General features: G+C 28.9%; 4 protein-coding genes across 4 annotated transcripts; 1 reads left to right on the top strand and 3 right to left on the bottom strand.

The window, feature by feature from the left end:
* Nucleotides 1-3,085: 3,085 nt before the first annotated feature.
* On the bottom strand, nucleotides 3,086-5,818 carry LOC112769975 (uncharacterized). Its single transcript, XM_025814439.1, has one exon. The coding sequence runs from the start codon at nucleotides 5,816-5,818 to the stop codon at nucleotides 3,086-3,088; it is 2,733 nt and encodes a 910-aa protein (XP_025670224.1).
* A 10,039-nt stretch (nucleotides 5,819-15,857) lies between these two features.
* Nucleotides 15,858-18,677, bottom strand: LOC112769884 (uncharacterized). The gene has a single exon (XM_025814364.1). The coding sequence runs from the start codon at nucleotides 18,675-18,677 to the stop codon at nucleotides 15,858-15,860; it is 2,820 nt and encodes a 939-aa protein (XP_025670149.1).
* A 13,150-nt stretch (nucleotides 18,678-31,827) lies between these two features.
* On the top strand, nucleotides 31,828-34,029 carry LOC112708237 (myb family transcription factor EFM). Its single transcript, XM_025760415.3, has 4 exons — nucleotides 31,828-32,249; nucleotides 32,329-32,940; nucleotides 33,037-33,113; nucleotides 33,239-34,029. Exons 1-4 carry the CDS (start codon nucleotides 32,033-32,035, stop codon nucleotides 33,683-33,685), a joined length of 1,353 nt encoding a protein of 450 aa, XP_025616200.1. The 5' UTR covers nucleotides 31,828-32,032; the 3' UTR covers nucleotides 33,686-34,029.
* A 6,699-nt stretch (nucleotides 34,030-40,728) lies between these two features.
* Nucleotides 40,729-43,283, bottom strand: LOC112708229 (uncharacterized). Its single transcript, XM_025760411.3, has 9 exons — nucleotides 43,017-43,283; nucleotides 42,799-42,891; nucleotides 42,186-42,649; nucleotides 41,975-42,041; nucleotides 41,827-41,880; nucleotides 41,480-41,548; nucleotides 41,342-41,407; nucleotides 41,177-41,245; nucleotides 40,729-40,997 (listed from the first exon to the last, which is right to left on the bottom strand). The coding sequence occupies exons 1-9, from the start codon at nucleotides 43,125-43,127 to the stop codon at nucleotides 40,911-40,913; spliced, it is 1,080 nt and encodes a 359-aa protein (XP_025616196.1). The 5' UTR covers nucleotides 43,128-43,283; the 3' UTR covers nucleotides 40,729-40,910.
* Between the last annotated feature and the right edge of the window lie 12,799 nt (nucleotides 43,284-56,082).

Raw genomic sequence — 56,082 nt, 5'->3', positions numbered from 1 at the left:
CCGACGGGGACTCGCATCTGCAGCTCCCTCTCTCTCGCTCAAGCTTGCTGTGGAGGTGCTTTGCTTCCGGTGATGAACGGTGGTGATATCAATTGCTGTGCTACTCTTCCCTTCCATGGTTTTGTGCCGCCGGGTAAGGAAATGGATATCACTTGCCTCCTGTTTTGGACTCTTTTCTTTGGGCCAACAAAAGTAGGAGTTTAACACTCACACATATAACATATTACATGGGTACATACTATTAGCACGGTTCTATATTCTTCCAAGAGAATTTGAATCCGGTGCAGTTCTATGTGAGGCAAACAACCATCTGATCCAAATTTTGGCTGCACATTTACCCAATTCAATTAATACATTTACTTCAGCTTAATAGGGTCATAAATAAATGTCCAAAAAAAAATAGAGTCACGGTCAATAAAACAACACTCTTTCAGATATCAAATTCTCATAAAAGTCACGCCACTAACCATCGTAGCCACCATACTGGACTCGCTACCGAAATTTTTTTTTTATAGAATTTGAAATTTGTTTTTTTTATTATGCCTTCTCATCAGTGGCCAAATCAAAAATTTTATATGAAGCGGCCAAAATTAAATATAAAAAAACTAAAATTTAATATAATAAAATGTTAATCAATTATAATTTATAATATATATGTCAAATCAATAATTATATATTATATAAAAGTTACATTTAATAACATATTTTAAAATTTTAGTATTTATAGATTTTTTTGGTAATACTTTATACAATTAAAATAATTATTTATTATATCAAAAGTGAATTTTAAATTTTTTTAATATATACAATGATATAATTTGATTTGTATTTCATGTTTGTTTAGAATATCTTATTTTAGTAATTTTCATATCTACAAAAGTACATTTAATAGTTGTTGTGATATGAAGAAAAAAATTTTAAATTTTTTTATGAAGAATGCATAAAAAAAACATGAAAGCACAAACTTTTATTAACAATAAATAATACTTTTAATTTATTTGGGTCATCTTAATTTTTAAATAGACTAATTTATTATTTTTATTTAGTCTATATTTATTATAAACTTATTATATATTCATACATAATACAATTATTCTATATATTATAATTATTATTTATTATTGTTATTTTAAACACTACTTATTATTAATATATTGTAATACACATGATACATAATGAATTATTTAAACATAAATTTTTATGTATAATATACTAATATATACTAATTAACTAGCAATATATATAATTTCATTTTAAAAAAATTAGGGAGACTATGGCCACTGTAGACCCCCCATAAATCCCTATTGCTCCTCATCTAATGACTTTTATTAATATTATCTCTTAACTAATAATAAATTTAATATCATTAGTAGATTATTTTTCAAGAAAAAATTATCATATTATTTATTTGTCATTAATTCTATCTATTAAAATATTACTTTATTCTTATATATTTTACATTATAGGTCAAATAATTTATATATTATATTTTTTTAATAGATTTTTGAATTTTTAAGATTAAATTATAAGTTACAAAGCCAATAATATTCAACGATATTAAAAAGAATTGTTACAAAAATACTTGGATTTATCAAAACTAAATAAAAAAAAGATTGATCTTTTTATACTTTATCAAAAAATTCTACTTAAACAAATACTTTTAATATATATTCACTATAGATTGACGTAATTATATTTTATTATACTGTAGAATTTATTATGATATAATTTTTTGTTTTAAGACTAAAAAAGTATTACTTAAGTAAATACTTCAATGTATATAAGGTATAGATCGATCGAATTAGTTTTTACTATATTATTATTATTATATTATACTATAAAATTTATTATATTTGTTTTAAGATCTATATAGATTATTTTATAATTAACTATAAAAATTTTTCTATTATCATTTTATTTATCTAAAAAATTTGCACAACGAATTTTATAGCATTAATGTATTGCATATTGTGCAGGTCTCAGGTTCAGTTTGGATAAACAGTTTAATTAAACTTCTTTTAAAAATTAGTTTAAACAATAAATATTTATATTAAAAGTAACTTATAAATAAATTATTTTGTATTTATTTTTTTAGTTCTAAAAATGTGTATTTTAAAAGAAATGTTATAAAAAAAATTTTATTATAAAAAAAGTCATTTTTTTTAATTTTTTTATAAATATTTAAATAATTTTTTAAAAAAGTACAATTTGATTTTAAAAACTCAAAAATTCAAAAGATTAACTTTTAAAGTTTTTCAAACGGGTCTAAATCTAGTTAGATTGAAAGTGAATTACAAATAAGTCTCTCTAATACACTAACACATATTATATATACAAAGCAATACTACAGTACAAATACAACAAGCTAAGCTACCTACACTAATTAACAAAACAGCTCGTAACAGAATTCTAACTACCCTGAATTCATTTCTGTTTCCCTAATTACATCCATATCCTTTCTTCTTTATTATTATACTTCCCATGACTAACATTGTTTGTTTTAGAAAAAGTTTAGAGCGATGTCTGTTATTATGTATATATTTATTTGAGTGAATATCCAATCCGGCTCTGACAATTATCTGAAAAGAACTACGAGGTTCTTGATAAAAAAAATATTCAAATTCGGCCTCTAATTTTTTTTTGGGATTGGTTAGCTCCGGTGCCAAAAAAATAACATTGACTTTTTTTTGTATAAGGACTAATCAGTTCCATAAAAGTAAAGTTTAAAGGCCGAGTTGGGTATTTTTTTTTTGTCAATAACCTCGTTGTCTTTCGAGGTAATTGTTAGGAGCCATTTAGGATTTTTGTCTATTTAATTTTGTTATGCTTCGATTTTAGCGTGTCTATTTTTAATAATTTTCAGTTTTTTTTTTCATTTTAATTTTTAAGCATTCAATTGATACTCACTTTTCAGAAAGATATATGTATAGATCTTAAAACTTAAGGAGGCACAGCATAGAACTTACAAGCATGTCAGTGTTTATATTCATAGCTCACTTATTGATACAATGCAACTCAAGAAAACAAGGAAATTGCACATTGTGATTGATGAATGCAAATGAAACAAGGTAGAGGAAAAAAAAATTTAAGGATGTCTTGGTTTTAGATAGTTCCAGCTTTGTTGAATGTAGACCACAGAAGCAAGTAAGATCATAATGATGGGAATCATGATATCATAAATGTAAAACAAAACTGATCCCACTTGGTTGTAGATTAATGCATCACCACCATCATAATTGAATGGACATGGATCTCTGATGTAGTAATAGAAATGTATAACCAACCTTAGCAATGTGAGTCCAAAATAGTATGTTTTCCTCAAAGGCCTCACTTGACTACTACACGCCATGTTCTCAATGACTTGAGGCATCAAAAATAAATCTTGCATCTTCAGGGCCAGAGTCTTCATGATCACTGACATTGCAGGTACAAAGTAATACCCATTTGGCATGTGCTTAGCTTCAGACACCTTTTGATACTGTTTTATAGTAAGAAGCAAAGAAACCAACAGTAGAAGAATTCTTGGGGTTTGCAATTCATAAGGCAAATTTCTAATAGAATCTTGGTTTGATTCAAAGAGGATCTCAGTGGCCATTATCAACTCTGCACCATAACCAAACATCAATAGAGCAAGCGTTCCATGAGAGATGTAAGCAATGCAGCTATCATTTGAATTCATGTAACGAAGTTGGCTCCGAATTATGGCTACTGCTGCTAGGGAAATCAGAAGCCTTAGAACACCTTCAAAGGTTTTCATCAAGGCATAGTCCTGTTCATGCTCATTGTATGAAATCCTTACAGTTTTGAGAGTGATAGTCCTGAAATGCAGCGCATCTTCTTCGCTCCTTTGGCTAGTAATGGTCATTTCAACTGAGGGATACATCAGCCATCTTGTTGATTCAGATGGATACTGAACCTTAACTTCTACCATACAATCTAGCCCAGGCTCAAAACTGCTCTTATCATTTGGTGAAACCTTTCTGCAACCACTTAGATGCATATCACCCGCTAAGGGATCATAAACACCTTCCAAGAAGTAAGGGTAAAGAACTTCACTTTCAACCAAATATCCTTCAGAGAACGCCAGATGTAGTGATATGTTAATGAGGTTCTTCTCTTCTGGTTCTGTTGTTTCATGTTGATATGAAGTATCAAGTGAAAGTACTTCCATCTGAATATCGACCCTTGACTTCTGATTCCTCATGGATTGATGATGAACTGCACACCCATGGAAATTGAGTTTATTGGAGAGGAAATTTAGCTGAGCATGCAAATCTAGTCCATCCACCAGAGTTGGATACTTCAAGAACTTCTTGATAAAGGTGAACAATTTGGAGGGTGGACTCTTCTTTTTGTTTGCTGCAGCTAGCTCAACCTTTGAGTAATTATAATATGGATTGTTATACAAACCAAGGCTCTTGAGATCTGAAGGGCCCCTTAGTGAATCAAACAACAAAGGCAAGAAGGATGTATTTGTTTCATTTTTGATGCTATATATGCTACCTAGCAATACACTCCTCTGCTTGATGGAGAACACATTTGGAAAGTGTAAAGATACCTGGTAATTGCATTCCTCTGAGTCTAACACTGAATTAACACACCCAGTCATGCAAAGTTTTCTTGTTAAGGAATCCCATGTTCCTTCTGCAGATAGAGTCAGGCCTGAGAGACCTGTTCTACCTTGCCATGCAAATATAGGAAATGATGCAGGAAATGCTCTTAGAACTGCAGAAACTCTTGTAGTTTGGACAATATTGTTAGATGTTTCCTCCTCACAGATAAGATTCTGAAAGAGCAGCCTAAAGTTTTGGTGAGTCCAATTAGAACTAAATTCTTTTCCGAGTTGAAAAGGGCCTAGTTTGCCAGCAACATGTCTATCATTATAGTTTTGGAGAATATCAAAAGGTCGTTCTATAACTTGCCTGAGAAACCTGCAGAAACTGAAGCCGCTATCGAACGATTTTGCTCCATATGTTGTCAGCTCCTGTTGATATGGATAAAGATCACAAGATCTGGACTTCAATTCAGAGCTGAATTGATAGGTGAAGTGGTGATTCAGCTGGGAAGAAATATGAACATTATCAAAGTATGCCAAGCTTCCTTCTTGGTTCAAGCTCCGCATTTCGCCTCTCATAACTCTACTTGTCAAATTGAACGTTGGAGGGTATCGAAGAACAAGTAAAATCTGATCATCTTGTAAAAGGGTGTAATCTAGAAGATGACCATTATAGTCATAGTTGAATGGTTCTGGTATTGGTACTGGTAAAGTTGTGTTTCCCAAGAGACACATCAAATGCTCATTCCCATTCTCATTGCTTTGTAAGTATACACCTTCAAATGCAATTTTGAGAACAGATAAGCCAGGCCTCTTTGTGAAAGAAAAATATTTGTGACTTGGGAAATATGAACCTTCATCAGATATGCCTATGGACATTATGCCTCCAAGACTAACTGTATTTTCAAAGTGAGGGACTGAACTAACATCCACCACTTTGAAAGAGACTAGTTTTAAGGTTAAACTGTCCTCAAAACTCTTGCTTTGGCTGAATGGCATCAAGGTTGCATTTCCATCCTCCTGCTCCCAATCTCCATTGGTGAAAGAAAGTTCTCTCTTGATTCTGCTACCTCTATTGGCATCAGCGCTTAACTTAGAAGCCAATGATAAGTATGAACTGCAATGTTTTTCTATTTCAGCAATGCGGCCATAGTAGGTGAAGATTTCTGAAGAATCATCCAAGTTGTCGTCGCAAGAAGCAGATAAACTTAGGATCACGAAGAGGTTTGCAACGGCAAGAAGATTTCTAACAGAAATTTCCATGTGCATTTCTTGAGAATGCAAGATTCCAAGACTATGCTCACCAAATTGGAGAACTAAGTGAAGAGTTTTCCTTCAAATTGAAAGGTTCGTGAACTTTGAAATTGAAAGTCAACGGTTCTCTTATGGTTTGGCTGTCATATGTGTGTTGTGTGTCGATGATTGATTTAGTTAGCTTTGACTTTGACATTTGTATTTTATTTTCTACTCTATTAAGAATGAGATTTTGAGAACACCAAACAAAGATTCTTCGTCCTTATCATGCATTATTGTGACAAAAAAAATTGAATCCGAAAAATAATAATTACGGATGTTGGCGTCGGATCTTTGCATTGAAGGCATTGACGTGGGAAGATGATTGGGCAAAGCTTTCTTTGACGAACTTCACTGCAAACCACCAGCCCATGGCAATTGCGCCGCGTATTTAAGCCGTGAAATTAAGGGTAATTACAAAAACAGTCCCCTGATTTTTAATATATGACACTTATACTCCTTCGAATTTTAAAATATACAAAATAACTTATAATTGTTGTTATAAAAACAAAAGTAGATGTCTATTGAACAGTTCAATTTTTCCATGATAAAATATCATATTATCAAAAAAATCTCATTAAACGAAGGTTGAAAAATAAGCACTTCGTACGTGTATAAATAGGGCATGATCTGAAACCGTATACACACGAACAATTAATAAAATTTCTCTTTCTCTCTCTTATACTCGCACACTCTTCTCTCTTTTTATATTTTTTTATTTTATATTTATTACCTTCTCCTTACTTATTTATTTAATTATTTCATAACATATTATCAGCACGAGAGTCTAACTAAATTTTAGAAGACTTCAGGTAACAAATTTTTATTATGTCGAAACTCTCTCATCTTGAATTTAATGCTCTTAATATATCTGGAAACAATTATTATCATGCATACTTGATGCTAAAATCCATCTTTATTCAATGGATCTTGGAGATACCATTAAAATTGAAAATAATGTATCCCAAAAGGATAAAGCCAAAGCCATGATTTTTCTTCGGTGTCATCTTGACGTAGGATTGAAAAATGAATATCTCACATTAAAAGATCCTGCAGATCTTTGGAAAAACCTTGAAGAAAGGTATAATCATAAAAAAAGGTGATACTTCCTCAAGCCTGATATGAATGGACGCACTTGCGTCTACATGATTTTAAATTCATAAATGAATATAATTCAGCAATGTTTCGAATCACTTCACGAATGAAATTATGTGGGAAAAAGATAACTAATAATGATATGTTAGAGAAAACTTTCTCGACCTTCCATGCCTCGAATGTGCTCCTGCAGTAGCAATATCGAGAAAAAGGATTTAAAAAATATTTTGAGTTAATTTCTTGTCTTCTTGTTGCTGAACGCAACAATGAATTACTTCTAAGGAATCATGAAGCGCGCCCAGCTGACGCCGCCCCATTTCCTGAAGTAAATGCGACAAATCATTACCTCAAAAGAGGTAAATGACAAGATTTTGGTAATAAGAAAAATTATGGAAGGAAGAAGAATTATATTCATAAGAAAAGATCTCACCAGAAATGGGATAAAGAAAGAAACAATGGGTAAAGTAAATCAATTGAGGATAAATGCTTCCGTTGTGGTGGAAAGAGTCATTGGTTACGTACCTGTCGTACCCCAAAGCACTTAGTTGATCTTTATCAAGCATCCTTGAAAAATGATAACAAAGGAAAAGAAACAAATTTTGTTTCAAATGATGAAAATCCCACCACTCATTATGATGTATCTGATTTCTTTGAGGATCCTGAAAGAAATATTGGTAATTTGATCAATGATGGAATAGTTTAATATGTGGGATTGTTAAGTATCCATGTAAATAAATAATATAAAGAACTTATTGTTTAAGTTTTATTTTCTATGTATTTAAGTTTCAAATATGATGTATATAAATAATGAAATATTAATGTTTATGAATTTTGAAATCATTAAATATGTCAAGTTTTAAAATAAAATTTTAGTATATGACATTATGTTCAGTGTTTTTTAGAAAAATAATTCCAATCAAGAATTCAATTTGATTGTACATGTATTGCTACTTATTTTATTATTATTTATCTTTGAAGAAAATGACAAGGATATATAATGAAGATGTATGCTTTGCGAATAGTGCAAGTTCGCACACCATTCTCAAAAGTGATATATATTTTACTCATCTTGTGCTAAAAGAAGAATATGTTAATACTATTATTGGCTCGGACAATGTGATAGAAGGCTCCGGAAGAGTTATAATTTTGTTTTCTGGAGGAACAAAATTCATAATAAATAGTACACTATTATCTACCAAGTCTTTGAGAAACTTGTTGAGTTTCAAAGATATTCGTCAAAATGGATATCATATTGAAATAATGAATGAGGGAAATCATGAGTACTTGTATATCACAACTCATGATTCAAATAAAAAGATTATATTGGAAAAGTTACCCTCACTTTCATCTGGGTTGTATTATACTAGTGGTGGTTCTTATTGAACTTGGGAAGGGGGGTTGAATCAAGTATGCTTAAAATTAATTTTTCAAGCTCTGTTTTCGCGGAAATAGAAATTGCAGGAGAATTTTTCGTTTTGTCTCATACTTAGAAATAAAACAGAGAAGGAAAGAAGAGATAGAGACCAGCATGTATCCTAGTTCGATTTCTAAGTGCCATAAAATCTACATTCAGTCTCTATCACAACCATGGTAGAATTTTTACTATAATCAAACAAATTACAAACACCAATAATAATGAATTACAACCCAATTCATCTAGTATCTTTAACTAAGCTTTTTACCCCAAAGCCTAGCAACCCAAATGTTGTCCCAACTTGGAAAGGGAGCCTATCCAGATTCAGAAACACCAAGTGCTATCCCAACTTGGCAAGGGAAACCCGCAGATTTAATCTACCACCAAGTGCTATCCCAATTTGGTAAGGGGAACTAAACTTTAGTTCAACAAAACCATATTACACAGAAACATTTCTTGGCTTTTTCATGCATCTCTCTTGCCTCTTCTCTCATGACTTTTTCCAACTCACATTCATAAGCCTTTTTCTCCAATACAGAAAGATGACATTAGATAGCCATAGCAAAGAAATTCTAAAATGAAGCACAAATTAAAGGAAAAGAATTCATCTCAAGTATGTTGAGATGATGCTCTTGTATCACTCTCTTTTCCTTGCTTTCAAATGTTGGAGTGAGGCTTCTTATATATCTTTAGCTTGCTTTCCAATTAGCCTCTTCTATTTTCTTGTCCCAACTACTCGTTGGAACTGTCTCAGCTGGCATGCAGTCCTTGCTCCATTTTGCTCCACTATCACTGCTTGTCGAGGAACCACTCCACCTTCTCTGTTGTCCTTTGATTTGCTTTCATCCTTGGCATGCATTACTTTTTCCTTCTACTCTGTTATCTTTGCTGTCCGAGGAGCTACACCACTACTTTTGCTCTTCTTGCAAGTTTATGTTTTGCTCTCCCATATTCAGCATTGTGTTTTACTGATGTCCTTGTATGAGAGTGACTCCAGCTGTCTTTATTTTTATCTTGGTGTTACAGCTGTCCCATATTATTGACAGATGTCCTTCCTTTTTCACTAGCATTCGGTGCTCTCTCTCTCTCTTGTCTCATGTCCTGACTTGTTGCTCAATTAGCAAGTATTGGACTTAAATATTGGAGTTGTAATTCATTAAGTTGCTAAAGCAACACTAGTTTGGGCTGAAGTAATCATACAAGTAGGCATCTAACACTTAGCACACATATTACACCAACTTGGGCTTTCACCCTAAATTATGTTTGTCATCTTATATATAAAACCCAAAATCAAACTAAACTCAACAATTTCCCTCTTGATGACAAATATGATAAAAGAGAATAATTGAATTTAAAATGTTAATTTAAATGAGTTATGAGCACTTCCCTTTGATGACAATCTGAAATGTGTAATGCTTTCCCTTAATGTTAGCATTTTCTCACCTTTAATCATGGCTTACATCTTCAAGTGGATAAAGTTTAAAACAGCCAAGAACAATTACCAAAGCAATATATTACAGCAAATAATGACACAGAGCACAGAGCAATTAAAGTTAAGCAAAGTAACACAACAACACATATCATTAAGCATTATCATCCATAAACTAAGCCAAATCTAACTTTTCTTTTATTTTCTCCCCCTTTTGTCATCAAGGAGGAAAATGAAAGACCCTGCATAAAATTTGTTAGTGGCTAAACACATGCAGTCTGAAGTAGTAGCAAAGCAAAGTGTTAGATTAGAGATGAGAGTAGCTAGGCATCAAAGTTAGAGTCATTGGAGCCCTTCATCCTCATCGTAATTGTTAGTGGTGGTACACTCAACTTCAATTTTCTCCACATAATTTCTGAAAATGTGAATGCAGCTCTTTATCTTCTTGAGCGTAGTTTCATCCATTCCTTCTTGGCTTCAAAGAAGATCAGACAATATCACAAACTCTTGAAACACATCTTTCACAATTTCAGTTGAAATTCTAATCTTTCACAAACTCTTGAAACATTGTTCCTCATTAATTAGACTTTTTGCACAAAATTTATTTAGCGACGAACTAGTGTATGAATTGTTTCTCGCTAATTGTATATCAAACAATTGCGACGGAATAGTGACAATAATATCCCTCACTACTTTACTTTTATTCGATTGAATCCATAAGTGACTGATTTGCTAGAACATTGTCACTCGCTAATTAATTTGTGATAAATTAGCGAGAAAATTTTCCTCGCTCTTTTTTTAGCTACAAAAGTCAATTTGTGAGAAACAAACTTACTCATGAATCTCTCGCTAATCATTCGCTTTTCTCAAGTTCGGATATTTTGTGACTGCTCATTAATTTTATCGTTAATACCTCACTAATTTCTCGCAAGTTAGTGGCGGATTAGTGACAAAAAATATTTCTCACAAAAATCCGTCGCTAATTTGTCAAATTCTTATAATGTAACTCTGATGGGATTAGTTAAAACCCTAGGTTTGAACTTCTATAAAATTGGAGTTTAGGATTGTCTAGTGGATTCATATTTCTTTATGTAGTCTTTATTTGCAACTATTACCCTACTGGAACCTTCGAGTTCTCACTCGTTGTGGATTTTCTATTTTTCAAATGTAGGGTGTGACGCATCAAGTTGAGAGTATGTGATTTCTTATGAAGAAGGAAAGAAGACCTTTTGAGATTTATTTTGGTTTTAGAATTCTCTCCGCTTTGGATACTTATTGTATATTATGTATATTCCTTTTAGAAGTTTTTTTATTTGGAGAGACGGGATGTTTACTGTGTATACCTTCTGGTGTTGTAATATTCTAGCTGGCTTTTTTTTCGCGGGTTAATACTAGCAACTATTATGTATCCTATTCCGGAACTTGTGTATATAAGTACATATATCTATTTCGCTCCAGTATACGACGCTTCTTGTGTTAATGTCTCATGTGTGAATAACGGCTGTCGGTTTTGTTTACTTTCCTTCACAGGCTCCTATTTATATTATCAATCTTCAATTATTATGTATGTATTTCTCTTTTAAGTGTCGTAGTGCCTCACCACCATTGATTTACGACTTAAGCGTAAAGTTCTATGTGGTAGGGTGTTGCAATAATCATAAGAAAGAGTGAGTATAAAAGAGGATGAATTATATTTATACCTAATAAAGATAAATAATATTAATATTGAAGGTATATAATATCCTTTATAAAAGTAAAGAGTAAGAGAATATGAAAATTATAAAGTAACCTAAAAAAAATAAATGAGATAAGAGTGAGAAAGAAAAATAAAGAAGAATCCTAAGTTGTAATTCTAGATAATAATCATAAGAAAGAACGAGTATAAAAGAAAATGAATTATGTTATACCTAATAAAGAGAAATAATATTAATATTGAAGACATATAGTATCTTATATACAAGTCTTAAGAGAATATGAAAAATTATAGAAAAAGTAAAAAAAATGTTATAAAAGTGAGAAAAAAATAAAAAAGAATCCTAATAAGTTATAATAACGAAGTATATGAGAAAAAGATTTTAAAACAATTCAATTAGAAATAAAAAGATTAAAAAATAATTCAATTAGATAAGTCGTATGCAAATTGTGCTAATTAGCTATTTATTCTTATGTAGCATAATATTAGAAAATTAGAAGACTAATAATGCATTCGAATATTACCTTTAGCTTTGTTTTAATATATTGATAGAATAAGACCTGCGCAATGCATGAGATGATAAACTAATGATAGTATATAGTATATTTTAATAAGTATTATATTATTTAAAAATTAATTAAAATAGATGTAAATTAATGTTAAATTTGATTGTGTTTTTTATTTAAAATATTTTTTAATATAAAAATTTTTTATATTAAAGTTGTACATAGTTACATTTTTATTTGTTTTTGTTTTTTCATTTATTTTAGTTGACGGATTTACTCTTTCTATGTAGTATTTGTCTTTTTTTTTGTTGCTATTGAGTTATTTTTTCTTCTTCTTATCATATATTCTTGTGATGACATATTTTTTTAAAATTGTTGATTTGTATGTATTTTTGTTGTCTTTTTTGTTTCATCTTTATATGTATAAATGAGTAATATAAATAAGTGTTTTAAATAATTAAATTTTTTATAATATTACCTATTTTATTTATTGCAAACTTGTAATAGGGGCTGAGCTTTATTATTTTTTGTTGGGACAAATGTCTTGGTATAAATTTTTTTCTCACAATTACATGAAAAGGTATTTCCTGCAACTTTAGTAAATCGTAGTTAAAAATTGATAAACAAAAAGCATAATTATAAGGATCTTAAAATATAATTTTATGTGAAGTATTATAAAATAATAAAAAATTATAAATAGTAAAAATAATAAGAATATTTTTTGTTTTATAAATACAATAAGTATTTTTTTTCTTTTGTATTTTATCATCTAATATAGGCTTATCTTCATTTGTTGGTGAAAATATTTTTTATAGACGAATTACACAAATTTTGATAAACCAATTATTTGTTTGTTTAATTTGATGATATTGTCTAAAGGATGGTGCTCCATTGTGTAATTTTGAGATGTTCTATAGTTTAAAAATAATTAAAAAATAGAGAATTAGAGAAAATTGATTAAGAATGAGAACACGAATAATATAATATAAAATTAGAAATCAACTATATAATTATAATATATGATATTTTGTTGTGCCAAATTTGAGATTGCTTGTAGAAATCTTCAACTCTTGGTATAAGAGTTTGTGAAATGAAGTAAAACTAGAATGAGACTCGCGCGATTTGCGGGACGATAAATTAATATGTATAAGTTGTATGTATAAGTTATAGAATTTGAATATTTGTAATTAAAATTTTTTATAATAATTATTATTATGATACTTTTAATGTATATTTATTGTATTTAATTAGTACTTGATGATTCAATTGAATAATAATAGATAAGAATTTTTTGTTTTAATTTTTCTAAAATATTTTACTAAATAGTGATTGGTTGATTTTTATCTTTTGCCAAGTCATTAGAATTGCTGACGCGGCATCATTAGCAAAGAAAAGATGGCTTAAACTCATTGTGGAGAAACTTAGTATCAACTTTTATATATTATAAAAATGTTAAAGTAAATTTAAGAAATTTTTGACAATTAGTATGAGAGATTAAGAAATGAAGAGTAGTAAGAGTCTTAATATATATAAATTGTAGAATTTGAATATTTGTAGCTGAAATTTTTTATAATAATTATTATTATGACACTTTTAATGTATGTTTATTGTATTTAATTAGTACTTGAATAATAATAGATAAGAGTTTTTTGTTTTAATTTTATTAAAACATTTTACTAAATAGTGATTGGTTGATTTTTATCCTTTGCCAAGTCATTAGAATTGTTGATGTGACATCATTAGCAAAGAAAAGATGGCTTAAACTCATTGTGGAGAAAGTTAGTATCAGTTTTTATATATTATAAATAAATAAATAGATTTGGCAAGATTTGAGTGGTGGATTCTAAAATTTTGCCAAGTAAGGATGGTGCTGACATGGCTTTAGTAAAAGAAGAGAAATAACTTAGAAGTAATGTGGGTAAACCTAATTTTGGTTGTGACTGTTGGACAGAACCGTTTAAAAAAGAGGAATACATAAACCGGTGCTACTTGCAATGAGTTCACATTTAAAATGTTATTATTTATAACAAATAAATAAGGCTATTGAAAATGATATTGAACAACAGAATGAACAGAGTAAACGAAAAGTTGAAAATCTTTAGGAAGATACTTGGAACGCATTTTCTACGTTAGCGGCGCCGAATGGTGACGTTGGTCTGAGACCCAGAATCGAGCTCCGACAGGAAAATCGCAACAAGAGGAATGGAGTTTGCCCTGGTTTCTGCCGTTTATGCAATGCGGCTTCGTCGGAGATGAAAATCGTGATGGACAATTTGTTTTGAGGAAACGACAATGGCTCGTGGAACTAGAAGAGGATGGAGGAAATAGAATCTTGGTACGGAGAGATGCCAAGAAGAAGAGGGTTTCGAGAAGTATGAGAAAGATAATAAGTTCTTTGGTTTTCAGAGGTTTTTTTTTTTGTAAATGTTAATTTGTGTTTTTGTTGTTTTAGAAATAAGGATTGATTTGAAAAAAGTTAAGTTGTTGATTTTTATTCTGTATTTTAGTTGTTTTTTATGTTTTTTTTTATTTGAAAATAAAAGTTAATTTGGCAAGATTTGAGTGGTGGATTCTAAAATTTTGTCAAGTAAACGATGGTGCTGACATGACGTTAGTAGAAGAAGAGAAATAACTTAGAAGTAATGTGGATAAATATATGTACTTACTTTTATATATTAAGAATAGATAGTAATAAAAATCTTATTTATGAGATATAAATAGGTCAAATAATATAAAATTTGAGTATTTTTAACTTAAAATTTGCTATGATTAATATTATTATTGTAACACTTTATAGATGTTTATTGCATTTAGTTAATGTTTTATATTTTCATTAAATAATAATATGTAATAAATTTATTAATTAATTGAGTTATAATTTTAATTGTTTTGTACATCATTTTTTAGATAACTAAAATGATAATAAATAAGTTTTTTATTTTATAATTAGTTCTAAGATAATCTATATAATTCTTAAAATAAAAAATTATATAATAAAAAAATTTATAGTATAATATAATGATATAATATAGTATAATGAAAACTAATTCTAACAAAATACATATATATATATATATATTAAATTATTTATTTAAGTAGATTTTTTTTATAAAGTATAGAAAAGAGAATCAATTTTTTGTCTATCTAATTTTGATAAATTAGATTTAAACAAAAAAATAACATATAAATATAAAGTAATATATTGGTACTCAAACAAAGTTTAATTCATATAAATTTTATTTTGAAAAAAAAAAATTTCGTCAAATAGAATTTTACAATTATTTATATAAATTAAATAAAATAAAATTATAAAAAATTATAATAAATTCAAATCTTTGTAATAATTCTTCTTAGTATCATTGAATATCAATTAACTTTACAACTTGTAATTTAATTTCTAAATTTAAAGAATCTAGAGAAAGATATAATATATAGGTTATTTGATTTATAACTCAAAATATATTAAAATAGAATAATATTTTAATAATAAACATAGTTAATGACAAAGAAATAATAAGATAGTTTTTCTTATAAAATATTTTAATAGTTATATTAAATATATTAATTAAAAGATAATGCTAATGGAAGTTATTGATTAAATTTATTATTAATATTAATTAGAAGCTAATATTAGTGGAGATTTTTGAATGAAAAGAGACATTAAAAAATTTAGAAAAATTATAACATAGAGTAATAGATGAGACGTTAATTTTTAGTTATAGTAAAACTTATGTATTAACTTTAAAATTGATAATCCTTTATTTTTGTTTCATGCGAAATTAAAATGCACACATGCTCCAGAGCAAGTAAAGAAACAAAGAAGCTGGCACAAAATGTGAATTAAAGGACACATACAAACACAAGGAAAGAATTCAAGCATTTCTTGGCTTGAGATAGTTCCAGCTCTGTTGAATGTAGACCACAAAAGCTAATCCAATCATAACAAGTGGACTACTTAACATGATCAAACAAAAGGAAAGCAAATCTGAACCCACTTGGTTGTTGATTCCACCCCCACCATCATTATAATTGTTGAATGGATCCAAAATAGGATCTCTGATGTAATCATAGAAGAATATAACCAGCCTCAGAAATGTGAGTCCAAAATAATATGTTTTCCTCAATGGCTTCACTTGATTACTCCACAGTTTGTTCTCAAATATTTGAGGCAACAAAAACAAATCTTGCATCTTCAGAGTCAACCGTATATATTCTCTCACTATGGTTGCAGGTAGAATCACAAAAGCATACCTCAAGTTTAAGTCCCCTCCAAGACACGAAAGAATCAAACAGATACAAATGAAAATCCTCAAATACCTTCGAGTGGCATCACTAATTCGTCGGAGGGGTTTTGGCTTGATAGTCCCATAAGCATTTGGCTTGTTCTTAGCATCTGACACCTTTCTGTATTGATTTATTGTAAGCAGCAAAGAAGCCAACACTAGAAGTTTTGTTAAGGTCTCCATTGATTCCATCAAGACTCTTTGATAGTTTTGAAGTTGATAAGGCCAAGTTCTAATGGAAGCAGATTCTTTTGATTCAAAGAAAATTTCACTGGCCCTTATCAACTCTGCACCATAACCAAATATCAATATATAGAGTGTGCCAAGAGACATATAAGGAGTCTTGTCTTCATTTGCATTCATGTAGATTAGTTGGCTCCAAATTATGCCTGCTCCTGCAAGGGAAATCAGAAGCCTTAGAACACCTTCAAGGATTTTCCTAAATTCATAGTCTTGTTGATGCTCATTGTATTGAATCATTTGAGTTCTGAGAGTGATAGGCTTGAAATGTCGCGGGTCTTCTTCGCTCCTTTGGCTAGTGATGATCATTTCAACTGAAGGATTCTTAAGCCATCGTATCGATTCAGATGGATACTGAACCTTAACTTCCATCAAACAATCTATGCCCTGTGAAAACATTCTGCAACCAATTAGATGCATATCACCTTCTAAGGGATCATATACACCTTCCAAGAAAAAGGGGTAGCTATCTGCATTTTCATCCCAATACCCTTCAGATAAAGTGAGATGCAATGAAATGTTAAGAAGAGGATTGCCAAAGAGGTTCTTTCTTTCATGTTGATGCGAAGTACCAAGTGAAAGAACTTCCATCTGCATATAGACCCTATCATGCTTGTTTGAGGATTGATGACGAATCGCAATCACATAGACATTGAGCTTATTGGAGAGGCGATTTATATCATCTCCATCTACAAGAGTTGGATACTTGAAGAACAATTTCTTGAAAAGGGTGAACAACTTTGAGTGTTGATTCTTGCTTTTGATTGCAGCAGCAAGCTCAACCTTTGAGTAATTATAGTATGGAGTGTTATGCAAGCCAAGGCCCTTGAGATCGGTGGGACGCCTTAGCGAATGCAAGAAAGGAAAGAAGAAGATGTTTGATTCATCATTGTTGCTATTACTATGTATAGTACCAAGCATGAGACTCCTCTGCTTGATAGAGAGCATACTTGGGAAGTGAAAAGATATCTGATAGTTGCATTCCTTTGAGTTTAACCCTGGATCAACCACTCCATGACATCCAATCATGCAGAGTTTTCCTGTTAAGGAATTCCATGATCCTTCTGCAGATAGAGTTTGGTTTGAGAGGCCTGTTCTTGATTGCACTGTATCTAAAGACATGGATGCTGGAAATGCTCTTAGAACTGCAGAAACTCTTGCACTTTGGACATTGTTGCTATCTGTTTCTTCCTCACAGATAAGGTACTGAAAAAGTAGCCTAAAGTTTTCAACTCCAAAAAGGTAAAAAGGTCGTTGTGCAACTTTCTGAAGAAAACTGCAAAAATCAGAACCATTATTGAATGAATTAGCCCCATATGCTGCAAAGTCTAGTTCGTATGGATACGGATCACAAGATCTAGACTTTGATTCAGAGCTGAATTGATAGACAGCATGGCGATTCAATTGAGAAGAAATATGAACATTATCAAAGTATGCCAAGCTTCCTTCCTGGTGTAAACTTCGCATTTCGCCTCTTATGGACCTTCTTGTCAAGTTGAAGGTTTGAGGGTAGCGAAGAACAAGTAGAATCTGCTCATCTTGTAAGAGACTATAATCAAGAAACATGTCATTCCAATCATAATTGAATGGTTCTGGTATAGGTAAAGTTGTGTTTCCCAAGAGACACATCAAATGCTCTTTCCCATTCTCATGATCATTGCTTTGTAAGTATACACCTTCAAAAGCAATTCTGAGAAGAGATAAGCCAGGCCTCATTGTGAAAGAAGAAGAAGATTTAGTTGGAAAATATGAACCTTGACCAGATATTCCTATGGACATGATCCCTCCAAGACTAACTGTATTTTCAAAGTGCTGAATTGAACTTATGTCCATCACTTTGAAAGAGACTAGTTTTAAGGCTAAACTGTGCTCGAAACCATTGCTTCGGTCGAATGGCATCAAGGTTGTATGTCCATTCTCCTGCTCCCAATCTCCATAGGTGAATGAGAGTTCTCTCTTGATTCTGTTACCTCTATTGGCATCAGGGCTTAACTTAGATGCCAAAGATAGATATGAACTGCAATGTTTTTCTATTTCAGCAGCACGGTTATAGTTGGTGAAAAATTTTGAAGAGTCGTCAAAGTTTTCTTTGTAGGAGGCACATAGAGTTAGGATCACAAAGAGGTGTGTGAGGGAAAGAAGATTTGGAACTGAAATTTGGATATGCATTTCTTGAAAATCTTGTAGAGCTAAACCATATGAAACAAGCCAAGAATGCAAAATGGGAAACAAATTGAATGAGGCTGAAAGAGGAGGTTGTTTGTTATGAATCACTCTCACTTTTTATTTGTCCTATGAAGTGGAGAATTTAAATGAGGAGTATTCCTTTCAGGTTCAAGGTTAGTTGACTTTTTTTATCTCTCAGAAAACTAATTAAGAAGTTCATGGTTTTGCTGTCATATGTCAGTTTAATGTTTAAAAAAATTAGTGAGTAGCTTTGACTTTGACATTTGCATTTTGGATACTTGAAATGCAATTAGAGCTGGAAGTGAGTCAAGCCAGCTCATGAGCTAGCTCGAGGACGACTCGTTAATAGCTCGATAAGCTAAGCTCGTGAGTTAGTGAGCCAAGCTTGAGCTTGGAATTGAGCTTATAAACTAAATGAGCCGAGCTTGAGCTTGGATAAGCTCGGCTCATTAGCTCGTGAGCTGACTCGAGTATATATATATATATAATTATTAATACACATATCCTATATGCATTTAATCTATACTTTTAATATTATATATTTATATTTATATATATATATATATATATATATATATATTAATGATCTTATTTATTTAAAATTTTATATTTATTTTTTACATATAATTTTGATGTAGGACATAAATAAAAAATTTATAATTTATTGATAAATAACAATATATAAAATTGATCTTTTTAAAATATTTTTAAAAATATATAAATTATAATTTATTGATATAGAATTATAGATTATGTATTTATGTTTCTATTATTTGAGCCAACTCGTGAGCTCGAGCTAGCTCGTGAACTTTCGGTGAGTCGAGCTTGAACTTAAGAAATAAGCTCGATTGTTAATGAGGCGAGCCGTGAGCCAAACTCAATTTTTGTGAGTTGAACTTGAGCTTGGTCTAGTTCGGCTCAACTTGGCTCACTTCCAGCCTACATGCAATAAACATTAAATATTATATTATTGATACAAGCCTGGCAGGTACAAGGTAACCATTGAATATTATATTATCGTCCTTATTACACACTCTGATTTGTTTTATTGTATCTAGTTTGACTTTATAGCCATGTACTAAAAAATTAAGGGAAGTTCTATGGTGTGGATGGTATTAAATATCCACACCTGTGGATATTATGTGGAGACCTTTTTCATTGAACACGTTTCTGTTGTCCATGTTCACAAGAGAAGCTGATGGGACATCATGTTAGGGAGCAGCAGATATTTGCAGATGTACTGCACGGTCTAGGAAAATTAATAAGTATTATTAGGTGCTAATTATTTTTGGGAAGTTGGGGCTATTGGGCAGGTTCTATTTTTTTTGTGTGTGTGACCATGATTGGATTTTGAACTTGGGTCACCATTTTTTGTGCTACTGTGCAGAAAGAAATTTTATTGTGGATAAAAAAAGTAAAATGTAGCATTAAAAAGAAATTGAAACCCATTTAAGAACATTTTACTTCTTAATGTGATACAACAAAGTCGGAATTTATTTCAGCCTCCAATGTCCCAATTTTATCCTCTAAGATTATATATATATACTAGACCTACCTAGGGGAAAAAAAATCTTCGCAGAAACAAGATTTTCTCTATATATAATCATCAATAACTTTCTTTTCAATTTTGAATAAATAATAAGTATACTTTTTTTAGAGTGAACGTATATAATTATTTTTGTGTAAAGTTGATATTTATATAGTATTAAATAATTTAACAAATTTAACTAAATTATTATATAATAATTTTTAATTATCAATTTTACTTAAAAATAATTGTATGCGAGCCATCAACTTCTTTTGACTATGATCATCGCTTCGTTATTATTATAAAATGAAATGAGAATCACAGTGTATATTATGATACTATTATACTATGATCATCGCTTCGTTAAAATATATTATTCTATAATTCTTTGTATATAACACTTATGTAAACTTTCTTTTTCGTTCTTTATATTATGAAAATGAATTATATATAATGAAGACTCTCTTTAATACTTAGTTTCCTAAACTTCCCTTAAAACACAAATCAACTGGAGGATTGTTTTAACTTTAACTTGTAGTGTATAATTTATAACTTCTGGAAGACGATTAATTAATATATAAAAGAGCTTAAGATACATAATAAATGATAATGTACATGGTACTTATATTTCCAACTTATACAATTTATTAATTTTCTAACTTATCATGAATGTGAATGATATAGGCATGAACATTTTACTTCTTAACTAGTGTATGTTCCTGTACCTTGTACGAGATAATACATAAAATTATATTAAAAATTTTATTAAAAAATTAAATAATATATATAGTAATTATTATTATAAATATTTTATAAAGTTATAATTAAAATCAAACTTTTAAAATTTTAATATTAAAATATTAAAAATAATTAGTATTTGTCTTAATCAATTTGAGTTTGTTAAGTGATCATCTCACTCGTCCGCTTAAACAACTATTGGGAGTTAGAATCTCGCCTTGTGTATATAGCAATCCATTGGCTAGTGATAAACCCTTAATAAATAGAATATCAATACGTGGTTAAACTTGGCTGGAGTTTTCGAATATGCAGGTACCCGACCCGTCCATACCTGGATGAAAAGGGTAATAACTTGACCCGAGTCGGGACAGATTTTGCTCAAGACAGGGTATGGTCGGGTTTAGAGTGTACCCACCCCGAATATATACATATAAACACTTTTTAGGAATTAAGATTTGCCTCACATCACACATGATTCATAACTTCAGTCTATACTCTATAGCCATGCAAGATAAACTCAATCATCGTCACCTAAAATCTTCTTCTTCTCGACTTCTTCACAAAAAAACCATATAACTCCTGTCATGTTGTTGCTGAGTCCATCGCCGCTTACCTATTCACAACTCTCATCTTCCTTCACAGTCAGAGACGGACCCACGTTTAATATAGAAGGGGCATTTGTCCTCACAAATTTTTTTTAAAAAAAGTAATACTTATATACATATATACCACTTATTATATTATATTTGTCTCAAAATAAAATATAAATAGTTTTTTTGTATTTTATGTTAAAAAATATTTTGTTAAACTTAACACATAATAATAATTATATTGTTAAATTTGATTTAGTATGAAAAATAAATAAATACACTAAAAAATTAGTGATAATTAATTATGTTATATTAGTTAATTAATTAATAATTAAATTAAAACTTAGTTTTCTAATTAAATACAATTTAAATTATTAGTGATTTTTTAAAAATTGTTTAAGATAAAAAATATATTATTTATGTATTAATATAATGTAATTATTTTGGTTAAAAAATTTATTTATACTATAAAAATTATAATAAGTAGATTTGATAACTAAGTAAAATAATTATTTAAAAATATATATAAAAAAATAATATTTAATCATGTTAAAAATAAAAAAATCTTTATAAATATTTTTTTATTATTTTAAATATTATATACTATGTGTATGAAATTATATTTTATTATTTTAAATATTATAATACCGATTGTGTGTATATTTCTAGCTTGTATATAAAGAAAATAGACTAGGCATAAACATTTTACTTCTTAATGGGTTTCAATTCCTTTTTAATGTTACATTTTACTTCTTTTTATCCACAACAAAATTTCTTTTTGCACAGTACAAAAAATGTGACCCAAGCCCAAAATCCAGTCATGATCACATACACAAAAAAATAGAACCTGTCCAATAGTCTCAACTTTTTAAAAATAATTAGCACCTAATCATACTTATTAATTTTCAGAGGCAGTACATCTGCAAAATATCTGCTGCTCCCTGACATGATGTCCCATCAGCTTCTCTTGTAAACATGGGCAATAGAAACGTGTTTAATCAAGAAGGTTTCCACATAAAATCCACAGGTGTGGATATTTAATACCATCCACACCATAGAACTCCCCAAAAATTAAAAGGAAGAAAGAGGAGGTGCAAGTGTTTTCGAAAAATGTTAAGTAATATATTTTTTCATATACTTGCTTTATATTTGAGTTCATTTTTTTTTTTAATCACACAATACTCACACACATTATTAATGGTTTATTCACTGTCTCTGGTGAGACTTGAACCAAGGGACAGCATTTTAATTTTTAAGAAGCATGATGATGGACTACTAAGCTAAAGTCTCAGCTGTATATTTGGGTTGAATTTTTTTTTTTTTTTTGTAGTTTGTATATTTGAGTTCATGTTAACAAACACTTGTTATCCAAAACGCCAAAAAAAGGAAAGGAACACGGTCCAGAAGAATGTAGTATAATTAGAGCCGTAGACAAAGGCCGAACCTAGTGAGTGAACCAAAATAAGCCACGATTAGCTAGTTTCGCCCAATTAGGTTCGACCAAAAGCTGCCCAACCCAACTACGTTGGGCTAGATTGGTCCAATGGGCCCAATTACATTTTTATATTTAAATTTGGGATTGACTTTGATTGAGTGGCTAAATATATTATCTCTTAATATATTGTATTGATGATTGAATTTTGACCGTGACCAGTAATAAATAAAACCCTTAAATATGTGTATGAGTGTGTGTTGTCTAAGATTGGATCTGTTCAATCCGTCCGACAAAAAAAAATTTTTGAATTGATCTAATGATTAACTCATTAGTTTGTTTATGCAAATATTGAAAATTTGAATTTGTCTTGCTCATGCAACAACTAAAATTTAAAATTAATTTAAAATTATTAGCCCCAATAATAACTTTAAAAAATATTAAAAATATAAGCCTAAAAATTCTTATGCTAGGGTTGATATAGCTCCCTCCCCTATTATTTAATTTAGAGAGCATCAAATTCAATTTCATTGTCATTCATACTTTCCCATCATACTTATAAATAATAGAAATACGTTCCTATTTGGTTTTCTTAATATAATTCATCTTGCTATAGAAGTAAAAACTTTCACTAACCATGCATACTGATTTGCCGGCATAAAATGGTATATAAAAACTGATCTTATCTTATCATAATCTATCTTATTCATATTATTATTAGGGTAGGTAGAGTTTCACTCTAAAACATTATATATATAGAAAGATAATACGTCGATATCGTTATATGCAGAAAAACGCAGAGATATAATCCGAAATAATTAAGATAGTTACATGCATGCATGAAACTTCCCCCACAAAACTCAGATGAATTGAATATTACTAACAATATTTTTAAGTGCAGAATTTTTGTTTTGACAACGATATTTGGTATGTAGAGCTATTAAGTCTCGCTTACTTTACATGTTGACACAAACAATAATTAATATTGGCGAGTCAACAATTTGTTTAACAAATTAAAACAATGTTCAAAATTCCATCAGTCTTCGCCACCAAGACTCTGAATAATAATAATAATAATAATAATAATAATAATAATAATAATAATAATAATAATAATAATAATAATAATAATAATAATAATAATAATAATAAGTGTTTGTTTTTTCTCTATCTTTCTTTGCCCTTTTCAACAAGTTCATTATACTTTTCAATAGAGGCCGACCAAAGTGATTCTATTCCATCCTCCACTCTCTCATCACTTATTATATATTCTTTCAGATGCTATATACACATTCATATGCACGTATATGTAATATTATTATTATATTCGTGTAATATATATCTATCTATATGGTCAAACTTAAGTATAGTAGTGCTTATCCTGTGTGGTACTATATAAATGATACCCTGCTACTCTTGTGTCGCCATATTTGCCGTGTGATTGATCGGATATATAATATAATATAATATAAGATATGATATGCAATATTCATAACCTAAGTTTTGTTTTGTGTATCTACCTTAATGTGTAAGTCACTTTTGCTACCACTTGATAAGCGTGAAATGTTCTCTTTGGATATCCTTATAGAAATTTTCATATATATAAACCTCTAGTTAGTTTTGTAATTTGTAATTGTTATACTAATTAATTAGTTGAAAACGATCTGAGAGTAGTGCTTCAACATACAGTAACGAACCAATTATTTGAAACAAATGCGACAATATAATTCATTCCTACAATAATATTATTTTGTGCTTAAACTAAAGCAATATAATGCTTTTATTTTATTTTTCTTTTAACATAAAAAAGAAGGAATAATATAATAAAAGAGCATTGAGGAGCAACCATGGAGAAAGTTATTAAACGTTAACATGGAAGTATAAAATGAAATATGATGCGGACAGCTAGCAATGATGATTATAAAATTAAAACAGTGAATAATAATGGAGTTTCGTTTGGTGTTTTATTTGGATGCCTAAAACTAAAAGTGATGAAGGAGAATATATACTCAATAAAAGAGAATGGAATTTATTAGGACAATTCTGTTTATAATTTTTTTAAAAAAATAAACATATCATAATATAATGTAATGTAATGTCCAGTACTTATAGATTCTTATGCAAAATACTTGGACCCGTAGATGTACCTTTCATTGGCTTTCCGCAAAGCCCTATATATGAATGAATGAGAGAAAGAGAATATCTTTCTTTATATAATGCAACTTCAAAAGTCCATTCATATTCCTTATCTCTTTTCTACCTCTTACATAATACCATTCTATATCTCTTTTTATCCAAGTTGAATAGAATTTTGAATTTGAATTTGCATTTGTGATAATAATGTAAGTTCTTGATGCTCATCGATGACTAATTCATATTGCATGAACTAGCTGGCTAGAGAGAGAAGAACTTTTAATTAGTTTTTATCATATAATTGGATTCATCAAAAGAATAGAATCTCTAATTTCTCATATTCAAGCTTCTTGATTGATTAATCAAGCTCTACATATTGTTTCCTAATCTAATAAGTATCCTAGATTGCACTATACATATATATATTTTTTAATTACAATATCCATCTTTTAACTTAAAATTTTAAGTACTAATTCGTCACAAATAATTTTTTTTTAAATTTACTATTAATTAATAAATTACTGCGACTTCATTTGAACTATAATTCATTGGCTATTAGATCCAATTAATTAATTATTTGCTCTTACTGTGTTATATTTTATGGTCGCATACTCTATCATTATGGCATTTTCTTTGGGACCGGATATGCTCATTTTTATTATTATTTTACAGTAGTGTATATGAATGATTAATGGTTAAGAATCCTGAAATCATCATCTTTTAGGAGGTGTTAATTAATTACTACGTATATACACACATATATAATTAAACACTCAATTAGAAAACCAATAAAATAGCAATAGAATATTGGAAAGTGATTATTTAACATATATATGGTCTTGTATATAAATATTTTCACCATCTGAACCATAAACGAAAAGTAAAATTCACACCTCAAAAGTAATGTGCAGAGATAGATCTAGATTCCAAAGTAATTTATTAGGTAGGGGGGTATCTCGACAACTATATATACACTATGGTGACCAACTTATAATAATGTGGTGTTTAATTTATATAAACCAAGTTACACTTTGTAGTTTGTACCCTTGCCTTCATAGTGGGTGTAGAAAGGAAAAAACATTTTTATATTCGGTAATGCAATGCAACTTCGTCCATTATATATGCTTACTACTTTCAGTTATCTTTTTGGTTAGCAAATATTCTTATTAGAACGTTAATTAAGGAAACAAAATGGGCGTTTTAATTTTTTGTTCCTCCTAAAACATTTAATTTATTGCACTAAAAATTAAAAAAAGATTAATTTTTTTTAAATATTATGTATACAAATATTGAAATTTGTGGTATAAATCAAAACCCTCATTTAAAATTGAGATACTCCAAATCAGTTTTAAGGAATTTTTAGCTAGAAATTTTAATTTCCAATAAAATTTAATCACTAAATTTTTCATATCAAATTTTAATAAAAAAAATTAATTTCTGTCATTAAGTATACAAATATATATATAACAAATTTTAAAATCTTTTAAAATTTTTATATCAATTCTTTTTTTATATATATAAACAAATACTCTATCGATGTATTATTCTTTCAGAACTTTAGAGAATAGAGATGCAATAATGTTGGTTAAAAAGTTAGCATCCCTTCCTTCAGTAGTAATGAAGAACCTCCATAATTCCATTGGTTAGTTATGGCTTTTGCTTTTGTTTTGTGAAAGATATAAAAAATCGTATCTGATAGTCAGGGGCGGAGCTAGATAAAATATTGGAGGGGGCAAAAAATATTTACACAATAAAATAAGACTAAAATAAAATTTTAAGGGGGACTAAACTGAAATTTATATATAATTTACATGTAAAAAATTAAAATTAGGGGGGGCCATTCCCCCCTTTGCTTGTACCTAGCTCCGCCCCTGCTGATAGTATTAGTAGCTGCATACTGCGAACTGCAAATACCGTTAGAGAAGGACAATATATGGGACCATTTCGGCCTTCCACTAGCCCATTATCAACCTGGCTAATGCCTGAGAACAGATGAATTATTTTTTATATTGAATTGAAAATAGTGTTTTTTAGAATTATAAATGGTTCAAATTCTACACTCTTCACTTTTTTGGAGTGTATTAGGAGATAATACTCAATTTGGTCCCTAAATTTACAAACGAATATCAATTTAGTCCTGAAATTTCAATTGCCTCTATTTCGTCCCAAATTTTGTGAACATAACTCATGTTAGTCCTTGAAACAATTTTCAACGTACAAACGTTAACGGAATACTGTCGTGACAGCCAGATGCCACACTAAATTTTGTAAAACGATGTCATTTTGGTTTTGGTACTCAAATAACCCAAAAACAACATCCTAAATGGTGTTTATTAAAATTTTACCTAACAAAATAAGTAATATGATGCCGTTTTTTAGCTATTTAAATATCAAAACCAAAATTGCATCATTTTATAAGTTTTAACGTGACATGTGATAGTCTATAACAGCACTCTATTAACGTTTTTATACTAAAAATGGTCTCAAGAACTAATATGAGGCACATTTATAAATTTCGGGGACTAAATAGAGGCAATTGAAACATTAGGGACTAAATTGAGACTCGCGTATAAGTTCAGGGACCAAATTGAATATTATCTCAGTGTATTAGCATCCCATATATATATATATATATATATATATATATATATATGAGATTATTGTAAAATAAATTTGTATATGTATTTATAATTAATAAAAAAATTGATATAAATAAGGTTATATTGTTTTATCTAGGATTCTAAGTTGTTGTAGTTCAAACTTTACTTGTTGATACAGATAAAATTCTTTTGAAAAAACGGGTCTAATTTAGACAGTTTAGATGCTTTTAACATTTTTCTGTGTATTTTTGAGATAATAATTAAAAATACCTACAAAGAATTCTGATAACAAAATTAACATATATTTAAATAGAATTTAAGTAAAAATTAGATTAAAATAACTTGAAGTAGGGGAATTCATAGAATGGAGCAATTAACTTGACTTATAAGTCACAAAAAATTTCACTCATTCCTTCAATTAAATATTATTATATCAAAGAAAAAATTATTTTTCTTATTAAATAGGTGAATAATTATACAAACAAATATAGTTAATTGAATATGTCAAATAATCCATATATCTAGTATGAAAAATAAATCTAAACTTAAAACCTTAAAAGTATACATCTTAGGTGAAAATGTGAAATTTACATCTTCCTATTGTGATTAAAGAATAAATGTATTACTATTATGGAATAAAAGATATAAAAAAAAAGAAAAGAAAAAAGTATGCAGGAAGAGGAGAAAGGGAAGAAGGGAAGAATATTCGAAATGGCACTGTAAAATGGGCCACACAAAAGGGATATTCAGAAGAAGGACGATAGTGAGGAATATTACAGACACGCGTCTCGAGGATAATCTCTTCTACTATCTTTTTTTTTTAGGGGTTATTATTACTTTATTTTATTTTTAACTCTTTTGTTTTGTTTTTTTCTTTTCCTTTTCAAGAGGAGGAAAAAGATAAAAAAGAAATAAAACTGGGAAACAGAATCCGAAGAAAAGGTGTGTGTTGGAGTATAGCTTGTACGAGAAGACTGAAGTTGGAAAGCAACCAACCATTTTTATTGCATGCTCAGGGAATTCGATGCACTCTCCCTTTCTCTTTCTCTTTCACGCACTACTCGCAACCTTTTCCTTTTTCATTTTAAATTGAAAATCACACTCTCTTTTTTTTTTTTCATTTCTCCTTAGAATTATTGGAGGCCGTGGTGGTAACCGGTAACTGTGTCATTTAAACTTCAAATTAATTAATTGAAGAAGAAAATACTATTTAAGTAAACAAACACATGATTATGTATACATCTAATAATACTTAATAATTATAACATCTCTGTATATATATTGTAAGACACCAAAACATCACATAAAGAACAAACATTAAGATAAAGTTTACACAACATTTGCAATGGTACTAAATTATTGGTTGGGACAATTTAATTTAATTTATTCATATAATAAGCTTAGTCTTATTTATTGACCGGGACCTAATTAAAAAATGATGTTACAGAAGGTACCGATGACAGAAGGACTACGATAATTCAATTAAGTTCAATCAAGATTCATTATATTTTCGATATGCTTGTAACTTGTAAGTTGTATTCATAGATGAGAGTAGCTTATAGATGTGTTATTTATTTCATTTTCATTATAACAGTTTGATTTAATTCTAACACACGAGTACCTGACTAATATATATCGCAACTATAAGATATTTTATAACCATAAGCCGAAGAAAAAATACATCTTATTTGAAGTAGTAACTTGCTGTGCATAATATGAGAATCTGGTTGATTTAACTTATGTAGCTCCTATCAGCTCATTTTATGATCATTAAAATATACAGAAAAATAATTTACAAACAATAATTTAAAGAACATTTTATTCTTCCTTAATTTATTTTACAAAAAAGATGGTTAACCTTGCTTGTGTGAAACCCGAAAGGAATCAAGTAAACCAGACGTGATTGAATCAGTAAACTTGATGGATGGAGATAAAAAATTTGCAAAGACTATTATTGGACCCTACATTGGTACAGTAATAGAGGTTCTGTACCTTGATTATTCCTAACCAAAATTACAAAAAAGAGAATCTTCTTAGCTTCCTACCCACTTCACTAAAGATAGTAGCAGATGAAGATTCTCCTCTTTTTCACTCTTTTGAGAGGGTGTAATTTTAATTTTTTTTTTTTTGGCGCCTTTAAGCTTCATGGATTAATGTTCCCTTAATTTAGAGTCCGCAGAATTGAAACTAAGATATTCCTTCCTTGGAGGCAAATATTTTATTCTCTACATGGTGAATGTCTCGTTTCTCACATTAGATATTCCCTTAGCTCCCCTTCTCTTATTAGTGCACTCAAATTCATGCCAATTATGCATACTTTTAGACTTAAAAGACAAAGTTGCATTGCAAGGTGGATTGATACTATAACCTATTTGAATATGTGCTTTTTCCTTCTCTCCCCTCTCTTTATTCACTATGGTCCTAACAATTAATTAGTATAGTATATGTTTATTTATATGCTATATAGATTAATCATGACAGAATCATTAATCCCCTTCATTCTCAAACTCCAATTGAAGCAATACTACTTATTAACATATATAATCGTGTAACTAAATTTTTTAAGAATTGATTTATTATTAATTTAATTTTTTTTTATCGATTTTGAGTACGATACAATATCCCTATTTAAAATTTGGTAATGCAAAGGAGACAATAGAATAACTCAGTATACAAACACAAACAGTATAGTTTTCATTAACGTAAAAGCTAAGAGATAATAATTTAAAATTATTTTATTTAACTTAATATTTATACTTATATATATATTTATTACCTCTAATATTACTTAATTATTTTAATAATAATTAATAAATATAAAATAAATAATAATTAAAATTTTAAAAGAAAATAATTTTAAACTGTTTTGAACAGATTTTTTATTAGGAAATTAACTACTAATTAAATATTTTGGTTTAGAATTTGTTGTGCAAGTACATTCACCCTTAGCATGATAAGATGATTCTTCTGGTCACTCCTTAAGCATGAGCTATATCATGCATGTGCTAGCATATAGAAACCACAGCTATACAATAGTACTTAGCTTATGTGTATATTAAGAACGTAACCAACATTATTGTTACCCTATGCGTATATCCATTTTCGTCTAACTAACTAGCTAGCTAATTGTCCAAAACCGTAAATTAACGTGACTGAAAGACATTCACATGTATGTATATTATAAGATGCGGTAAGAGCATTATTGGGCATGCACATGACACCTATATAGTTATGCATTCTTATCCTCGTGCTTAATCCCTGAAAGACAACTTTGAAAAAGCAGATTGAATAAATATGAAAAGAAAAAGGATATGAAATTAATGATATATATTGTGGGTTTGTTTTGAAATTGTAATAGGGAGAGAGAATCTGAGTGTGATTTGGAAAGGAAGGCAAACAATAAAAAGAGGGGAGGTTTATAGATACACAAGGGGGTGAGGGATAATCAAAAGAGAGAAAGGAGTAAAGTTGGAAAAAGGTTAGGGGTGTATGTATGTTGTTGGCTAACACATTCGCTTTTTATATTTTTTGAGATCAGTTTGGTGTTTTCTAATAATGTGAATTTTTTTTTTTTTTTGTATAAATACTATAAATTTAAGGGTCAGAGATTAATGTTTTATATTTTTTGTGTTGGAGTTTAACTGATGTTTTCTGGTGAATACTTAGTTTTTTTTTTTTTTATTTATAAATCTGAAAGTCAGATTTAGTTTTTTTATTTTAAAATATTTCAAATATGCAAATTTAAAGGTCAAATTTAAATTTTAACATTAAAAAATTTTTAAAACATAAGAATTTGGACCCTCCGAATTACATTATATTAAAAAAAATTATTTCATCACAAATTAAATCTTTTAATTTGTATACTATAAAAATCTGACTCTCAATTTTAAAGAATCTACAAGATCAATTTATTTTTTTTAATAAATAAATAAAATTCATATAAAAAAATATAACAATTAACCATAATATCATATTAGACACATTTTTTTCTATTACTAAAAAAAATTAGCCTAACAAAGTAAGAGAAGAAGAATCGTCTCTCTAATCTAATGTCAGAATCTTTCTGTCTTTAATTGTAGGAAGTTACTTGTTGGTCCTCCTAGTTATACTTTATTTTTCTATCTCTGTCTGCTTTATTCCATTGTGTTAAGTTGAAGCCCTCAGCCCTAAAAGGAAGACCATCCTCCCCTCCCTCCCTCTCTCTCTCTCTCTCTCTTGTGTGTGACAAGACGCCAAACACCCTCTTTTATTTCCTCTTGTTTCTTTCTTCTCTTCAACTAACTGACACTAGTATTAGCAGTGTTTTGGTTATATATATGGCATCACCATCGGAACTAAGCCTTGATTGCAAGCCACACAGCTACTCCATGTTGCTCAAATCCTTTGGAGATCATAATAATAGTAACAGTAATGATCAAGAGCAGAATCAGAGCTACAAGATTGAGGAGTTCCTCTCCCGTCTTGAGGAAGAACGTCTCAAGATCGATGCCTTCAAGCGCGAGCTTCCTCTCTGCATGCAGCTACTCACCAACGGTATGTAATTAATAATGCATTCATTCATTCATTGCGTTCTTGAATTGTTCAATTATTGATTACTGGAACATACATACAGCTATGGAGGCGTCAAGGCAGCAACTGCAGGCCTTCAACCAAGGAACAACAAGGCCGGTGCTGGAAGAATTCATTCCCATAAAGCACTCGGAAATCTCAGAGAAGGAGGCGCCGTCTTCCATGAACATGATGATGAGTGATAACAAGGCTAATTGGATGACATCTGCTCAACTATGGAGCCAATCAAGCCAAGAAGTAACGACAAGGGCCGCCACTACTCCTCCTTCAAAAGATGCTGATAATAACAATAATATTGGATTCATGAGCATGAGCCCCAACAAGCACAGGAACGGGGGCAGTGGAGGAGCCTTCCTGCCGTTCTCCAAGGAACGGAGGAACAACAACAACAACTCTTGTGCATTGGGAGGTGAGCTGGCACTTGCTTCCCCTGACAAGGAAATGCTCATCATGGATGATGATAATAATAATAATAATAATAAGAGAGACCATTCCTCATCAAATGATCAGGGAAAAGGAACTACTACTAGTAGTGCTACTCCACCTCCATCTAACACCACCACCTCTCAAACACACAGGAAAGCAAGAAGGTGCTGGTCACCCGACCTGCACCGTAGATTTGTTAATGCTCTTCAAATGCTAGGCGGATCTCAAGGTATGTATATGTATGTATGTATAACTCTGTATAACAATATTAATTCATTAATTAATTAAGTATTATTCAATAATTATGATTTATTATGAATGATAGTGGCGACACCAAAACAGATAAGGGAGTTGATGAAGGTTGACGGTTTGACCAATGATGAAGTGAAAAGCCATCTCCAGGTACACACCAACACCACTCTGCAGTCTGCACAATGCATATTCTACTCTTGTATCTTGTTTCTTCTTTTCTCGTTTTTCGATAAAGATTTTAAAAAGAACAAATTTCGTTTCTTTTTGCTACACAGAAATATAGGCTCCACACGAGAAGACCAAGCCCAAGCCCACAACCAGGTGCACCAGCACCACAGCTTGTGGTCCTAGGAGGAATCTGGGTCCCACCAGAGTACGCCACAGCTGCCGGAGCCCCTGCCGCCATCTACGGTACTCACCACCCCGCCTCCCACGCCCCGCCACCGCACTACTGCGCGGCCACCCCAATGCCTCAGGAGTTCTACACGGCGGCTCCACCTCAGCCGCTGCTTCCGCCTCCGCCTCCTCCGCACCACCTGCACATGTACAAGGCGGCTGGACAGAATAGCTCCCCGGAGTCGGAGGTAGGAGGATGCGGAGAGCGGTCGGAGAGCATCGAGGATGGGAAATCGGAGAGTAGTAGCTGGAAGGGTGAGAGTGAAGGAGAGAGGAAAGGGTTGAATGAGGAGAGTAATTGCAGTGACATCACTCTCAAATTCTAACTTCATTAAATTAATTAGGGGTTATGCACAAATTAGGGTTATGTTTTTGCATGCTCCTATCCCATTCCCATCCCATGCATAATCTTGCTCTCGCTTCATCATATCATTCATCATCATCATTATTATTATTATTATTATTATTATTATTATTATTATTATTATTATTATTATTATTATTATTATTATTAGTACTGAGTAGGTATACGTTTTGTGTAGTAGCTAGATAGTAGAGAGGGGAGGAAAGGGCATAAAAGTGAGCATTTGTTTTGTTTCGGTATGTATAATTTGAATGCAATGCATTTCATGCTGTTATTGGCATAGAGAATGAAGAATTGGATTCTGAATTCTGATCTTACCCTTGTCGTTTTGTTCTTTTTCCCAAATTACATATATGCCCTCATGCTTTCAACATAATCAATAACAATGTTCGTACAAATACTCTATAAAATATTTTTTTTTTCAACTTCAAGCTGTTAGAAGTTAGAACTTACAAGTCCCACTTGCTTTCGGGGTTTTAAAATACTAGTTTAACGTTTTTATCACAATTAAATAACTTTATGTTAGCATAATAAACTTATTTGAATTAATTAAGGTACTTTTTTTAACTTTTTCCTTTTCTTTTTGAATCCCATGAATTCATCATTGCTTAATGAGGATCATAGTAAGATTGGAGAAACAAACTTCGAACATTATATTCTCATACATTAACGGATAACTTGAATCAATTTTATAATTTTATTTGTTATACACGGTTAACAGTGGAAGGAGTGGTTGATACTTTGAGATACCTGCATCTACATGTTTGTCTCAGCAAACAACCAAACTCACTGTACCATGGCGAAAGTATAAATAAATAAATAATAATAATAATAATAATAATAATAATAATAATAATAATAATAATAATAATAATAATAATCTGCAAGAGTGAAATACTAAGATAGCTTCAAAAAATTAGTTTCTTCACAAATTTACATATTCTTTGCATGTAAAAGTTTAAAACATAAAAAATAAAAAATTATGAAGCATATGAATATATTTTGAATGCATTTTAATAAAATATAAAAAATATCTTTTTACACACGTATTTGGATAAACCTAATTACTTGATGTGTATATGTTCAACCTTATGTTTCACTTATATTTTTAACATAAATTTAAAAATTGTATATTTATTAAAATAAAAAATATTTTAAATATTTTATATAATTAAAAAATATTAAAAAAATTAAAAAAAATTAGTTTTACTTGAACTAAAATATTAAAATATTATTATAATTATCTAAAAAATATTTTATGTTATACGTATATACGATATGATATCGCGTGTGTATCCATGCTTTATAGAAGGGGAAAAAAAAGAAAAGAAAAGTACTTATTGTTACAGCTCAATAACCCATTAAAAGTACTTTTATATTAACTACAAAAATTGAGGCTAATTTTTTTTTATATTGGAAGGGTGTGTGAGTTGTGCTTGATTATGGTGTATACAGGTGTTAGACACAAGTGTGGGACAGGGAGAAATCGGACCGTCCGAGTTCTTTGTTAAAAAATTCGTTAATCACAAATCGGACGGTCCGATTAGTTTTTGTTTTTTTTTTATTTATTTAACATGAAATCGGACCCTCCGTGTACAGGTTTTTTTTTTGTTTTTTTTAAAAACCGAAAACGGACCCTCCGTTTTCTATTTTTTTTTTTAATTTTTTCTTTAAAACAAAACGGACCCTCCGTTTTTAGGTTTTTTTTTTTTTTTTAAAAATCAAAACGGACCGTCCGAGTTGTGATTGTTTGTTTGAAAAAAAAAATAAAACAAAGAAATCGGTGCATCCGATTTGTACATCCCATATTAATGTAAAACACATTTCTGTTCACAGCTTCTTGTTATACACTTCTCTCTCTCCCACATAAAAAATAACAAGCGCAAAAATTGAAGCCATATATTCTTATAGAAATTAAAATAAGATTGTTGCATACTAATTGTGTTTAGCCATCTTGCAACCACATTTGCCAGAAATTAAAACGTTTAAAATTGAGTAAATTATTATCTGGTGGTCGGTATATGGAAGCATGTGCTAAATTTACATATAGGAATGGAGACAATAACGAGTCATGGAAAGTGTTATGTAAAATGCAATTACAGTAAAACGAGGATGAATAAATCTCTCTCTACTTGGCACTTGCACATGAATCTGAAAAAATAAAAACGAAGGAAAATGTATAGCTTAGCTTGTTCATGAAGACACATATACTAGTGCTTGAATAATTTTGGGACTTTATGGAGTCTAAAAATATATACTTTGGAGAGCTACTTAATTTTACTTTATTCTGTTTCTTTTGTGTTGGCCAACATGATGCTCATTAACATGAACCAGTCTCGGATTCCAATCTTATAAGTCACACAGATCTATTTACTTCAAGCCGTTTACATGAACACTACCTACATCTCCTACCTAGCGACCTTTTAGTTTTGGGTTGTTCTACTATGAAGTTTGTTATGAGAATTTGATTCATTGAGATGCATATTTTCTTGTACATACTTACACTTTTTTCGTATGTAGTTTCATAACTAGAAAAATAAGATGGGATTATTTACTTTTTACAAAAAGGAAAAAAAGATATTAGTTGACACCATTGATAAACATAAATTTACAAAACTCCTAGTGTTTCTTTGGAGTAGTCACGAAAACAGGGTTAATAGTCAAATAAAATTGTTTATGAAACATCATTCATTTTTTAAATTAGTTCTTAAATGATTTTTTAGTCATATTAGTTCTCAAAAGATAAAATAAGTTAAATTAGTCCTTTCGTTAGATGATGACGTGTCATGTTAAGTGCCGCATAACATAATGATGTGATAGGTTAATACCACGTATTACAAGATAATTAATTGGTTGACATGTCAGGTAAGTGACATTATGGTATATCACGTATCATTTGACAGGTCATAAATTTATTTATAATCAAATTAGTTTTTAAAAGTACACATATAAATTATTTTCATCCCTAAAATTTTAAAAATTGATCAAATTAATCCTTATATAAATTTTTCTTATTTTTTTATAATATTAAATTTTTAATATTTTTTAATCCTATCCACACTACAATAATATAGATTATTTTTAATGATTATATGTGTAAAAAAAGAATTAAAATTTTTCAAAAAAAAAAAACAAATTTTGACATTATTTTAACTATGAAAATATGTTAATAAAAGTTGTCAAAAATAGTATTTTTAACATATAAGTAATTGTGAAAAAATTTTAAATCTTATTTTGATAAATATTGGCTGGCAAAAATAATTTATTAGAAAAATTTGAGAATATATTTTCTATGATACTTATTAACCATAAAAAATATTATTTATTTTGACACTTATTGACTATAAAATATTCTCAACAAATTTTTTTAACAAAGAATGAGATGAGATCTTAAAACTGAAGAATAAATTGAGATTTTGAAGATAAAGAATGAGTAGTATGATCGCAAACTGAAACTAGTGTGATGTCAAAATTGACAGAGCCCAAAGAAAAAGAGAAATAGTGAAGTAAATTTAAAACAAATAAGTGTCAAAATTGAGAAGTAATTTTCTACGATCAAATTATTTATCAAACAAAAATAAAAAATTTGACATTTGTGATATTTGTCAAAAATATATATTAATTTTGGTGTTAAAAAATAAAGTATTAAAATAGCTCTCTTTTCTTGTAAGCTTAATTATTTTACACTTTAATAAACAAAATTTTTTTCAAATAAAATAATAAAAATAATTAAATTGTTACATAGTTATTTTCTCATATGTATTTTTATTTTCAAGTTCTAATTTTTTTGTAGTAAGTTTTTTTTATATAAATAATTTTATCAAATTATTATTAATTATATACTAAAAATTTTAATTTTTTGGATCTCATTAAATAAATATGGTAGTTGTTCCGGGGCTTTTCTAAAACCAGATGGTTGGGCTTGAATGAGAAATCCAAACGCTGGGGGAGGGTGGTCTCCGACTTGCTTTACGTCTAGGCGTCACCATCTAAGTTTTGCATGTGAGAAAATGAGAGGGTAGTACCTGCAAAGACACCCCGATACCTAAGTTAACAAGGGGATAAGCAGGTTTAGAGTGTATTGGAACTTATCTTTACCTGAGTGTGTCAGTGTATTTATAGGTGATAATCCAATAACCACCGTTGGAGTAGTTCCAATTCTGAAGGTGGATAACCGCCCTTTTATCTTAGGATTGTTGAGATATATCTTTTATAAAAGTAGATGAGAGATTTTAGGAGCAGTTACTTATTTGAATAAGTATCATTTGCCAGCTTTCGTTAAACCCGACCTCTTTGAGGAGGTTGGGTAAGCGGTAATGACCAACCTTTGGATTGGGCCTTTTTCGGCTTACTTGGATATGGACCATAGTATTGGATCATGGTATAAACGGTAGTTATTTTAAATATTTTAATATTTTAGATCTCACTAAATAAATATAATAATTATTTTAAAAAATATATATTAAAATATTAAAATTCAATAAGTAATTCCACAAATAAAATTTTCAATTATTGAATTCTACGATATAAATTAAATAATAATAAAAATTATAATTTTAAAAGATCTAAAATTTTAAATTTTAAAATCACTACTATATTATTTAGTGAAATTTAAAATATTAAATTTTTAAATATATAATTAATAATAATTTGATAAACTCATTTAAATAAAAAAATTCATTATAAAAAAATTACAATTTAAAAATATAAAATTTTAAAATATAAATGACACAATAAATTTTCAATAATTTAATTATTTTTATTATTTTGTATAAAGAGAATTTTATTTATTAAGGTCTAAAAAATAATATTACAATTAGTAATATAAAAAATATTTTAAATTTAATATTATGAAAAAGATAAAAGAAATTCATATAAAACTAATTTGATTAATTTTTAAAATTTTAAAAATAAAAATGACTTATTTATGTATTTTTAGAGATTATTTCAAGTATAAATATTTTTTTTACATGTTAAATGATACGTAGCATGCTAAGTATCACTAACTTAATACGTCAATCAATGATCTTGTGACACGTGATATTAACATACTATAATATTATGCCATAATCCATATGGCACTAAACTAATATGTCATCATCTAATTGATAGAATGACGGAATTAACTTACGTTTTAATCTTTTAAAGATTAATATAAATAAAAAATTATTTAAAAATCAATTTAAAAAATAAATAATCATTCAGGAGCAAATTTGACTACTGACCTATGAAAACAATTGATAAAACACCAGAGCATGTTAACATGCATATCTTTTGAAATTTTCAACTTAATAAAAATAATTAACATGATGCATTAATAGTTGAATTGAAATTTTATCAAGTACTACCATCACCAACACCGTAAAAGAGTTATCTACTTTATACTTTTATTGGATTTTCCTTTTTCTGTTTTTGCTTTAATAGTTGTCCATTACTTAAGCAGGTTTTATACGAATTATTTTTTTTTATTTGGTCAATGAATTAGATAACTCCCAAATTTAGATTATACACTCACATATACCACACTCACACACACGTAATATTTCCTTTTTTGTTAAGATTATATTAGATGAAATTCGAACTTGAGACCTCTTAATAAAAAAGAGAAACTTATACCACATTTATGTTTAAACCATCTAATTATAAATAATATAGTTATGTTAAATGCAACAAATTAAAATATATAGATGACAAGAAGCAATATATCAGTATTTGACCTATTTTATGAGCACTAAAGAAAATAAATTAACAGAAACGAAATAGACTATTCACAAATTTGTTTAGAAGAAAATCAAAAAAAAATTTACAAGTAATAAGATATCTTATAAGAAACAAAAATTTATTTAAACCAAAATAGTAAAGAGGCTTTCCAAACTTCATATTAACAAGGTTTAATTGTAAGCAATGAATGAATGAATTTGTTTTTTTCGATTTTTCACAATATTTCTTAATTTAATAGGACTAATTTGTCGTAAATTAGAGTTTTATTTAAAAATTTGTTGTTGGCAAATAAATTGCTGTATATACAAAATAAGTTTCAAATCATTAACATTTGTTTAAACGGATTAGTAAACTAACCCTTAAACCAATTCAAGTATGGACAAAATATAGAATAAAGATACAGCAGAAAAAGTTAAAATAGCGCCAATTGTAGAAAAAATAGTAGAATCCCGTCATTGATATTTTGAATATGTATAAAAAAAGGGTAGATGAGATAGAAAGTGCATAGTTAACATATAATAGAAGACCTAAAAAGATCATAATAGCGTCAAAGAATATCTATGTATCAACAATTTTCCTGTAAAATACATGATAGAACGCAATGATGTAGATTTTTTTTTTTTTTGTCAAGGACCAGGTTGGACACTGGGAACAAACCCAGAAGAAAGCAAACTGAAAACCACAACAACCACCATCTCCCTTTTAATTTGACCTTCCCCCCCTAATCCTAATACATGTGACACGCAAGAGAAGACCCTCTGCGGCGCGACGCTTGCTTCTGCCAACTTGGGAAGAGATGACACCGCTAGAGGATGCCAGAGAGAAGATGTTGGACCGTTCTCACATGAGCTCTGATTCTGAGCTAATCAAAGAACGCTGAAACACGAGGATAACTTCCTGAAACAGAGGTGCCGCCTAACTCTAACGCCGCTTCATGGCACACGGACTTTGAGGGATCCATTTCCGATAATCAAATTGAGCTTTTTCACCTTGGAATCACCTACAGCCTCTGTTCATTGCGGTATATCTTTTGATTCATGTAACCGACTTCACTTAAATAGATAAGGCGTTTTTGTTGTTGTTGATATTTTTCTTCAGTCTTTTTAGTTGTTTTTGGATCAATCCAATCCAGTAGAGCAGACATGCCCAGTCCAATAACAGCTCACATTGCATCCGACCCATTTAACAATACCATGCGACCAAGAAATGAAAAACACCAAGCCCAAAAAAAATGAAAAATACACAAAAAAAAAGAAGTATACTATTTGGTAAAGACAGTAGAGCTACAAATGAAAACTGCTCCATTTTTTCAATTAAATAAGAGAAAACTGTAATCTATCTCGAGTCCTGATGACCCCCAATTTTTTTTCCCTCTCTATATCCACTATAAATAAATTCATAATAAAGGGATGCATTGTTATGAGCTATATCGATCCCAAACTGAACCTCAAATGATAAATTACAATTTAGTATCTGCCATTTGCGAGTTGTCCATCCTGAAAGCCAACACCGTCACCATCATTCTCTAACATTGATGATGCATCCACTATAGCCTGAAAAACAAAAGAATTTACTCAACATTATATTGTTGTAAACGTGAGATAGTGTGTGCTAGGCTTATTCTCTAACATTAACCAGAAAATGTCAAATTTCATTAAATCACATGCAGAAAACACAGGATATAATTTGCAGTTCATATATAGTTCGGAATCTATGGTGCTACAACACAAACCTGAAGTTCTTTTTCGCTGGTTTTAAGCCTCTCGGTGCACTCTTTTACTTGTACAAAACATTTATGCAGCTGAAGATCATTTGCCCAAACCCAACATTAGAGACAGTATTCATAGATTTTGTTAGAAATGAGATTCTAAGTATTCTAAGATAAACTAGTTATTACATTGGTCAACTGCTTTTGACGATATGAAGTGTGTTTCTTTGCGTTAGTCAGTGCCTCCTCCAATTTCTGTAGGAAAATATCGTGTCAAAACATACAACAGATTTTATGATCAAAGACAGACAATTAGAAGAGCCGTACCCTAGACTTCTTCTGTAAGTCCATGACAAGAAGTCTTTTCTCTTCCAATCTCTCTCCCATTTGCGACACCTGAAAACCAAGCAATTCCATTTTCCAGCATCATCAATCAATGGCATGTAAAACGGAAAAAGGCTTTGTTGGAAGACTTTTAAAGTATATGATATCCTAACTCAGCATATAGTGATCTATGGAGTGCCCTTGTATGCATAAGCATGCACCTCCAGAAATGCAATAGTTCACAAAACAAGATTTGACTTTATCATTAGGCAAATTTCAATGATCCCCTCCCCCCCCCCCTTTCTCTCTCTCTCTCTCTCTCTAGTTTTTGTTCTAACAAGATTACAAACCTCCTTTTTCAGTTGATCGAGTTGTTCAGTTGATTGCTTTAATTCATCTTCTACCTGAAGTCCACATAAACAAGAAAAAGTTGGATAAAAACACGCATCGCAACAGGGCATCAGTCTATCTAAACAATTCATAGAATGCTCACTTTACCTGATCACTATGATTGCCATTTGAATCTGATGAAAGATGCATGTGATGATGGTTATTAACATTCAAACTGCAGGAAAACCATCAATAAGTCAGGAGACAGGAAGGTGCATACAACATAAATAAATTAAGGCTATCTCTCATCAATCTGTCGACCACTAGATTAGTAAAAAAATCAAATGATGTCACTGGAAAAGGATGGAGAACATCATACTCGTTGTTTCTCCTTGACTGTTCATTTTTATCTTCGTCAAAAATCTTATCACGATCACTGGTATCCATCCTCCTGTCTGTATTCAAATCAAAGCTGTGGTCTCCATCCATATCTTCACTATATGCCCTGCCATTATCTTGTCCGTTTCCTGCACGGTCATCCCCTCGACTCCAACCTTTATCTAGGGAAGCTTCTCCGGCATGATCATCATGATGACGATCATGCATATGCTCAACTCTTCTATCCCTATCCTGGTCAGGGTCTCGAGACCTATCGCGTTCTCGAGGCCAATGGCCGTTCCTATTCCTGTATCCATCCCTATCATGATCATAGCCTCGGTCTCTATCTCTATCCCAGTCGACATCCCTCTCACCAGCATGATGATATCGCTCTCTACTACCGAAATTTGATCTCCCACCACGAGTCCTCACCCCATTCACTTTAATGACACGCCCATCAATGGTCTGATACAGAGCATCACAGTATCAAAGGTCTACAACTCTAGAACACAACAATATAACCAGTACTGCTACAGTTTCCTTTCACATTGGTACACTAGAAAACACTGAGAACGAAACATAGAAGGTGCATTTATTTAAGAGAAAGTGCATACCCTGCCATTCATGTCGTTGATGGCATTAACTGCTGACCTAGTATTCGTGAAAGTAACAAAGCAATAGCACTTGCCCCTGTGCTCGTTGATAATCTGGTAAAAGAAAAAAAAAAACTTGAGCGTGAAAACGGGAACCGAATTGGCGCAATTTGCTACTGGTGAATGGAATCAGAAAAATATGAAGGTGAAAGAAACCCTAAAAATTGAGGGAGAAAGACCTTAACATCAAGGATGGCGCCATATAAATGAAAGACAGAGCGGATAGTTTGTTCGGAAGCGTCGTAGGGAAGACCCCCAACGTAGATGGAACTATCATCGTCCAGCGTCATCTTCCTCTTCCCCTTTCTCTTTCTCTTTCTCTTTCTCTTTCTCTTAATGAGTTCGCCTTTTCTGGAAGCGGCTCTTAGCTGGGAAAAGATTGGGAGAAAGAATTAAGAATCAAGACTTGAGAGTAATCCTGGAAATTCACCTTTTTAAAGTTGGACACTTTATTGTTTTAAATTTTAAAATTTAACAAATAATTCTTAATACAATTTGAATAAATTAATCCCTAAAATAAATATATTTTTTTTAAATATTACAATAATTCTTAAAAATTTTAAAATAATTCTTTTAAATAATTTATATATCATTTTTTTAAATTAATAAATTTTAATTTCTAAAATTTTTAGTCTATTTATTTTAAATTTAACTATTTATATACAAAAATTTTTGAAAAAATTAATGTAAAAGATCGGGGAGATTTTATTATTAAAAAATCGTTAATACAAAAAATAATTTTTATAATATTTAAAAAAATCTAATTTTTTAAAAAGAAAAATATATTTTTTGGTATTTTTTTCTTTATTTCTTTTCTATAAACATATTTTCTTTGATTATTTATTATTTTCTTATTACAATAATTTGTTATTAGTGAATTTCATAATTTCCAATTCACCCGTGAATTCCCTAATCTCCAATTTGTCATTAGTGAATCTTTTTACCCGTAATTTTTCTTACTTGCATTATTTATCTGTTACAAAAAAATTGCTTCTCTTAATTGTTATATGTAATAATAATTATTAATTTATCATAAATGCTTGTTCAATATATTTTCAATTTTGAACTGAATTGTGTATTTTAGAACTAAAATTAATAAAACAAAACAAAAGAGTCTTAAAAAAAACACCTTCTATAAAATTTTCAATTAATATAATTTTATTACGAGTCAAAGAACCAGTAAATAATTGTATATTAGATAAAGATAGACAACTCTAATACTTTTATATTATTATTTTTTACGCTTTCATACAAATAAATTCTATGCTACTATTTTTTATATTTTTATACAAATAGATGATATTAGTGTACCAGATCCATTCAAGTGAAGTTGATATTAAAGTTGAGTAAGTCTTAGTTCAGACTTTTCATATTCAATATCATCCATTTTTGGCTTGACATCACCTTGCTCAGACTCTATCTGAAAAGTTTCGAGTTCACTACAAAAATTATGATATTGGTATATTTTGACAATGCATACAAATCACATAATTTGAAAAGAAAATTAAACATAACATTATTAATGAAATATCTACAACAATTAAAGTTTAGAGTTTCACTAAAATTAAAAAAAATATTATCTACTCTAAAATTTATTAGGAAAAGTATAAGAAGCGAATGAAATACTTGTACAATGTGTACAATAGAAGTTTATGAAATATTAGAAATATAATCATTAATGTTATCTTTTCTCATCAGTTAAAATTTTTGGGATGAGTGGTATCCGAAAGGTTAATTTCAAATCATGGCCACTAACTCATTTATATTTAAGACCAAAAGTTTTGTTTTAAATTTTTGAGCTAGTTGTGTAATTAGCCTGTTTTGCTCATAATTAGTATGTTTTACAAATGACTGAACTTAAATTTTGATTTAAAATATTATCCAAAAATTGTCTAACTTATTAGCATAACAACTAAGTCCTAAAGATAAAGATAAGAGAAAATAAAATAATCAATAAATCAGAGTGAAGAGTCGTTTGATAATAAGCATAATAGAATTCTATTGAATTCAAAATAAAACAATTAAGCTAATAATAGAAGTATATATTATCGTTGATCATTCAATAGTATACAAATAAAAATGATCTATCTAATATAAAATAAACCTGAATCGCAATTGAGCAATCATGATTATCTAGTGCATGGAAATATTCATTAAATTGCATAAATAATTTGGGAATTTTCTTATGGTTAAGTTTTTCATTTCCTGAATTTAAAAAAAAAATATGAAGTTATAATCCACTATACTTATTAGACAAAGTATAGAATTATGTAAATTTTATGAGTAAAACACTTTTTCTCAATTCAGGTAAGAGATTCTCGATACAAAAAAAAGAAGCAAAATATAAAACATGATTCAAAATTTTAAATTTTTCTAACATAACACAGGACATAAGGGACCTTTCGGAATACTAACTAAATTCTACTTTGACTTCGAGTCAAGTGCTTGTTTCAATTTGTAACCAAAACGAATGAATAATGTACTCAACAAAACAAATTACTTATTTTTTACCATAACAAAATAAAATTAAAATGGAACATGATATGGTCACTTTAACTTGTAGTTATAAGCTATAATTCGGATATTAAGTCAAAAGAACGTTAGAATTTTCATGGCTCATCAAAAACCAACAGATAACTCGATCGTTATACTTATAATTCGAAATTACAATTTGATCCATTTCGCATTACTCGATAACTACAACCTATTACTCGGAAAATAATTCTTGATCCATTACCTATGACTCGGCCAATAAAACTTATATCTTGGTCCAAAAAAATTATAACTCGGTCCATAATTCAAAAAATGATAACACTCAGTACAATGGCATAATGACTTCATCATACATCATCACCACAATTCTCACTACAACCGATGCTTTTGATTCGTTGTCAAAGTATATTCAAAATGTTTAGTCTCTATTCAATCTATATAAAGGCATCTGTGCACAAGAAGATGAAATCGATAAAAATGAAGAAAATATGCTAAGAAAAGAGGAAAAGGAAGTACAACACCGACGGAGATGATAGATGTAGGAGGAAAAAACACGGAACAAGGTGTTTTGTTCATGTTTCTTAGAAAAATTTGAGATTCACTAGTTATAATATTGCACAAAATATACTTGCTGTTAAAATTATATGTGCTACTACAATTAACAATTATGTCAAAAAAATAGGTTTTTTTTTTTTTTTTCACTTAGAAGTATTTTTCTAAGTTTATTCGATCTCAATATCTTAAGATTTTAGGTATATAAATAATTATTTTCGTAATGCAATGACTTTTTAAATTTAGTTGTTATTATATATTATGGTTTCTACGTCACCTCAATATAGGTATTATAGATTAATGATTAAATAATATTATTTTTTGTGATATTTTAGTGTTAACTAATAAAATTATCTTTTAGTATATATTTTGTTATTTTGTATTTCATTTATTATATATTTTTTAATATTATTTTATTATTCTGATAAACAAAAATATTATAAAATGATGATTTTTGAAAAAATAAAAAATATTCGAAAGGAATGTTTTAAAATTTTTAAAATTTTTAAAACTCTTCAAAGATTGTTTTGTACTTCACCTTAGAAATCGATTATTTGTTCGTATCGCACACGTGGATATTTAGTATTATCTAACGGAAGTAAATATTAGAGACTATTTTGTGTATTTTAAAATCTTAGAAATTAAAGTGTATTATTTTAAAAACTTCAGGGACTAACTTAAGTAATTACTTAAAATTCAATTTTACTTATTGACAATGCTACATGGTTAGCAAATATTATTATTTTTTATCAACACTTGACCAGCAATAATTTGTACTCATATTTACAGATATTTTGCACATAAGAAATATATAGATTGCACCTATATTTATTAAAATTTTACAACATGAATTAATACAGTTTGTATCCATATTTTTCAAAATTTTCACACATGAATTAATAAAATTTATTTAGTAAAAATAATTTAGTATTTATTAGTCAAATAATGACAAAAAATATTAAAAATTACTAAATCCCAAGAATTTTTCTTTACTTATTCCAAAATAATAAAATTTATACTGCTTTAAAAAAATACTTTAATAATAATAATAATTAGAAGCAATTTTTTTAATTTTCTTAATAAGAATTACTTGAGCATATTTTATTTTGAGTTTCTTTAAAGTTTATTATGGTACTCAATATTTATGTGTTTTCCAGGGCTATCTCATTAGTGATTATGTCACCAAACAGAATTTTAAAGTAAATCTAATTTTGTTTAAAAATTTAAAGGATCTACTTTATCATTCTAAATTCTCAGATTTTATAGGTTAAAGATTGAAAGTTATAAATTTTTTAAAGTCATTAGTTGAATCTGAAAAGACCAGTTTCCAGCACTTTTACAACAACTTCCGATCGATAAACACAACTCCTAAAAATGAAGAGCTTTTGGAATGCAACCAAAGCACACTTTTTACCAGGTGACTATAGAATTTCTAATCCAAAATTTAGATTGGTTTAAGTTGTGTGGACAACAACAAAAAATAAAAAGTATTATTTTTTATGACAAAATTTTATCCACATATAGATTATTATCTATTCAAATTTACATGTATAATAGTATATGAAACCGAATTGTTTAGCTTATAAATCACTAGCTTTTTATAAAAAAATCAAACATATAAACATCCAATTTTAAGAAATTAAACATTCACACATGAAGAACACAATTAACCAATTTTAATTCAACCAAACTTTATTTTTTGTTACAGCTCTTAAAATCGGTTACACTTAGGAGATTTTTAGCTCACTTTTTCATCTAGTTTTCAATCAAAACTAACTTTACAATAAAGATAAATGTGTTATTCTTTTAAGACGAATTTAATTTTTAGATTAATTCGTTCTTTTTAGTGGACTAAATGAGTCGGCTCTATAAAATTTGACCTGTTTACTAGCCCTAATTACATGAGTATTTGGTCACTTTTCCTAAGCATAGCTTATCTCGTAGTATCTCAACATAAAAAAAAAAAAAAAAAAAACTGTTAGTACACATGCAGTTTTGTTGCCGATACCTTACTCTTGAAACAATGCAACAGCAGCATACTCCTCCAACAAGTCCACGTCCAAATGAAAGAGTTTGTTTGAAAGCGTCCTAGGGAAGCGTCCAAACGTAGATGGAACTATCATCATCTAGAGTCATCTTTCTCTTCTTTCTCCTTCTTTTAATGGGTTCACCTTTTTTGGAACCGACTCTTAATTAAAAAAGATTGGGAGAAAGAATTCAAGAATCAAGAATAATTATGGAAATTCACTTTTGACATTTTATTGTTTTAAATTTCAAAATATATAAAATAATTTTTAATATTTATTTTATTAGATAATACAATTTTTTATTATTAATGATAATTGCTAATGTAAAATATTACGGTACAATTTGAACAAATTAATCTCTAAAATAAATATAAAACAGTTTTTAAAAATTTAAAAATATTACAACAGTTTTTGAAAAATTTTAAAAAATTTAAAATGGTTCTTTTGAATAATTTATATATAATTATTTTTTAATTAATAAATTTTAATTTCTAAAATTTTTAGTCTATTTATCTTAAATTTGATTGTTTATATACAAAAAATTTTAGAAAAATTATTATAAAAATTGTTAGAAAGATTTATTTATTGAAAGGAACGATTAATACAAAATTATTAAAAAAATAATTTTTATAATATTTAAAGAAAAAGTTCAATTTTTTTAGAGAGATAAATATATCTTTAAATAATTTTTTTATTTATTTTTTTTATAAATATATTTTCTTTGATTCTCTATTATATTTAAATCTTATTTACACATCTTCATCTATCAAAATATTTATTGTTAGTGAATCCTCTAATTTCCAATTCACCATTGGTGAATCTTCTTATTCGTGTTTTTTCTTATTTGTTTATCTATCGCAAAAAATTGCTTCTCTTGATCCTTGTATGTAATAATAATTATTGGTTTATCATAAACCTTGTTCAATATATTTCTAATTTTAAATTAAAATTGTGTAATTTAAAACTAAAATAAAAAAATTAAAACAAAAGAATTCCAGAAAAGAAACACCTTTTATAAAATTTTCAATTAATATAATTTCATTACGAGTCAAAGATCTAATGAATAATTATACATTAGCTAAAAGTAGATAACTCTAATGCTTTTATATTACTATTTTTTATGTTTTTATACAAGTAGATTCTATGCTATTATTCCTTATGTTTTTATATATGTAGATAATATTAATGCACCAGGTTCTTCATTCGAATGAAGTTGATGTTGAAGTTGAGTAAGTCTTAGTTTAGATTTTTTATGTTCAACATTATTTTGGCTTAGCATCACCTTGTTCAAACTCAGCTACCTGAAAAGTTTTAGAATTTACTACAGAAGGTATGGCATTAGTATATCTTGATAATGCATACTGACTTGCATAATTTAAAAAGAAAATTAAACATAACATTATTAATAAAATATATGCAGTAATTAAAGTTTAGAGTTTTACTAAAATTAAAGTAAACACTACTTATTCCAAAGTTTACTAGCATTTATCACTAAGCAATTAACTTCAAATCATAGCCACCAACTCATCCACATTTAAGACTAAGAACTTTGTTTTAAATTTGAGTTAGTTGTGTAGTTAACATGTTTTGCTCATCAAAGTTAGTATGTTTTACAAATGGCTGAGCTTAAATTTTGGTTTAAAATATTATCCAAAAGTTACCTAACTTATTAGGATAATAACTAGGTCCCAAAGACAAAGATAAGATGAAAAAAAATTCAATACATAAGAGTGAAGAGTCGTTTGTTGATGAACATAATAGGATTTTATTAAACTCAAAATAAAACAACTAGACTTATAATAGAAGCATATATTATAATTGATCATTCAATAGTATGCAAATAAAAATGATCTTTCAAACATAAAATAAATCTGAATTGCAATTGAAGCAACTATGCTTATCTACTGCATCGAAATATTTATTAGACTGCATAAAGTAATTTGAAAATTTTTTTATGTTAAAAAAATTTTTATTTTATGAATTTTGAAAACAAAATTATGAAATTATAATCCAATATACATATTAAACAAAGTATAAAAATATGCAAACTTTATAAGTAAGACACTATTTCTCAATTTAGATAAGAGATTATCGATACAAAAATATACATATATATAAAACATGATTGCAAATTTTATATTCTCCTAACATAACACAGGATATAAGAGACCTTTCAGAATACTAGTTAAATTCTACTTTGACTTCAAGTCAAGTGTCTGTTTCAATTTGTAACCAAGGTGAACAGATAATGTACTCAACAAAGCAAATTACTTTTCTTTTGTATAGCAAAATAAAATTAAAATGGAACATGATATGGTCATTATAATTTAGCAGTTACAAACTATAATTCGGAGATTAGGTCAAAAGAATGTTAGGATTTTCATGGCTCATAGATAACCAACACATCACTCGATCGTTATACCTATAATTTGACCGTTACAATCTAGTCCATTTCGTATTACTCGGTAACTACCACCTATTGCTCGGAGAACAAATCTTGATTCATTGCCTATGACTCGACCAATGGAACCTATACCTCGGCCCAAAGAAATTATAACTTGACCCATAACTCAAAAATATGATAACGCTAAGCACAACAACATGATGACTTCATCACACATTATTACCATGATAATGAGAATATCACGGTAATCACAGTTCTCACCACAACTGTAGCTTATGATTCGCTAAAAGAGCATATTCAAAATGTTTAATCTATATAAGGTAACATTAGGTGAAGATAAAAGATATATAAAAACCTAATACCATAATTATCAGAACCGAATCGGTAATCGAACCGGTCAGGTTACTGGGTCACTGGGTTATTGGTTCAACTAGTGGGTCACTGGTCGAACCAGTTAATCCGGTATAATTAAATAATTATATAAAATTTAATTATTTTTTATTATAAATATTTTATTTTGTTTTTATAAAAATAATTATTATTTTCAAATTTTAATATTTTATTAATTAGTTTATATTTATTTTATTATTATATTATTATAAGTGAAAACTCACATACAGTTGTTTTCATGTGAAGTTGATATTTAAGAACCGTTAGATGATTTGACAAATTTGACTAAATATCATCTAAGAATTTTCAACTATCAACTTTATATGAAGACAAACTGCATGTGAATCTTTACCTATTATTATATACTATAAGTATTTATTGAAAAAATAATATTAATAGATATCATATAATCATGAAAAGAAAAAATAAATTGTGATTAATAAAATTTATAATTTAATAAAATATAATTGATTTAAAGATGAGTGACTTTAAAATTAAAATAAATTGAATATAAATAAAATAAAAAATTAGTATATGTATTATAATTTGTATATATATTATAGTAAGAAGTATGCTAGCTTGGTGGTACAACCATCCTTCTTGCATCTTTGAATGAAGGAGTTCGAACCCTGCGTCGTAGACTCTCCTTCAACTGCGACCCGAGCAGTTCGGTTTGGTCCGGTTCACATCGTGTTTGATCGGTTCTGTACCTTAAGCGGTTCGAAATTTGGACCGGACTAATTTATCGATTTTTTGGTCGAACCGGTTGGTCCGGTTCGATTTTAATAACTATGCTTAATACTTATTTAAGTCACTCTCGCTATTTTCTTTGAATTATTACTTATTTGAGTCTCGAAATTTCTTTTGTAGGTACCTACCCCGTATGGTGTTCTTTGGAGTCCAGCATATAACTCATCTATGGAGAAGAGAGGGCGACATCTCCCCTTCTGCGATGAGCTATATCTCGGATATATCTCTTAATAGAAATAACAGAACATATATAGGTCTTTGGTGATATCTTTCTCTGTTCATCATAGACAAACAAATAAACTTAGGTACCTCCATTCAATTCAAATAAATGATAAAGCACATAATCCATCAAATCTCATAACATAAAAACAGTTATTAATTTTTCAAAAGTTGCATGGTGTACCTGAGAAAGTGTGATACATGGGAAACTCAGGGACAGAGAAGAACTCATAAAAAAATTCCAGCAATAGCAAAGGCAAAACATAGCCACCTAAGCGTGGCAAAAACATTTGTGCATAAGAAGATGATGAAACCGATAGACATGAAAAAGATATGCCGAAAAAGAGGAAGATGAAGCACAGCAGCGATGGGATGATGGAGGAGAAGAAAATACGGAGTAAAGTGTTTTGTTCATGTTTCTTAAAAAGTTTTGAGATTCACTAGTTATAATGTTGCACAAAAATACTTGTTGTTAAAACTATTTGTGCTACTACAATTAGTAATTATGCCTAGAAAAAATAAATTTTTTTCACTTAAGAATATTTTTCTAAATTTATTTGATGTCAATATCTTAGAATTTTAGGTATATAAATAATTACTTTTATAATGCAATGACTTCTTAGATTTAGTTGTTATTATAGGTCACCTTATTAATGTAGGTATTATATATTAATGATTAAATAATATTATTTTTAATGATTATTTAGTGTTAATTAATAAAATTATTTTTTAGTATATATTTTGTTATTTTTATAATTTTTTATTTATTATATATTTTTCAATAATATTTTATTATTATGATAAACAAAAATTTTATAAAATATTAGCTTTTGAAAAAAATTAAAAATATTAGAAGGACTATTTTAAAATTTTTAAAATTTTTTAGAAACTACTTAAAAAAATTTTAAACTCTTCGGAGATTGTTTTGTACTTCATCTTAGGAATTGATTTGTCAATGTTGCACACGTGTACACTTAACAGTCACATGTACAAATTAATATTCTATGTTAGTGACTAAAGTAAACGTTAGAAACTGTTTTGTGTATTTTAAAATCTTAGGAGTTAAAGTGTATTATTTTTAAAACTTCAAGAACTTATTTAGGTAATTACTTAAAATTCAATTTTACTTATGAACATGTTATATAGTCAGCAAATATTATTATTTTTTGTCAGTACTTGATTAGCAATAATTTGCACTCATATTTACAGATATTTTGTTCATAAGAAGTATATAATTTACACCTATATTTACTAAAATTTTGCACATATCAATTAATATAGATTACATCCATTTTTTTCAAAATTTGCACATATAAATTAATAAAATTTATTTGACAAAGATAATTTAATATTCATATTAGTCAAATGATGACAAAAAATACTAAAAATTATTGGCTCCAAATTTTTTTTACTTATTTTAAAATAATCAAATTTATAGTGCTTTAATAATAATAATAATAATAATAATAATAATAATAATAATAATAATAATAATAATAATAATAATAATAATAATAATAATTGGAAGCAATTTTTTTTAGTTTTCTTAATAAAAATTACTTAAGCATATTTTATTTTTATCTTCTTTAAAGCTTATTATGGTACTCAATATTTATGTGTTTTCTAGGTCTACCTTATTAGTGATTATGTCACCAAACAGAATAAATAGACTTAGTTTAATAAATTTTCTTTAAAAATATAAATATTTTGTATTTGATATATTAGAAAGATTATATTTTTTGTATTTTTAAAAGTTAAAAATATTTTTAAAAGCATCTGAAGACATATTTTTCAAAACTAGCTTGTATTTACTGAAAATGAAAATTATAATATCATTTAATATATTAATAAATATCTAAATTTATTCTTAATTAATTTATTGATACTAAATTTCAATTCAAAATAATTTTTTTTCTCTATTTATATCTATTATAATTTTTTTTATTTCAAAATCTATTTTATCAAATACAGTTATTTTTATTTATATTTATTAAAAATTATTTTTAATTTGATTTATAGATATTTTAACTTTTTTAAAAAAATCAAACTAAGTCTTCAGCCCAACGTAGTTTTTTAACTCTCTCTTGGATAAATAGTTTCATACTCTAGAACAATGAATTGAATAATTAGTATCCCTTTGGTAATTAATTTTGGTCAACTCTTTTTTTGGTCTAGGGTCAACCCCATATTCAGTGGTCAGAGTCAACTCCTTCGGTCTGGCTAAGTGGCTAAGTGGCTATCATTTCGAATTTCCGATGATTCTTCTCCAATCTGGGTTATTAAAAATGTATAAAATTAAAGGGGAATCGGAGCCGGAGCTGGATTCCCTTTTTTATTATTTTGGTATTGGTTCACTTTTTTTTTTGGTGTACATATTAGTTCACCTTTTATCATTGTAACCAACTAACATCCAATAATAACTTTGAGATGGAACCCAGTAATACATGGTCCAGTATAAGCCGATTGAAAATTGTAGCCCAATAAGAGCATGATTGGTAAACCGTTGGTTTTATGCTTGTTACGAGATCAACAAAAATTCATCTAATAATTCGGTATAAAAAGATTTGTATTCTAAACAACCACACATTCACTTTATTTATCTTAGATTTCTTATGGTATATAATGCCAGAGGAATCATTACCGCAGGGCATAGAGGGGGAGGTCATAAGCGTCTATACCGTAAAATCGATTTTCGCCGGAATGAAAAAGACATATATGGTAGAATCGTAACCATAGAATACGACCCTCAAATAAGTCTATCGGATTTTTGTTCAATTACCAACTTGACCCTTAATCCAAGTATTATATCTGGTTATTTACTAAAATCACCTTTTGGAGGAGAGGGATGAATTGTTAGTGTGGACGATTTGGAACACCTGGACAATTAGACATCCAACCCGTAATCGCAACGACCCAATTGATTATTCATCAAGTTGCTCCCTGATCTAAAAAAATATACTTGATTTGTGCCTATTGTCCGTATCTAAAAGGGAGAACTATACAAGCGTCGTGCTACTAGGCGAAGCGGTGGAGTGCTGCACCCTAGATGGCGAACGTCCATCACTAGCTTACGCTCTGACCCGAGTAGCATGGGACACGTGGAATCCCGTGTGAATCGCAAGGACCACCTTCCAATACATATTCCAAACAAATACTTATGATTGTTGATTGTGATAAGAAAAAGAAAGAAAAACGGAAAGAGAGGAATTCGAACCCTCGGTACAAAAATTCGTACAACGGATTAGCAATCCGACGCTTTAGTCCACTCAGCCATCTCTCCCCAATTGCAATATATATATATATATATATATATATATATATATATATAAACACCAAAAATCAACTATCAAATTACAGCATATTTATACATATTGTTTTATACATTCTTTTTAATAAAAAGTTTATATTTTCATAAGGTCTGCAAAGATAAAACTCGTCTACTTACGGAAAGTAATCATGTCTTTATCCTTTTTTACAGGATTATGTGAGTATCTACCAAAAGAACTTTAATACTCAAATTAACTCTTGTATTTTTATGTTTTGTTCGGATTTAAGGAATTTTACTTTTATTTCCTCTTCTTTTAGAATAACTACCTTGCATTAATCATTTTGGGTTTCAATTGCTATTGTAATTGACGTATAACTAGGATTTATAAAAAAAAATATTGTTTCTTATCATAACAGATTTATAATGATAGAATCGACTATTTTAATTATGCTTTATTTTTTGGGTGTTAGACCGAGTTACTTATGAATTGGCCATAGAGTAACAATCGATCATTAGAATAATTACATTAGACATAATAAAATAATTAAATATTTTATAATACAATTTTTTTATCTATGATATTCTATAATTTGATAGGTTAAAAATTAATTTATTGTCAGTCTGAACTTTATTTAAGAGTCTGCTATTGATCAATGAGTTACTATATATACAAGGTGAGATTCAAACCCCCAACACTTACTTAAACAGACGAGTGAATTGATCACTCAATCAACCCAAATTAGTTTTATAATACAATTTTACTAAGTAACTAAAAGGAAATCTAGCTAATTTTTATTGGGCTAGACTCTAAAGCACATTACATAAAAAAAACAACCATCTCTTAATTACTTATAGTTATTCTAATTTACCCTAGTTCAAAAATTACGGTTGACCTTTGATCTACTCCAATTACACCACTTTATAGTTCATTTTCACCTCTTACCCACAACAATTGCACCACTGAACAGCCTCCTTCGAACGCCGTTTAACAATCTCAATCAGTGTTATCGTCTTTTCTATTCACGAGCAAACATGTATCTTTACAACTGCATAATAACATAATTTTTTTAATACTAAATACATATCTCTATACGTCAATTACTTTTTTATGCTTACTCAAATTATTGTATTCAAACATTTCT

The sequence above is a fragment of the Arachis hypogaea genome, chromosome 1 (assembly GCF_003086295.3).
Source record: "Arachis hypogaea cultivar Tifrunner chromosome 1, arahy.Tifrunner.gnm2.J5K5, whole genome shotgun sequence".
Classification (NCBI taxonomy): Eukaryota; Viridiplantae; Streptophyta; class Magnoliopsida; order Fabales; family Fabaceae; genus Arachis; species Arachis hypogaea.
Note: the sequence above shows the minus strand (reverse complement) of the source record. Positions and strands in the feature narration are given on the sequence as shown.

Bases quoted from the DNA above. Each gene is read 5' to 3' on its own strand.
- LOC112769975 (XM_025814439.1), bottom strand. From the start codon at position 5,818: ATGGAAATTTCTGTTAGAAATCTTCTTGCCGTTGCAAACCTCTTCGTG.
- LOC112769884 (XM_025814364.1), bottom strand. From the start codon at position 18,677: ATGCATATCCAAATTTCAGTTCCAAATCTTCTTTCCCTCACACACCTC.
- LOC112708237 (XM_025760415.3), top strand. From the start codon at position 32,033: ATGGCATCACCATCGGAACTAAGCCTTGATTGCAAGCCACACAGCTAC. The intron at 32,941-33,036 runs GTATGTATATGT...TATGAATGATAG, and splicing joins AATGCTAGGCGGATCTCAAG to TGGCGACACCAAAACAGATA. The intron at 33,114-33,238 runs GTACACACCAAC...TTTGCTACACAG, and splicing joins AAGTGAAAAGCCATCTCCAG to AAATATAGGCTCCACACGAG.
- LOC112708229 (XM_025760411.3), bottom strand. From the start codon at position 43,127: ATGACGCTGGACGATGATAGTTCCATCTACGTTGGGGGTCTTCCCTAC. The intron at 42,650-42,798 runs GTATGCACTTTC...GCTCTGTATCAG, and splicing joins TCAACGACATGAATGGCAGG to ACCATTGATGGGCGTGTCAT. The intron at 41,408-41,479 runs GTACGGCTCTTC...ATTTTCCTACAG, and splicing joins ACTTACAGAAGAAGTCTAGG to AAATTGGAGGAGGCACTGAC.